Source organism: Mesocricetus auratus, unplaced genomic scaffold (genome assembly GCF_017639785.1).
Source record: "Mesocricetus auratus isolate SY011 unplaced genomic scaffold, BCM_Maur_2.0 Super-Scaffold_100006, whole genome shotgun sequence".
Lineage (NCBI taxonomy): Eukaryota > Metazoa > Chordata > Mammalia > Rodentia > Cricetidae > Mesocricetus > Mesocricetus auratus.
In genome coordinates, this window is record NW_024429190.1 from 56,215,691 (window position 1) to 56,287,779 (window position 72,089).

At 37.3% G+C, this 72,089-nt stretch overlaps 1 pseudogene; it reads right to left on the reverse strand.

Moving 5' to 3' along the window:
• Positions 1 to 31,965: 31,965 nt before the first annotated feature.
• On the reverse strand, positions 31,966 to 39,847 carry LOC101828661 (annotated as a pseudogene).
• Positions 39,848 to 72,089: the final 32,242 nt, after the last annotated feature.

Consider the following 72,089-nt stretch of genomic DNA (forward strand, 5'->3'; position numbering starts at 1 on the left):
TTTGTTGCTGAGAAAAGTACCTTAAAATGTAGCTTATGAGGGAAAAAAATCCATTTGGAATCATGGTTTCAGAATTGCCAGACTGTAGTCACTGGACCTTCTTGCTTCTAGGATTGTGTGTTTCAAAGTAGAGTATCATGGCATAATTGATGCAGTGGAAGTTTATGGTGGGAAAGAAGCATAGAGAGAGGCCCCAAACTCTGGCGATCCCAGCAAGGTGAGCTTGTGTCTCTGGGGGGGACACTCCCAATCCTCAACTCGACCCCCATCCCCTCCATCTTCCAGGCCGCTCTTGGCACTCAGAAGACCTGCCCACATAGGAAAGACATCAGCCCTTCCAGGCCCCAAACCCTGGGGATCCCAGTCAGCCAGGTGAGCTTCGGTCTTGGGAGGGGCACTCCCCATCCTCTGCCTGACCCCCATCCCCTCGATCTTCTGGAGCCACTCCTGCCATCCAGAAGACCCGCCCACACAGGAAAGACATCAGCCCTTCCAGGCCCCAAACTCCTGCCATCCCAGTCAGCTTCAGGAAGGAAGGAGACCAGTTTAGACAGAAAGACCCCACCAGCACCCACTGGAAGAAGAAATGGGAAGAAGACAGAATAAGAGCTCACTCAGCAGTCAAAAGACCAACATGACTCCACCAGAATCTAGGGAAACAATGCCAGCAAGACCTGAAAAGCACTACATAGATGAAGCAGAGGAGACAGACCTTAAAAATCATTTTATGAAGATGATAGAGACCCTCAAAGAAGAAATGAAGAAATCCTTTAAAGAAATAGAGGAAAAAACAAACAAAAGAATCCATGAAATGGGGTAAAAAATTCAAGAAATAAATCTCTCAAAGCATCTAAAGAGTACCAAGAAAAAACAACCAAACAAATGAAGGAAACAACTCAAACAGTTGAAGGATTGAAAGCTGAAATAGAAACAATAAAGAAAACACAGAACGAGGGGATGCTGGAAATGGAAAAGCTGGGTAAACGATAAGGAACTACAGACCCAAGTATCACCAATAGAATACAAGAGATAGAAGAGAGAATCTCAGGTGTTGAAGACTCATTAGAGGATATACAGTCATCAACCAAAGAAAATCTCAAAACCAATAAATCCCTAACACAAAATATCCAGGAAATATGGGACACTGTGAAGAAGCCAAACCTGCGAATAGTAGGTATAGAAGAAGGCAAAGAAATACAGCTCAAAGGTACAGAAAACATATTCAACAAAATCATAGAAGAAAACTTCCCTAACCTAAAGAAGGATATAACTATGAAAATACAAGAATCTTACAGAACACCAAATAGGCTGGACCAAAAAAAGAAGTAACCTCGCCATATAATAATCAAAACATCAAACCTACAGAATAAAAAGAAAGTATTAAGAGCAGCTAAAGAGAAAGGCCAAGTAACATATAAAGGCAGACCTATCCAAATTACACCTGACTTCTCAATGGAAACGATGAAAGCCAGAAGATCCTGGACAGATGTCCTACAAACGCTAAGGGAACAAGGATGCCAGCCCAGACTACTATATCCAGCAAAGCTTTCAATTACCATAGATAGAGAAAACAAAATATTCCATGACAAAGCCAGATTTAAACAATATGTGTCCATGAATCCAGCTCTACAGAAAGTGTTAGAAGGAAAACTTAGATCCAAGGAAGATAACTACACTCACAAAGACACAAGCAATATACAATCCCACTTTACATAACACCAAAAGTAAAAGGGAGGAAAAACTACACAAAATAACTTCACTACCAATAAATCAAGCACAAACAAGAATCATGAATCAATGGTCATTGATATCCCTCAATGTCAACGGCCTCAACTTGCCTATAAAAAGACACAGACTAGCAGAATGGATACGAAGACAGAACCCATCCTTCTGCTGCATACAACAAACATATCTCAACATCAAAGAAAGACGGTATCTCAGGGTAAAGGTTTGGGAAAAGATTTTCCAATCAAACGGACCCAAGAAACAAGCAGGTGTAGCAATCCTAATATCTAACAAACTAGACTTCAAATTAAAATCAATCAAAAGAGATGAAGAAGGACATTTCATAGTCATCAAAGGAAAAATCCATCAAGATGAAATCTCAATTTTAAACATCTATGCCCCAAATACAAAGGCACCTACATTCGTGAAAGAAACATTACGAAATAAGCTCAAATTGCACATAAAATTGCACACACTAATAGTAGGAGACTTCAACACTCTGCTATCATGGCTAGACAGGACCTCCAGACAGAAACTTAACAAAGAAACAAAAGAAATAATAGAAGTTATGACCCAACTAGTTTTAACAGACATCTATAGAATATTTCACCCAAACACAAAGGGATATACCTTCTTCTCGGCGCCACATGGAACCTTTTCTAAAATTGATCACATAATAGGAAACATAGCAAATCTCCACAGATACAAAAAAATTGGAATAACACCCTGTATCTTATCAGACCACCATGCATTAAAATTAGAATTCAACAATAACAAAAATTGCAGAAACCCTACAAACTCATGGAAATTGAACAATGCACAATTTCACCATCCCTGGGTAAAAGAAGAAATAAAAAAAGAAATTAAAGACTTCCTGGAATTCAATGAGAATGAAGACACAACATATGCAAACCTATGGGACACTTTGAAAGCGGTGCTGAGAGGAAAGTTCATAGCAATAAGTGCCCACATGAAGAAACTGGAGAACAGTCATACTAGAGAATTAATAGCACAGCTGAACGTTCTAGAACAAAAAGAAGCAAACTTATCCAGGAGGAGCAGACGCCAGGAAATAATCAAATTGAGGGCTGAAATCAATCAAGTAGAAACCAGGAGAACATTGAGAAGAATCAGTGAAACAAAGAGGTGGTTATTTGAGAAAATCAACAAAATAGACAAACCTGTGTCCAAACTAACCAAAAGACAGAGAGAGATCATGCTAGTTAATAAAATCAGAAATGAAAAAGGGGACATAACAACAGACTCTGAGGAAATCCAGAGGATCATCAGGGCATACTTTGAAAATCTGTACTCCACAAAATTTGAAAATTTAAAGGAAATGGACAATTTCCTGGATAGATATCACTTGCCAAAACTAAATCAAGAGCAGATAAACAATCTAAACAGACCTATAACCCTTAATGAAATAGAAGCAGTCATCAAAAGTCTCCCAAACAAAAAAAGCCCAGGCCCAGATGGCTTCAGTGCAGAATTCTACCAGAAATTCAAAGAAGAGTTAATTCCAATACTCCTCAAAGTTTTCCACACAATAGAAGCAGGAGGCTCACTGCCAAACTCTTTTTATGAGGCTACAATTACCTTGATACCCAAGCCACACAAAGACACAACTAAGAAAGAAAACTATAGACCAATTTCCCTCATGAACATCGATGCAAAAATACTCAATAAAATACTCACAAACCGGATTCAAGAATACATCAGAAAAATCATCCACCATGATCAAGTAGGCTTCATCCAGGCATGCAGGGATGGTTCAACATTAGAAAATCTATCATTGTAATCCACCATATAAATAAACTGCGAAAGAAAACCACCACATGATCATCTCACTAGATGCTGTAAAAGCCTTTGACAAAATCCAGCACCCTTCATGATAAAGGTACTAGAGAGAACAGGGATAACAGAAACATAACTGAATATAATAAATGCAATATACAGTTAACCAACAGCTAACATCAAACTAAATCGAGAGAAACTCAATGCAATTCCTCTAAAATCAGGAACAAGACAAGGCTGTCCACTCTCTCCATATCTCTTCAATATTGTACTTGAAGTTCTAGCTACAGTAATAAGATAACATAAGGAGATAAAGGGGATACAAATAGGAAAAGAAGTCAAACTTTCACTATTTGCAGATGATATAATAGTTTACATAAGTGACCCGACAAACTCTGCAAGGTTACTCCTAGAGCTGATAAACACCTTCAGCAAAGTGACAGGATACAAGGTAAACTCAAAAAAATCAGTGGCCCTGTTATATACAGACGATGAAGTGACTGAGAAAGAAATCAGAGAAACCTCATCCTTTACAATAGCCATAAACAACATCAAATATCTGGGGATAATGTTAACCAAGGAAGTGAAAGACCTGTATATCAAGAACTTTGAGTCTTTAAAGAAAGAAATCAAAGAGGATACCAGAAAATGGAAAGATCTCCCATGCTCTTGGATTGATAGGATCAACATAATAAAAATGTCAATCTTGCCAAAGGCAGTCTACAGATTCAATGCAATCCCTATCAAAATTCTGGCACAATTCTTCACAGACCTGGAAAGAACATTAATCAACTTTATATGGAAAAACAAAAGGCCCAGGATAGCCAAAACAACCCTATACAATAAAGGAACTTCAGGAGGCATCACCATACCTGCCTCAATCTCTATTATAGAGATATAGTCCGGAAAACAGCTTGGTATTGGCACAAAAATAGGCAGGTAGACCAATGGAACCGAATCGAAAGCCCTAATTTTAACCCACACACCTATGCACACTTGATTTTTGACAAAGAAGCTAAAATTATACAATGGAAAAAAGAAAGAATCTTCAACAAATGGTGCTGGTATGACTGGGTAATGGTATGCAGAAGACTGCAGATAGATCCATGTTTATCGCCTTGTACAAAACTTAAGTCCAAATGGATCAAAGATCTCAACATAAATCCAGCCACACTGAAACTTTTAGAAGAGAAAGTGGGAGATACTCTTCAACGAGTTGGTACAGGAGACCACTTTCTGAACATAACACCAGGGCACAGACACTGAGATCGACAATTAACAAATGGGACCTCATGAAACTGAAAAGCTTTTGTAAGGCAAAGGACACAGTCAACAAGACAGAAAGGCAGTCCACAGAATGGGAAAAGATATTCACTGACCCCACATCTGACAGGGGCTAATCTCCAAAATTTACAAAGAACTCAAGAAGCAAGTCTCCAAAACACCAAAGGATCCAATTAAAAGATGGGGTACAGAACTAAATAGAGAATTCTCAATAGAGGAGGCTAAAATGGCCAAGAGACACTTAAGAAAGTGCTCAACATCCTTAGCCATCAGGGAAATGCAAATCAAAACAACTTTGAGATACCATCTTACTCCTGTCAGAATGGCTAAAATCAAAACACCAAAGACAATTTATGCTGGAGAGGATGAAGAAAGAGAGGAACACTCCTACACTGCTGGTGGGAGTGCCAATTCATACAGTCACTTTGGAAAGCAGTATGGAGGGTCCTCAGGAAAATGGGAATCAATCTACCACAAGACCCAGCAATTCCACTCTTAGTTATATATCCAAATGAGGCAAATTCATGCAACAAGGGCATTTGCTCCACCATGTTCATAGCAGCATTATTTGTAATAGCCAGAACCTGGAAGCAACCTAGATTCCCCTCAACTGAACAGTGGATAGAGAAATTGTGGTACATTTACACAATGCAGTATTACTCAGCAGAAAAAAACAATGGAATCTTGAAATTCGCAGGTAAATGGATAGCACTGAAAGAAACTATCCTGAGTGAGGTAACCCAGTGACCAAAAGACAAACATGGCATGTACTCACTAATATATGGATTTTAGATATGGATCAGGAGAGTGCCAGTCTGCACTTCCACTGACAGAGAGTCTGGGAAACAGGAAAGAACCTAAAAGATATGCATGGTACCCAAGAGAAGACAAATGAAGCAAGATCCTCTGAATAGATGGGGAACATGGCGAGAGGTGGGGGGGAGGGGGACCCAGGAAATAGAGAGGGAAGAAGTGGAAGAGAGTGTAGGTTGTGGAGAAACAGGAAGGTCGACTGGGGGGGTAGGATAGGGGGAAGAGGGAATCATATGTTAAAGACAGATCAGCCACCATTGTGACCTCTAGTGATCTAAACGGATGACACCAATTGGCAAGCTAAACAATAGTGTAGAGACCACCTCGAATGCCCATTCCTGATAGTGAACTTGATGTCTATAACCATCCTGGAGCCTTCATCCAGTGACTGATGTAAGCAGAGGCAAACACCCACAGTTAAATACTGAACAGAACCCAAGGAACCCAGAGACAGAGAGAGAGGATCGAAGAGCAAATTGGCAAAGAATAGGCCCTCAAAACCAACAGAGACAGCTGATCTGAACAGGGGAGAGCTCTTGGACCCCAGACCGACAGCTGGGAGTCCAGCATGGGACTGATCCAGAGCCCCTGAATGTGAGAGTCAATGAGGAGGCCTGGGCTACCTATGGGGTCCTGAGAAGTGGATCAGTGTTTATCCCTCGAATACTAACAGACATTGTGTGTCCATAACACAAAGAGGGTTGCTCTTTCTGCCTAGACTCTTAGGGAAGTGCCTGGACCCTACCCTGAGTGAAATGACAGACTCTAGATATCCCCTATGTGGAAGGAATTGACAATAGGGTGGGAGGATGGGGGGGATGGTGGGGGGGTGCGGGAGGAGGGGAGGGAGAGGGAACTGGGATTGACATGTAAAACAAGCTATTTAAAATTAAAATTAAAAGAAAGAAAGAAAGAAAGAAAGAAAGAAAGAAAGAAAGAAAGAAAGAAAGAAAGAAAGAAAGAAAGAAAGAAAAGAAGCATAGAGAAAGAGAGAGGAAGGACCTCTCAATCAGGTAAACCCTTCAAATGCGCAGCCCCAGTGACATACTTCCTCCAACTAGACACCAGCTCAAAATTCCCAAAGCCTCCTGTATCAAGTCATTGTAAACTCAACTTTAGATTAATCTACGAGTGATACTAGAACCCTAATGATCAAATCACTTCCTCAGAGTCCGTCACTTTAACAAATGAGCTTCTAAATACTACTAACATTTTTTAGGCTGTAGAGATTGTTACATAAACTAAGACTAACTGATAGCATCTTACAATATAGGTTTATATGGCAATTATTGGAATTGGAAGCCAGTTCACCAATTAGGAACTGAGCTAAGAATTTGCAAATTGAATAAGACGCAGTTGTATATCATTATATACAATTAGTTTTGGTCATCATTTTTGGTAATTGTTTAGCTATGACTTGATCTTTTTATTTCCTCCACAACCAAATTACCTTAGAAACATGCATATACATCTTAATACTGTTTTTAAAATGTTAGAATATAGAGTAAATAAAAGATATATATTCATCCTTGTTCATGAACCAGCATTGTTATATTATTTCTATTTAGCAAAAAATATGATCTGATTCGGGTCCTTTTATTTTGTGTAATTTTAAACTATGTGACATATTCTGGGGTTATATTGACAAGGTTATCAAATCCTAGAAGTGTAACAACAATTTTCTTTTTATTGCTCTTCATTGCATTGCAAATTCTTGATCCTATAGCCTTGCCCATAAATCTAGTATCATGACCTGGGAAGGGTAGTGGTTACCTTAGACATGTCAGAAGTCACCTGATCCTTTATTATTTACTGCAGCCCTATTATAAACTCTACTGACAGGAATATTTTTAAGGATTAATCTACTCCTAAACATGTTTCTGCTATGGTGTGGAGTTCTTTTTTAGGGATACACAGAAACAGTTATCTGCTTCTAGATTCCATTACATTTCACACCATCACCTAACATGAAGGAGAAATTGAACCAAGTGGGTAGGCTATATTTTCTTCAGATTATGGCTGTTTTCTTTGTCTTGTATGTTTTCTAGACAAGTAACTAGATGATCCTATTCATCTTTTGGGATTCTGCTTTGGCATGAAATATATAGATGTATTATTTTGGGAAATCACCTTTGCCATTTCTCCTTGGTGGAATTTATTCCCCATGTGATTTAACACTTTTGAGGGAATGTTGTCTTTGACTACTTGTCATGTTCTGTTCAGGAAATTGTACAGCTCCTGAGTGTGTTCTGCACATGTCCCTTAAAATGCAGGGAAGCAGGAGCTCATATGTCACTGCATATTGTAGAGCTCAGGGGACAAAATATACCCCAATAGGCCCTGTGCACTTTTAGTCCCCCAAATAATTCTGCATGACAGTCAAAGTGGAGGAAAGACTCTTCCCTTTCTCCAAAAATTCTGAGGATTTATGCAACAAATAATACCACAATTCCTGTCTTCGAGGTCATTTAGACTCCGTGAAACACTTCCAATTCACATACGCATGCATAATATATAATGGCCTTTTCTACAGGCTGCAATAAATAGACACATTTGGTTAAAGTAAGGATTGGTACTCCAAAAGACACTAGCTTGAGGTAATATTTCCCATTTTAATTGGGATTCCTATTTCTCACAGCTTATGTTTCTTAGACTCATTGTAGTTATGCTTTTGAATCTCCCACTTCAGAGACCATAGTTTACTTATTAGATCAGAACTATTTAAAATTCACCTTAATCATCTTTCAAGGCTAGTAGGAAGCATGCGTAAGGGAGAAAATAGTTTTGCTTAAGCATATCAAAGAATTGGTTCATATTAGGGTACTAAAATAAAATGCTTTAATGCTGAATGCCTTTTACTATAAAAAAAGACCCACACGTGGTAGCTCTGAAAATTTCAATCCAACAGCTACTAAGCAAGTGGTTCTTAAGTCTCAATGAACTTAAGGAGTCATTTTGGGCACCGTTTCTTGGCAATGCTATGGTATTATTCCTGAGAACAGCACTTTCTGAAGAATTTGTCACTGATTAGATATTTGTATGTTTTTGGAAATGACAAACTTCTCAGTGGTGGTAATAGAAAACTTGCTGTGCTTCATATATAAGCTTCTTCTTTTTCAGGTACTTATGTACTCATTTTATGTGTATATGAGGTGCCTGATTCTATGCATCCATGTGTATCTTGCATGTGCAGGAATCTATGGAAGTTAGAAGAAGATTTTAGATCCCCTGGAATTGGAGTTGCAGTTATTTGTGAGCCATCGTGAGGATGTTGGGAAACCAACTTGGGTACTCTGTGAGAGCAGCAAGTGTTCTTAACTGCTGATCCATCTCTTCAGACCCTGATAGACCACTTCTTGTTTTAAGTTTTTGAAATTGTATTTAATTATAACATTCTCTCTTCCATTTCCTCCCTAAAAGTTTTCCTACATACCTCTCTCCAATCTCCTTCAAATTTATGGTCACATTTTTCATCTATTGTTATTAATAGCACATATAAGTATATATATATAAATACATAATGTATATATTTGTCATACACATGTATTTTTAAATATTTCACTTTTTACTGATACAGTGGAAACTTAGTGGTGTTAAATGTTTTATGTTACAGTCACTCAAACTTTCAGTATTCTTTTTTTATTTTTTTCCTTAAACAAACCTCAGAAGCAAAAAGTATTTCAGACATCTCCTATTCAGACAGAATGGGACATAAAGATAGGTTATAATTCTGAGGTTGAAATGGATGATTGGGTGCTATTATTTTATGCTTAAATTTTTACTTGACTATATTTCAAAGTGTAGTTGCAGTCCTTATCACACTCACTTTCTTATGCATCTCTCTTTCTGACATGTGTTTTCTTTTAAAAGCAGAATGAAGAGTCATGAGCATAAGTTTGAGCTTAAAAGAATATTAAGAATGTATACTTTTTTATTTCAAATCTCAATTTATTATTTCTTATTGTAAATCTTAGATTACTTTCAAAAGCTCCCTTACTCATATGCTATACAATGCTTCATTTAACAGGTTAACTTTTGGAACAATGTGTAGGAGTATTTTACTTAGAGCTATTATGCAAAATACCAGGAGCTTCACAGGCTTGAATCACAAAGAGTAGTAGGTGTGGTGAGGAAGAACTTTGATTTGTTGTGAACGTTTCTTTTTTCCCTCCTTGCACAGCTATATTTAACCTTGGGACCGTTTGCTATGTCCCAGATATATTTACACAACTTGGAAGCTCAGTGAATGTTTCTTTTTATAGTGGTATAAAAAGCGTTTGATTGAAATATTAACAGTGACAGAAGTGCAGCTCGAGTGCTGTTTGCAGTGCTAGAGTGACATTATAGTCCTAGACAGCGTGTAGGCAGTAGGTCACAAACAGATCACATGCTAGAGATAAGATGAGTTTAGAAAATTATTCTTGGTTGAAAATAATTTCAAAATTTGACTGTCAATTTTTTGAAACTCTAAAGTAGGGATAGTAGCTTATGCCAATAATCTCAGTACTCATAAGGCAGACACTGGAGAATTTCTGAGTGTAAGGCCAGTTTGGCTTGAACCCAAAGCACAGAAAGGAGGATAGAAAGAATGTAGGATTAGGAGACTGGAGAGGAGTACTTTCAAATGCTGTCTTCTAGATAAGACACAGCCCATTGCACTCAGGAACACACAGCAGCTACTCAAGATCTACACAAGATTCAAACACAATCAGACCAGTCAACATCCCAGCAATGGTGGAATTGGAGTTCTCAAGGGTCTCTATTCCTAGCTGAGTTTGGCGATTGAAAGCTTCTGGGTAAGTCAAACCATTTTTCTTTGTGAATGTGGCTGCTGGCAGGTAGTCTGTGATCCAGCATATAACTTTTAAATTTATCAAAATTTATTGATACCATATGAGCACAAAGACATACTAAAATCACACCAGAACAGCCAGAACCAAGAGCTTATCAAGTACACCAGACTGATGGAAGAGTATGACATCTTCACTTGGACACCATAAACAGGACACGTAGTACTATGATTGCAACAGCCCCCAGCAATCTGTCATCTAACTATCGAGGGTACACACAGAGAGAACTCCAGATGATTCCAGGGGCCTTAGCTTGGCTCTGTCATCCATCCAGTCCTGAGTTTTCCCTATACAACACTCAGGGTCCTGTATTTTGCTTCTGCAGCTCAACTAAGCCACAAGGCTGAGGTAAACTCTGACACTGTGGCTTAACCTTCAGCACAGACCTCTAGCAGAGTTTGCTTTTTATTTTCAGGGCAATTCTTTCTGCTTCCCTATCAACCACCTACTTTTAGTTAGGACTCCTTGAAATTTTTTGAGCATTGCTGTGGCCTCTTTAACTCTTTGCCCTAATCTTAAACCTTAAATACAGGTAGGTAGATTTATTGTGTGATGTGCAGTATGTGACCTGAGAGTTAATGTTGGTAATTAAGACAGGAATAGAAAAACATCCTTGTGTTTGTCTTGACCGGATGTCAAGGGAAATCAAAACTAGTTGGGAAATTGCTGTCAGTCAGTGAATCTTCTGTGACTTGCTAATTCATTGTTAGTCAATAAATTCTGACATTGTAGAAAGACTCAAATATGTTGATCTACTTTTCCGACAGCACACTTATGATGCTAATATTTTACAATTCCTATTTTAATCCACCATGCAGTTTTTCTCCCTTGGTTCCTAAGAATTTGCCATGGGATAGATATGCCACATAATGGTAGCAAAACAGCACACAATGTAGGAAATTGACTCACTATTCCTTTAATAGCAGTCAATTTAATGTGTAAAGTTTCAGAAACTTCACTGCTGACAAATATTTATATTATGTGACACTATATTGTTGGGACAAGGCAGAAACTCAAATGTCATATTCTAAGTAAAATAAAGGTATGCCCTGACAAGCTCTGAGATAGCTACAACTTTGAGTTTACATTCATGATCACTCCTAAAGTTAGTGTTCTGAAGTCCCAAGCAATTGATGCTTTCTGAAAAATGTAATTAATAACAAGTATATGCAAATTAAATTAATGTGTTTATATGTGTACATATATATCTATATGAATATAGATATATATCTGTATGTATGTATAGAATCTTGTCTGAAAGCAGGGTGTGAGCTGGAGCTGGAGACTAGACACATTTTCACATCTGTGAAGGAATCAAGATTTATTATGTCTTGAATGTCAAGATTGATCTCTAAAATGTCAAATGTCTCAGGAAAGAGACTCTGCTTTGATAGGATCAAATTTATCATTTCTTCTCATGAAGCTGTCATTGAATTCCTGGGCTCTCCTAGTTTAAATTTAAAGGGGCATTAACCCTCAGTAGCCTTAATTTTTTTTTTTACTATGTTACAGCTACCATAGAATGGCAGAAATTCACAAGAAGCATCACAGGGTAGAATTCCTTAGAGAGTTCTCTTTTCTTTCCTCAGTGATTAGAAATTTAGCCATTGATAGATAAACACACACACACTTTTTGAAGCTTCATGAAATTTTGAAATTTATGGGCTTTGGGGGAATAACTTTGACAAATTAGGAAATATGTATTGAAATATGCATTCATTTTGCTCTACCTAAAAGGTAGAAGATGAGAATTTATACTCATGCAAAAATCATAAAAAACCTTAAAAGTCAAGTTAATATGAGGAGAAACAACCACAGGAGGAAGTTATAATCATGCAAAAGAGAAAACAAATAATTTCTGCAGTCACATGCTAGGCATGTGGAGGAACTGCATTTATAAGAATGAATCACAGGTAAAGTTAATCAGTCTTAATGAAGAGATTTGTTTGGAAAGCATGTGGATTTGTATATAATGTCAAAATGAAAAGTATATACATGTATGACCAGAGGCAGTAGATAACTTCAAGCAATCAGTGTTTTCCAGACAGGACCAGGAAGATGTACATATGAACTCAGAGAAATATAACAGCATCCACAACACCTATGTAGGCTCATGCATGAAGGAGGAGAGGTGGGTAAGCAGTCCCACCATAGCTGAGGAGTTACTGACATTTGATAGTTGCTGGGAGAAGGAGAGTCATTTTTTTCCAACAGAGTGGTACCTGGTATATTGACCACACTCCAGGGAAGGCACCATGCCCATGACTAAGTGGTCAACACAAACCTGGCTAGATGTTTTACTTTTACTTTTTGAGCTAGAGCAAGAGCAATGAGAGCATGAGCAAGAGAACAAAGCTGTGAAACTGGGTGGGAAGGAAGGCTTAGGGGGTCCTGAGGTGAAGGAGATGCATGTGACCAAAATACATAATATGGAATTCTCAAAGAAAAAAATATTATTTTTTAAAAGTTTATGTATGGATTGGAAAGGTTTGTTCAGCTGAAAGTCTTCACAGTGCTGTGACAAAGTGCTTGCATTATCTTCTCAAACACCTGGAACTGTTTCCCATTTTCCTCAGTCTTCTTGTGTGTTGAAGATTCCTGTCTGGCATATCTCTTGAGTTAAAGAGAACCATTAAAATATGTATTATGCTTGAAATAATTAGGCTTTCAAAACACAAGACGAAACATTTTAGTAAATTATTGACAGATGAAAAGAAAGGAAATTGCAAAAACGAATGTCATAATTTCTTTGTAAAGAATCATAATGAGATAAAGTAATGATCATAATAATTAACAACAAAACAATATTAGTACAGAGAAATTGTCAAAGAACAGAATCAGGGCAGAACAGAGAGATACAAACTCAATATGTGTGCATGATTATTTGAAGGGTTTTTTTTTGTGTAGCTCTCAGAAAAGATTATTGAGTAGTTAAGAAAATTCACCACACTATTTCAAATACTGAGATGAGATGCCAAAGGTGAACTCCAGATTGAACAAAGGATCATTTGAAAGGCTTTGGCATGAACTGAAGGCAAAGACATGATAATACAATAACAATCAAGAAACCAGTTAAATAAATTCATACGTATTGAAAAAGGGAGCATTGTAAAGTGGCAAGCATCTTGTTAAGCATGATTGAGTAAAGGTTTCCTTTCCCCCAGGACTACACAGCAAGGTATTTATAGATCCAAAGCAAGCTCAAACAAAGATGCAGAAAATTTTACAGAAATCATCAATATCAGGTACAAGAAGCTGAAATGGGTTTATGCAAAGGAAGCTAATAAAACGCAATGATGGAGGACAGAAGTGAGTTAGCACTCTTAGGACATGAATCAGGGCAAAATGATCCTGGATCGAGAACAATTCTGACCAGCGAGACAACTTTCAATGGAAAAAAATTAGGTGAACTATTTCCTTGTTTTAGATGGGACCAAGAATATTAGATTCAAGCAGTTTTCCAGTTGTGTTACTGAACTCAAAAAACTGAAATGCTTGTTTTCTATTGAAGTTCTTCTTTGGCTTCTATTCTGAACACTTGAACTTAGAATATTTGTATTCATAATGGAAACTTAGGATAAGGTTGCCATCATTTCTCAGCATTGTCTTCATCTGTGACTTGTTTCATGGTGATTCAAGGGTTCAATTAATCTAAGATTTTTCTCTGGGCATAAATATGGGTTCATCATTGTTGTTGTGTTTCATCATTATTTTGAGAGGAGTCAAATGTGAAGATACAGAAATGTACTCAACCTGTAAAAAGAATCCATATATTTATGTATAAAAGTTAAGAAGTTTGTTGATTAGTTGACTTCGGGAAGACAGATGGGATGTTTTCTAGTCTATCCCATGGTAATATTCAGACCCTAGATTATAAAAACAGAAGGAGATACTTAACAGTAGTCAAGGTAATCAGAATATAAAAAGTAAAATGGAAGACTACATTGATAGAACTAGAGTAACTGAAATGAAGTTGATTAACAATATTCAACTTCTGTGATACTAATAACTTTTACATATTGTAAAAGAATTACTGGGTGCCATAAACTTTGTTTGTAATGCCCGGATGCTCTAGCTGTTTACTCTAAAAAATATGTAAGACTTCCACATTGATACAAACAGAACCCTCATACTGGAAACATTCTCATCTACCAAAAAATTAATGGAAGAAAACAAATGTTGGTATAACTACGTAATAGAATATCACTTAGCCATATGAAAGAACAATTTACCAATGTATACAGCATAAGTAAATCTCTAAAATATAAGAAAAATGCCATATTTCATTTGTATGTATTATATTTTCTGTCAGTTTTAAATATTCCTATTTTCTATTGTTATTTTAAAATTATTATTTACATAGATGTTATTTGTTTTAACATTTTAAAGTTTATTTCTCATATATCTGCTTTGTTGCCAATTGCTTATGTGATTTTATTTTTTTCCAACATTTATAAACTTGTTTCTGTGGAGGTTAGTGATCAGTCGGGAAAATTTTATGGATGGTTGCAAAGAAATCATGTTTTATAGTCAACTGTTGGGTGAAATAGCCTGCAGTTGCAAATTAGAGAAAGAGCACTGTCATTATTAAAGTTTCTAAGTACTGACTCATTCTGACATGCAGAATAGAGGACCATTAAAGTCATCAGTTCTAATTGTGTGTTTATCTAATTCTCTTAACTTTCATCAGAAGCTGTTGCATCCAGTTTGAATTTCTGTTGCTAGATGGGATCATGCTTAGGACTGTTATGATTCTCTGTGATTTGTATGTGTGTCTTCAATCATATCCTGTTCCATACACTATGGTTGGATGTTAGTATCCCCACTGCAGCTTCCTGCCTTTACACTAGTTTTATGAGGCATATGTACACAAACATATGCAGCAATACGCACAGATATACACAAGCACACAAATACTTTTCACTTTAAATCAGCTTTTTCATTACATTTGTTTTTTTAAGCCTCATCCATCTGGATCTTGGCCTCTTATTTTTATTTATTATGACACTTTGTGCTTTTTATTATATATGCATAGGCATTTATATTTGCTATGCTTCTTGTGCAATTTTAATCTTAATGTCTATTTCTTAGTTTTCTATTTCTGCTTGTTCTATTATTTGTATGATAGTTTTTTTCTGGGGTTCTACTTTATCACTATTTGGTTATTTGTTGGTTAATGAGTTATTATTTAATGGTTTCTCAGGTATTTAACTTTTTCAGCCTGCATTTTAACGATACAATGCCTGTTTACACAGTGTGAGACCCTCTCTGGCTACTGTACTGAATCTTTGTTCTGTTTTTGTTCTGACTCATCATACAGTCTTGAAAAGCATTATTTTTCTATTTACCACAATGATCTGATGCACAATTGAGAAAAATTATACTTTCTACATATCCTTTTAGCTGCCATTGCGGCTCTCATCATTCAAATTTCTCTTTAGTGTTATATATCTTTTATGAATTCTTGTACTACAGTTATATTAGTGATGGGTTCTGTTGGCTCATTTGGGTGGCAAAAGTCATTATTTTATCCTTACCTTTAGAATATACCTAATCTGGAGATAAAATTGTCATTGATATTTTTTCCATTGAACAATCCACATAAATACATCAATATATTGTACTTTGGCAACAGCAGCAGCAGCACAAGACAAAGTGGGGTGGGTGACATCTTCTGTAGCTGATTTTAGATTTTTCTCTTTTCTCCTCAGGCTTTCTTTCAGACTCTTCAATCTCCAGGATTACAGTTTTCATTGGATTCGATATTGCAGAAGTTATTTCTTCAACTTTTTTTTTCTTTACTCATACTCTTGTTTTCTCAGACTCCATGCAGTCACATGTTACATTAATTCTGTGCCACAGGACACAGGTAAGCTGGAGAGGAGCTGAGTTCTTTGGTAATTTTCCTCTGTATCCCTTATTTTTTAGTAGTTTTATTGCTCTCTCCTTAGCTTCACGTATCGTTTCTTCTGATATGTCTGTTCTGAGGATTATCCTGCCACTATTTCATTCAGTATTATATTTTTAACTCTCAATTTTGATTTGAATCTGTTCAATAGCTTTTCGCTCTTGCTTCTTAGCCTGTTTGTGTTTTCTTTCACATTCTCATTTGAATAAGGTTTGTCATCCATGGTTCACCCACCTCAGTCTATTGTTTCTTGCTCTGATCCTGGTAATTAACTGGTTTCTTCTCACAGGTCGTGGTTTCCTGCTTCTTCCTGCAACTTGTAACTTTTACTGCATTATAGTACATTAATGTAAATTTTAGAGTACCTTGTGGCTTTTGGTTAGGTCTAATTTATACACTTATTTTAGTCCAGTATCTTTCAGAAGAAATGATAATTGCCAGAAAACGTGATTTGTCTCTGTTTTAGATGAAGAAAATGGGAACTATTCCAATCACCAAGCTTCAGAGGTTATGTGACTTGATTGCTATTTACATTTAACTACCTGGTCCAGAGAAATTAAACCTTCAGAGTCCACTGATACTATCTCTAAATAAGACCTATTTTCTAGTAGTCTATCTCTAAATAAGACCTCTTTTCTAGTAGTCTGCCTTAGAAATTATGATTGACTTTACATCCAAGAATCCTTTTCGCTATCCCCATTTTGTCTATATAGGGGAGGCCTCTGGGTTCCTTTCATGCCATTGTAAACCCATAGGCAGAAAAAAAAAAAACAGCTGGGGACTGGACTTCAGCAAACAGACGAGGTTCCTCATTGTTGATATTTTATCAGGGAATCAGACAGCTATTGCCTTTTTTCCCTGTTGTAGTAAACTACACACACACACACACACACACACACACACACACACACACACACACACATATATATATATATATATATATATATATATATATAATTTTTACCAATAATTTAGTTTTTCTTTTTTGATGTGGGAAAGCCTCTGTGGCAGCTCTTTTTTCCTTGGTAGGAGCAGGGATTCTTTCTAGGAGTTTCATAAGCATCTAGCATATATTATTTTTATTGCTATGACAAAAGGTAATGATTCCCAACAGAATAGGTTTAAAAAACCACATTACTTTGCTCATAATTTTATGTCAGAAATTTGGGAAAGTATGAGCATCCAGTTTCTGCCTGGAGTATCCTCTATGGCTCCAGTGAGATGTTGTGAAGGAGGAAATGGGCAAGATATCCTTGGTGGCTCAGTTATATGGTTCACACTTGATGTTGCTGGTCAGCCAGCTCCTCTAGTGTGGCACTCTTGGCAAGGTTAGTCATTTTACTTTACATCTGGTTTCCCTGATGGGGAAAATCCAAAGTAACATGAACATACACATGAATTTCTGTGATCTGGATTTGGGAGTCATGAAAGATCCCTTTTTGTATTGCTGAGGGAGATGCAAGTCAATCCAGCTCAAGAGAAGGGGATACAGATCCCATTAGTCACATTGCTATTAAATGGATTTTTTCTTGACATATATAAGGTGTTTTCTTTGCCTCACTAACACTCTAAATCAGAAAGTACTGTGATAATCACAACAGAACTAAGATAATAATGCCGGCTTTGCAAATGGGAGCAAGCTACAATGAAAACCATTGCAGCCAAAGGAGCACAGAGACTGTTCACAAGATGGTGACATTGTCACTTCATGTCTTGGCAGGAAAATTCTTTCCAAGGGAAGTTTATAGACAGTGACAGCGTGGTGGCTTCTGTGGTTATAGGCAGATTATCTCAGGCCAGAATTGACTAATTTTCAGGCAGAGATCACAGGCTCTAAAGAAAGTCTAACTCTGAAGTGCATTACAGAATTGGAAAGACAGAGTGCCTCAGAACCAAATACTACATTGTAAAGAGCCTCAAGTAACCCAAATCTACCAAGACTGTGGAAGAACGAAAATCAACTATCAGACTGAGAATTCTTTTCCTACCCCTTTCACCCCTGCAGAGATTCTGAGTATCATCACTATTTAGAAAGAGGGAGAGATAGGCTGAGGGACGGATGAGATAGACACAATTTAAAGCTCAGATTTGCAAACATTTTTGAAATTTTGTAAACGTATTCTTCTCTCATACATTACACCATGACTTCAATTTCCCCTACCTCCACTCCTCCATATGCCCTCACACATATACACTTCCCTCTCCCTCAGATCTACTTACTTCTCTTGTATCCCTTCAGAAATGAGCCGGACTCCCAGGGATATCAGCCAAACACTGCATAATAAGTTACCATACGACTAGGCACACACCCTCATATCGAAGCTGAATAAGGCAACCCAGTAGGGGGAAAATGGTTCCAAGAGCAGGCAAAGGAGTCAGAAACACCCCTGCTCCCACTTTTAAGAGTACCACAAGAAAACCAATCCACACAACTATAAGGTATAGGGAAATGACCTAGCTCATACCCACACAGGTTCTGTGTGTTTTTTTTTTTTCGTTTCAGTCTCTGTGAGCCTGCTTAGTTGATTCTGTGGGCATTATTCTCCTGGTGTCCTCTGCATGGCCCCTCCACCCCCTCCTACAATCCCCCCCACCTCTTCTTCAGGGTTCCTGAACTCTGACTAATGTTTGGCTGTGGGTCTCTGCATCTGTTCCCATCAGTAGCTGGAGGAAGCCTTTCTGATAATGATTGAACTAGGCACCTATGGATGAGTATAATAGAATATCAAGAATCATTTCATTTATTTTATTTTTTCCTTTTTTCCAGCTGTGTTTGATACTATCTTAAGTCTCTAGGCTATTCAGCCTCTGATTCCTGGCAATCAAGGCAGTGTCGGGAATAGGCTCCCTCTTGTTGGACAAGTCATTGGGCTCTCCCTCATGTTCTGGGCCACCATTATCTAGGCACATCTTCCAGGCAGGACAAATTGTAGGTTAAAGGTTTTGTAGTTAGGTTGATGTCCAGGTCCCACCATATGCATTATCAAGGACTGGGAAAGCTAGAGAATGGGAAAACCCCCACAAGGACAATGAGACTAAATTTGCAAGGAAACAATAATTGAAAATGGAAGGTTATGGACTAAAATGACTGTAAGATTTGCCCAGTTCCTCAGGAGGTATGTATGTCTCATAGCTGGTTAGATGCTAGAATAAGGGAGAAGCTCATGTGAACAGAAATGCGGTTCTCAGAGATCAATCCTTTCTGTAAATATTTGGGATAAGATTAAGAATATTCCCCTGTCACGAGATATGGACAGACCCTTAGCCTGTACCAGTAGCAGGATTTAATTATTTCTATGAACTAGTAACTGCTTAGTATCTTTCATTACCTTTTTTTCCCAACAGGAGACAACTGGTATGTCAGAAATAAGGAAGAGATAACATACCTTTTATTGAAGGATGATATCTGAACCAAAGGACAAGCATCATGTAGCTCCTATGCTTTTGGTATATAGAGCAGGATGTAGTGGGAGTGCATTAAGTGGTATTTTATTGTTTATCTGAAATCTAAACATAACTGAATTTCTTGATATTATATCCTGAACCTGGTATTTCACTGTAGATCCAGCAAGTATTTCCAAAAAGGAGCAAAAGCCAATACTACTTGTCTTCAATTTCTTTCCCTCTCTAATGATTTTAGTTCATATCTTTATCATGATACAAACAATTGTAAAAGCCATGACAGACCTGCTTGCTTTGGTTTCATCTCTGAAGTCAAGCCAAATACCAAGGGCAGAAATCTCTCCCTGGAACAGCCAGTGTACCATGTATCCCTCTGCTCAGAGAGCATCACAATTGTTCGTGGCTTCAGAGATCCCTTGCCAACTGGAGTTCAGAATTCAAAGCAACCTTTCATGCTTTATGCTCTTCCCCTTCAACACAGCTAAGTGAATGATCTAAGTCAACCAGAGATATTTTCTTCACTGATGCATGCTTAAAACTCCCGTGAAGCCAGCAAACTCTGAAGTTTGAAGTCCTTTATCACCAGTTACTTTCTTCATTATTGAAAGAAAACAACACCCTCTTTACTTCTTATTTTCCAAAATGGAGAATATTCTCATTTATCACAATGACAGTGAAATTTTTAAATACTTTAAAATATACCAGAGAAGTTGCGTGTGCTAGAATTCATGCCAAAACCTTGAAATCTTAAAACATAAGCATAAGCAATTATATACATGTAGCTAATTATCAAATATAGCTAAAACAATGCAGGAGCAACTTCAAGCTCTATATCCATATTAGAAATTAAAACTCTGAGATACAGAGAAATCATGTGGTTTGCTCAAGGTCACCCATAATTAGCCAGGCAGTGAGTCTATTCTGTTGAGCTGTCTCACATTGTTTGTATAAAAGATTCATTGTACTGATTTAGCAAATGGAAACAAAGAGGTAACATTCCTTATGAATTTGGTGATTTTTAAATCTACATACTCACCAGAGATAGCTATTATAATTAATGTGAAGTCTGTCTTTTCTACATCTTTATATGTTTATTTTGTGTATCTCAGTAGTATGTCCTTATTATAGCAATTAGTTCTTTTTTATGGATGTTTTGTATGAATATATGTACATGTGCATTTGCATATACATTTTTGGGAGCATACCTACCTACTCAATATGATAGATGCAGTTTAAGTGCATTTTAAATATTGAGTATAGCATTTTAAATATTGAGTATAGTATGTAATTTCTATATTTAATTCTAAAGTATTTAACCTTAGTCATGTGGCCAATAGCAGTGTGTGCTTTTATTTGTTTCAGTTAAACTTTTAAAGCTTGATGCATGAAAATTTTTCTGTCTTTCAAACTCCTAAGGATTAGTGAAATTGTATGGCCTCATTTGATGTCAGCCCCATCCACATGTCATCCATTAACTGTTCACTCTGATTCTTTTCCATTTCTTTTTCTGTTAGTTATTTTTCCCTAGCTAATTTAGAACTTTTATGATAATGGTTATGAACATTTGTTCAGTTTTCTGTTTTTAACTTTGTTTGGCACATCCCTTTTGATTACATATAATGCCTTTTGATTTTAAATTTTCTCCTTTATTTATTTAAAATTTTATGGATCCCACCCTTGCAATGGCCTTCTGAAAATAGAAATCAGATCCTATCACTTGCCATTTTGAAGCAACTGGTTATTTTCTCATTACCAGCATTTTTCTGTGCCTTATTGTCCCTATCTCTCTCTACTTGGGCATCTCACACTGTCTTCTCTTCTGTTTTTATTTCCAGGCATAAAGGAAAAACGTGCTGATCCTTCATGCCGGCTACTCCTTCTGCAGGAGATACCCTTCTTTACCCTTCTTTATCCCCTCCAATTTGCTGTTACTATTGATTGATTAGTTCTCCAAAATATGTTAAAACTTTAAACCCAAATAAGAGTGTGATCTTATTTTGTAAGATCTTGCAAAGGTCATTAGGATGGACTCTGATCCATTATACTCTTATCAAAGAATTGATAAAGACACAGGTTTATGCTTCTGAATTTGTGAAAGGCATGTAGGGAGTACCTGGCAAGATGTGCCCATATGCCAACAATTGCCAAGTACTGTTCCCAAACACAAACTGGAAGTAGGAAGTCTGCTTACCAGGAGTAGCTAGGTAGCTTTGCCCACACCTAGAGTTCAGATTCAGCCTCTGGAATCCAGATATTGCACATCTTTTGTTCTAGTGCTTTGTTCTGGAAGCCTGAAGCCTCTAGCACAGCCGGCTTCTGCTTGTCCTTAAGTCTTAGTGGAGAGGCCTCTCTCCTCCTCATCCTCACTGTTCAACATACTGTTTTCTCTTCAGAGAAGAGATAGCCTCCAGCCTTTCTGAATCAGAGAACTTTATTTCACAACATATATCAGTTATAATTAGCTCAGGAAGACAGAAATTGTCAAATATGTTTTAAGATGAAAAGAATTTAATAAAGAAAGATTCATGCACAAAGTTTGGGAGGGAAGAGATATAAAGATCAGAAAATGACTTTGTTTACCTGAGAAGTCAGAGACTTCAGGAAATCAATGCTAATTATTACAATTACCTTTAGTGAGAGGATTTATGATTTGCTAATAAAAATTTTAAAACCCCAAAAATGTTGCCAGACAAAATAAAAAACGTTTGCCTGTGAGGGGGTGGGAAGAATTCCTCTTCACTCTTTGGAGGTTTGAGTCTCCTTAATAAAGTGTTGATAAGTTCATAGAAGAAAAGGAATAAAAACTCATTAATATGCATAAACAAAGAGACTAAGTAGAACAAATGCCCATCATCCAGGGGGTGAAGAAACATGTAACACTTTTCAGGGGAGAGGGAAACAGGGTGAACAGGCCATTCAAATGGTGGGTAAAAAGTTTTCAGTTGGAGAAAAGTGTATCCTTGATAAACAACAGTTTGTAACAAGGTTTCTCTGGGCTCTGAGACAAGTAAGGGTGGAGGACATACTAGGCAGACTGTCTCCTAGATGAAAAATCTGTCTGAATCAGTGATGACTTTCCATCGCTACTCAGTTCCAGTGATTAATATTCTTGGCTATTTGATGACATTGCTAGAGAAGTGGTTTAAGACCATTGCATTTTGAGATGGAATTTCTTTGTTGAGTAAGATAATTTTATAGATAGTCTCCCCTTGTGCTTTAGAAGATAAAGAATATCACAGATGGGCAGAAACAAGGGGATGATGAGAAGGTCAAATGGACTTCAGTTCGGATCTGTTTTACCAACCTGGTGTTTTTGTAAAAGAGAAAAATTAAAGGAAAATAAAAAACTGAGTTGAATCAGCTATTAAGGCCAGAGAATATTTAGTTTCTGTTTATTTGTATGGGAGTTTCCATCACTGTTTACTTTTTAAGCAACGATGATAATTACAGTGTGTTTCAATGTAATGGGAAACTATGCCTAGTAGAAAGTTGCAGTTGGAATGTACAGTGTTTCTGCCCATTATGCTATATATTGCTGCACAACCTTCATTCCTTTTCTGATTCAGTCATATCCTATCAAATCTTTCAAAGATACATTTCATATTAATAGCTAAATTGTATGTCTGCATCTCATAATTACATTTTATGTGTAATGATCAGCAAAAGATAAGGAGACAGAAAAAGTGAAAAATATGTGTAAATATACGTATAGCAAAGCAAAGAAATATTTCCTGTGATCTCTCTTTTTGTGATTGAGCAGAAAGGCTTTGCTGCTCATTATGCCTTTCAATTATTATATTCTCATTCCATTGTCTCTTTACTTTCAGTTGTTTGCATTTCATTGTTTGGTAAGGTATGAAAATTATTAAGCACGAGCCATCTAGATTTTACTAGCCATGTGCACATATAATTGTCTTTCTTCTGTGACTTTTTGGACCACAAATGTAGAAAAGGCTAGAATCTTGTGAGAGATTAGCATGAAGAGGGAAAGGCTTTGATGTTCATGCTTAGGGATTCAAACTTTGTATTTCTGTATCAAAGAAGAGTCTTTGATGTTTTCAGAGTCAGGGATCTGGTGCATTTGCTAGCTTAGCTTGACTTTTACATTCTTGATTTATAAGACTGACTTGAGGGAAAAAACTCTAAAGCAAGAAGGTGAGCTGTGGGCATAACAATGTTGTACAGCAGGTGGCAAGGTCACAAATCAGTAAACAGAGAAATAGGACCAGTTCTGGCACATGAGGCTTGATTGAATTTGATGTCTACAGAGTAGGAAGAAACCTGTTTTGTAATGAATGTTAGCAGGATGTAGTGGATGGGATTCAGCCCTGATACAAAAACACAGTGGCACTTTGAGGATAATGGTGAGAAACAGAGACAATGCCCACTATCATTTGGCTTCCCAAGATTATCAGAATTTCTTAGGGCTAATGATTGGATTGGAGAGCTTATCTTCTGGATGGGAGAAGACACCATTCACTGGAGAGGGAAAAATATCTTTTAACACCCACCCATTCTTCCTATGGTACAGTTGATAAGATGGCAAAAGGATTTACAGAAAAGAGTCATGGAACAAATTGAAAATCTTTCATGTTATTTGTTTATAGTGAGTATGTTTTCTACATTTTAACATTCCTAGCATAAAAAGCCATTGTGGTGTATCAGGCTGATTGTAGATATTAAAAATTTATCTTGAAGATGTTAGAAGTGAAATTTTATCAGCTAAGGAGGCATGCTAGGTGTCTGTCATGGGCTCAGGGCAACTCTGCATGATACTTAGTTACCTGTTGCTATTAATATGTCATAGTAAAGGATCTGCTGAGTACTCCTTTTGTTCTTCATTCCTGAGAGTGGCCTGAGATACTGTGCAGGAGAAATATTCTGGTCAGCAAGACTGACTACAGAACTAGAACAAAGGGAAGAAAGATCTAGAAGTAAAGGCCGCAGTCACACACTTCTGATATGGCTTTCAACACTGTGTGTCCTTTGTCCCAGAGCTGCAGGGAGGGCTAGTCCATGATACAGCAAAGTGGAGGAGAAGATCCAACAGGAGAGGAGAGAGGGTGAAAAACAAACACTTGGATTTAGTGAGGGTGACTTTAGGAGTTGACTTTAGAATGATCAAGTGTGGTGGTTTGAAAGAAAATGTTCCCCAAAGAGAGCGACACTGTTAGGAGGTATGGCCTTGTTGGAGTATTGTGGTGATGTTGGAGGAAATATGTTACTGTGGAGGCAAGCTCTGAGGTCTCATACATGTTCAAGCCACGTCCGTGAGACAGACCACTTCATGTGCCTGTGAGTCAAGATGTAAGAAAACTTAGTTTCTTCTCTAGCATGATGTCTGCCTGCATGCTGTCTTGTCTCCCACCATGATGATAATGACTAAACCCCTGAACTATAAGCCAGCCTCAATTAAATGTTTTCCTTTATCAGTATCCTTGGTCATGGTTTCCTTGGTAAAACACCAAGACTCCTCAACTTTCTCCCTTCTCCCTTCTGTTTGACTAAAGTTTGTGGGAACACCAGACCTTGAGCAGAGACCCACTTCCCCTTCTGCCTGGGAGTAGGCAGCTGTAAGACAATGTTTACTAAAAACAATACAATGCCTGGGGGCATTAAGTTCCTGGAAAAGGCCTGCCCGCAGAAACCACCCTGAGCTCGACATTGTCCAAAGACTAACCGCCTCTTCTGCCACGCCCAGATCAGTTTTTGGGGTCAGAGCAGAACCAGCCAGGAGAGAGGAGAGAGCAGAAGCTTCTCTGGTGGGAGCCTTTCTTAGGAAGTTTTCTTGAACCTTTTTGGGGCCTGCTTAAAGTTTTCTTTACATCGTTGAACGAGTCTCTGTGTTGTCAATCCCCGACACCCTCCGCACGTTCTCGGACACAGGCCGCGCAGCAGACGCGACAAAAGTTCAGACAGACTTTTTCCTAATTGTGACTTGACCTATCTTAGAACACTTAGATTACTGACTACTTCAATGTATACATTCTTTACCTGCTTCTTTGAAACATATGGCAACTTTGTAGTTTACAGCCAATTATAGCACCTAGGAAATATTTTCTTTTTGAAATGTAAACATGGAAGGAGAAAGCCTCTTTCTTTTGTATGTGAGTGTATGGAAACCTAATTTTCAAGAATCTGTTAGCAAAGAGAGATTTAGTAATCACAAAGAAATGTGCAAATTCAGGAATAAGTCATTGATGTACATGCATTCTCTAGGACCTTCCCCAGCTCACCCTTGGGCTTCTGATTGTGTTGAATGAAACTTGTCTTCATCCCCACTGTAGTAGAATTGGATAATGACATCCTTGTCTACACAGCTTTGTCTATTGTGATATTTACTTTGCCTAAATGGTTATTGGAAAGGGAGTAGGGAGGTTTGCATCATAAAGAAGAAAGCTATGACCTTGAGGTCTCCATGTATTCCAAGAGTTTCATTTTTAGAGATGAAAATACAAAGTAGAAAAAAAAGTAAAGTAGAAGAGTGAAGTGAAGTAGGGTTCAGAGTAGACTTAAGAATGTTTTACCTGAAGGTGCCTTTATTGTAAGCTTGTTGCATTAGTCAAGGACCCTGGAAAAGAGAAAATCTCAAACAAGTTTGGTTAACAAGTATTTTATTCCTGTTCACTAATGCACATAAGATGCTCATCTTATCCTTTATAAAATGAAGACTATGGATATGAAGGGTTTGTCTCTAGCCTTGTCATGGGTAGAGACGGGGATTTGTCCATGAATCCTAAGTCCTTGGTCAGTGGTAGAAGAGTATTGGTTTGTTTTGCATAAACTTCTTTCTAGAATATGAAAGGCAGAGTAAACATTATAGAGGAACTAATCTTAACCATGTGTTTACTGAGGAAACAGGACACAGATAAAATTCAATACTGACAGGAGCCACAGGCCTGACTTGCTGATATACCTGCAGGGAAAGTCGGCCGGTACGCAGCAAGGTGCAAGAACTGTGGTGACCACTGACGCTCCACAGTGAACTTCGGAAGATCATGGCTGCTGTTTCCTTTTCACCCCGCATGCCCTGATTAAGTTTGTTTTATGGCAAAGCATAATGGAAACACATGCACAGCAAGAGGATTTATGGAAATAGTTTCAGCTTGGCTATGTTAGTGCAGTGCGAAGTCAGTCCATGAATGAAATGAGAAGGAACGATAAGCATTGTTATTCCAAAGCACTTGAGCCCCACTCTATGAGGATAGAAGCAGTAAGAGTGATAGTGACAGGGTGTTATATGGATGAGGTTATTGATTAGATGAGCAAGTCTGCCCTGGGTAGTATGATGTATCTGCAGTTCTCTGCACGATCTCAGTTAGACCACAGCATTCTATTTTAGTCACTCCTATTTCCTGTGTAGGAATTCCAGAGTATGAGGTCAGGAACTGTTTAAACATCTTCTGGTTGCTACTAAGTAACACTGTATCTGGCTGATAGAGCAGTCTCATTACAGACTAGTTTAAAGAATAGTTGAATGAGACAGTGATTTCTCTTGAATGGTGGATGCGAACATAAATCTCTAACAAAGGAAAGAACATATTATATGCATATACACATACTTTATAAAAAGTTTTTATTCGATATTCTTTTCACACAAAACACTCACATAAACAAAATTAAAACCAACAGCAGCAGCAGCAACTTGAAGCTTATACAGGCACTTTGAGTCCAGCAGTAAGAAGTTCGGACTTTATGGACTATCGGAGAACATTTGAAGGAAGATAAACAAAGTCCAGGAATTATTGTCCAGACAAAACTCTTTTAAAATATATTCATTTGTCATATTTTAATGTCTAAAGTCTACTACAAATGTTTAAATATTATTCACATATATTCTCTATTTGGGAATACTGTAAAAATGCAAAATCATGGGATTGGAGAGATGGCTCAGAGGTTAGAAACACTGGTTGCTCTTCCAGAGGTCCTGAGTTCAATTCCTAGCAACCACATAGTGACACACAACCATCTATAATGTGTTTTGGTTCCCTCTTAGGTCATGCAGGTATACATGCAGGCAGAACACTGTGTACACAATAAATAGATAAACATTGAAAAATACAGTAACATTGGCAGGGGCTTGGGGAGGAAGGGAGGGAGAGGGAGCTGGGATTGACATGTGAAGCAAGCTTGTTTCTAACTTAAATAAATAAAAAAGTAAAAAAAATAAAAGAAAAAATACAATTACATGTATGCATTCTAATACAATCACTGTTTCTGTCAACCAAGCCTTCTTTTGCCTCTCTTTCACTAAAAATGTGGTGTAATATGCTCCTATTCTGGGCATCATGATGCCCAGATTCCCTTCATCCTTCTCCAGCTTGAATCCTTTTGAGGGTTTTGCTTCACATACCCCCTTCTTGTTCTCTTCACCATCACTCTTCTTAAATGTTTCCTGGATCCAGCCCACGTCTTGTAATAGAATCAGCTATGCCTTGCTCTTATTGTAATTTTAAATTTCCTTTTAACAGACACATAAATATTAATGGAGTGTCAAGTGATGTTTTGATATGTGTATGTATTCTACAATGTTTGAATCAGGTTAAACATGTCTGTTTTCACAAACATTTGTCATTTGTTGTTAAGTAAAAAAGCTTTCAGAATCCATTTTTTTAGTCTTTTGTCATAGACAGTGTGTACAGTATGCTATTGTGTCTACAATGACTTTACTGTGCAGAATTGTACTTGAATGTCCTGCTCTTTTTTGCACATACTGATCAGCCTGCTCCTCACCCTTGGATATCTTAACTGACTATAACAGGAAAGCAGGTGAGGAAGACCTTGAACACACATACATACACACAGAAAAATGTTTGGATGGTTTTTGTCTCATTGCACTTTGTCTGGGCATGTTCTTTTTAAAAAATCATTAAAGGCCATTGACTTATATATTATATATGGTTTGTTATGTTTGGTTTATTATATTTTGGTATTGTGCTTTCACAGTATTTCTGTATGTGCTGTGTAGGTGAGAGTGTCTCTGCATCTGTATGCGTTTTTTGTGTGGGCTTTTTCTATGGGTCTTTTGTTTCTGTTTATTTTCATGTCCTATTTTGTGTGTTTGTTTTAGCTTCCTGTTTTCTAATGAGCAAGAAAATGAAAGAGTGCAGATTTGGTTTGATGTGGGGGTTGAAAGATCTGGGAGGGCTTGGGTGAGGGAAACCATGATCTGAATACATTATAAGAAAAAGAATCTATTTTCAATAATATTTAAAAAAATATTTTTACCTTCAAGCCCCTCCTCTGCTCTGCATCAAGTCTGTTTCTGTTTCTCCTTTTCAGCTTGTTTCTGAATTTGTTTATCTTTAGTCTAGTGTTGCTCAGCATCGTGCCAGGACAATACTTCTGCATGGTGAAAAAGTTGCCATCAAATTTATTTAACACGTTTTAATAGTGACCACTGAATACAAGATTTTTTCTAAGAGATTTTTAAAAGATTACTCACATAAAGATAAGATTATGACAGCTGCTGTTTTATACCCACTTTACAGATGAGAAGATGAAAACACAAGCAATGCAGTTCATTTCTCCAATTTATAAAATAGTTGACAAACCAAGGATCCAACATGAGAAGTCTGGCTTCAGAGACCAAACCCTTCACCTGTACTAATTCTTCTCCCAAGACAAAAAGAGCTGGAGGGTATAAGCAAGACAAAGCAAACAAAAAAAAACAGTGAAGGTTGAACTGATCATACTTAAAAGACACATTAGGATGAACAATGCCTAAGAATTACTGAGGAATAAAAAGAAGGAGTGAAGAATGATGGAGACATATAAATTCAGGGAAATAGAAGTAGAGAAGTGGTCAGACTGGAAAAGTGTATAGGAGTCAAACATTTCAATTAGAAAAAAAACCTATTCAACATATTCCTTCCATGCAGCATGAATTTATCTTCTTTTTTGTGTTCTTTTGATCACTCATTAGAAGCTAAGGCTTAAATGTTTCAAAAAGAGATGAAAGAGTTTGCATTGAAGATAGCATGGGAAAATTGAGAAGAGAATACAGGAAAAGTGTGTTAAGATGAGTGGCCTGCAACAGAGGACTGTGACACATTTAAGAAATAGTTGGCAGCATTAGTGGTTTGCTGGGAGACTTTAGAACTCAGAGTGCCAAAGAAATACATATATTTTTTTTAAAGTCCTGTGACTGCTTGTATACTAACATGACTAGAAACTGCTACACTTTGGAACTGTGTGAACTACAGTCTCTAAATTGTCAGCAGTAACTCTGGTGATTCCCTCGATGTGCTAATGTTATCCCAGGGGCTTCTTTCAGGTCATGGTGTTTTCAGAAACAGAAGGGAGGGGACCTGTAGAAAGTCTTAAGGCAAAGGAATTGGCAGAGGAAATCTGCTTGCTTGTCCCACTTACAAATGTCATTGGGAGACAAACATGCCTGTAGGTGAGTCATCTACAGTCCCCCCCCCCCCCCCCAGGTTCCATTTCTGATGGTGAACTTTATAACAAAGACTTGATGTTCCAACCAGTGCTGCTACCATTATTAAATGGGATGTTTCTTCTCGAAATGGCACAGGAGCAATGTCTAGAGGAGACTGTCTCCTCTCCCCATGTCAGAGAACTCTGGAACAACTCTAGAAGTGAATCTTCCTTTGCCAGATGATGAATCTCCACTCATTCATTCATCTCAGAAGAGGGATAGTGATTTTTCTTTACCACTATACTGAGGTGAAAGGTATAACAAACACAGTCATTTTATTTGCTGGCCCGCGTTTGTGGCTGGTTTTGCCTGTTAGTGCTTTTGCATCCATTTGAGAAAATGAGCAGAACAGACAAATGTTACCTTGCTCCACTGTCTTAGTTCTTACTTTGGAAACAAGGCATGTGCCCTTCGATGTCACTTGTTTTCCACATCTTTGTGCTTTTGTTGATTTTTCAGTGTTGAACTCTAGTCTTTGAAGCCAGATGCTGAAGTGTCTGACACTCTTAAGCATAATTTGGCTGTGTTATGCTTTGTAGAGAAAATGTGTTTTAGGGGAGCTTCACTCAGGCATGGGTTCCATTTACTATATAGAGCTGGGAGTTCAATTCTGATGAGTCAATAGTATGCACATGTAGAAAGAAACCTACTGATATGTATATGAGGCAGCGTCAGAATGCACTCCAGTAACACAGAAGAAGCTAAAGAAAATGTGGAACAGTAGTTATATTTGTGGATTAGTCAGAGGATAGCTCATTTGGATGAAAAAGTGTAATGAGTAGCCTTGTTTTGAAATTGAAAGGTGAGAAATGCAGACGTGTTTTCAAGGTCAAGAGATGTCCAGCCTTTCTTGAGCAGTTGTGGCATCATGTGATTATTGCGGTGTAAAATCTATTGGGAATTTCCCGATCAGGATGCTACAGGAGAATTTTCAGAACACCTCCCAAGTGTTGCATGAGAAAAGGTGAGTTAAGAGGACAGGTTTTCACTAATGAGAACTGGTTTATTTGTAAGGTCATTTCCAAATTACACCAAGGACATTTTACTTGAAGAAAGTTTGACAGAGGTTCACTGGAAGCTATTTATTTAGCAGGAGCAAATTCAATGTTTTCAAAAACTTTATATATGGTAACTATGGTGAATAAAGAAAGTTAAATTCTTTAGTCATGAAAGTCCATATTATAAATTTTTATTCAAGAAATCCACTTCCTCAAGATGAACATTTTTATTGATTGTGAACAATATTTTCTTATATGTATTGGGAACTTTTCCTTCCATTTACCTTATTATCAGGAATTATTCAAGATGTGACACTTATCTTTCTGAGTCTGGGTTGTCTCATTTTTGTGGGTCTGGATTATCTCATCTTTGTGGGTCTGGGTTGTTTCATCTTTGTAGGTCTGGGTTGTTTCATCTTTGTGGATCTGGGTTGTCTCACTCAAGTGTTTCTCCACTCAATAAGTGTTTCTCCAAAAAGAGAGTGAGCCTCTTGTATTCATCTTGCATCTCCATGAACTCGCCTGATGGTCACAGATTAGTAGGAGCTAAGTCCTCCCCTAAAACTGCACAGATATTCAGTGAAGATGAATGCAATGCTTCTCTCGCTGATTGGAAAATTGGAACCATCTTCTCTCCTGTCTCTAAAAGCTAGTTATAGAGGTTTCTTCATTTCTCTTCAGATAACCTTCATTTGTTCCTCAGCAGCATGCTCAATAGGCACTTTCATCTCTATGCCCCGGGCAGACTCTTCACTCATAAATCTGCATGTTGCTATGTGACTGCTTAGACATGGGTGTTCCAAGACCCTGCTGATCTCCTCCACCACCTCCGAGAGTAGGGCTGGTAGTCACATCTGACCAGTCAGAAGCAGAGTGGAGGGAAGGAGACTCTGGGAATGGTGTCAGGTAGGGATGCTCACCCTGGAGGTTACCATCATGCCTGGGGGTTCGCTCAGCAGCATTTGAGGAGGAGTAGCTGTGCTGGGAGTGAGGAGTAGGGTTCTTCCCCACTGAGGCTGGGAATGGATGATAGGTTGGAACAATGGACTGAGTTACCTGGCCCTCCTGCTGGGGCATCATTGTAGGTGGGAAAGCCACAATGGGGAAATGGGCCATGTCTGGGAGTAATGCTGCCTTTTGGGATGAGCTGCAAAGTCACAATGGAGGGCAAGGGCTCCTGCTGGGTGGAGATTTGCTTCCCCTTAGGTGGTCTGCTCTGAGGAGCTATGCCAGGGTATGCTCCCTCAGCAGGAGCCAGAACCATGCCATACATTTCATTGTACTAGGTCTCATTCATCTCTACAGTGTTCATCCAGTCTGCTGGGACAGTAACTGGATGCAATCTGCCCAAGCTTCCTGTGCTGTCACTGCCTAGGGGCACAATGTGGTGGTGGGATAACAGCTGACTGACTGAGGGAAGCATGGTGCTGGCTCCAGGAGCCAAAGGCTGCATTTCATGAAGGTTAGAGAAAGACAGTGCATCCTGGGCATGCACTGGAGAAGCTGGGGCAGCAGCAGCCAGCAGAGGGGTGGGTGAAGCCTGTACGATTCCAGGGGATGTAATCATGGGAGAGGATGTGGCATCAGAAACATAAGTGTGGGAAGACTCAGGATACTCAACAGGAGAGATGGAGGCTTTTTATAGTCAGACATTCTTGCAGCTTGAACATCATTTTAAGTCCTGAGGGCTTCTGTATCCAGGAGAAGATTCTGCTCTTGAGTCGAACTGGGAATTGTGCCTGGGACTCTGCCCAGGTCCACCTGTCTTATCTTCTCCACCTGGAAACGGTCGTCACTTCACTTGGCACTGTTTTATCTCCACCTGTCTGTGGTTGATCCCTATCAGTGTGTAATAGGCAAGACTTTGGTGCTTTTAATAATTCCTGCCCTGGAAAACCACTTTAGCCTTTGTTCCCACATGCCCAGTATCTCAAGGGAGCCTCACAGGGTTTACTCTGGTTATGGTTCTCAGCCTTGCCCTTTGAAGTATGCTTCTATGGAAAACGCACACACTACAGTCTTCATCTTTCATTCCTGAAAGGAAGGAGAAAGCGAAATATTCAGGGGTTAGGAGACCCCTTCTGAACCTGCACCTTAATTCTATTCCCCACATGTGGGTGTGGAGGCCCATATACACTCACTAGGGGGAAGGATATAAGTTGTTCTTCTGTTTTTTGACCTAGTCAGTATAAACATGTACTCTAGGAAACCTAAGTACTATGATACTCTCATTTCATTGTAAAGTGGGAAAATGTTGGAATGACCAAGAGATAGGCTAACTCACTCAAGAAGCAATTGACCACCTGCAGGCCCTCAACTGACTGCCACTGTGAAGCATGTTCATCCCCAAATCCTAGGACTCTTTGATCCAGCAGATGAAGGTATTCTTGGCTGCTGCACTGCTCCTCATGGATGCCCTTGCCACTTAGGACCAAGCTTACCAGGGAACCCAATGACTCTCATCTTCATTATGAGCAGTTTTCTTTGAGGTCAGAGACTTGTTTATCCATTTCCCACCACACTGTGTGATCTGAGTCAGTGGTGCACACAGTGAGTTCTCAGTAAAGATGTGGAATCTGTGTTCAGGTTGCGGAAGTGGAGAATGGGTAGTTCCCTGAGCACACATGAGGTGTTTTTTGCACATCTTTGCTTCATTTTCTTCTTTTTTCCCTCTTTATTATTTTAATTTTAAATAGCTTGCTTCACATGTCAATCCCAGTTCCCTCTCCCTTCCCTCCTTCTGAACCCCCCACCATCCCCCCCAGCCTCCCACCCTATCGCCACTTCCTTCCATATAAGAGATATCTAGCGTCTGTCATTTCACTCAGCGCAGGGTCCAGGCACTTCCCTAAGAGTCCAGGCTGAAAGAGCATTCCTCTTTGGCTGAGACTTGCCTTGCGCTGACCTTGTGTTCAGATTAAGATTGTGCCTCATCCAAACCTGCATCTTGTATTGTGGTCTCAGCAGCTTCCTGTACTCTCAAGAGTGGAAGCATTTGTCAGCTGTAAAACTAGGATGGTGGTTTTCTCCATCTACCCACTCAGTCAGCTAATAATTGGTCCTGTGGCCATCCCATCACTTTCCTCCAGGTACCATGATGCCCATGGCACAAGGAAAATGAGTTCTGCTGGAGCATTTCTGTACATTAATAGGTAGATCAACTGGAGGGATTGTGTGTTTGTGTGTTTTAGGGGATTTTGTTGTTGTCTTAACAATAGTCTTTATTTCTGCAGTAGTTGAAATAAGTGTCCCCTATTCATTTGTCAGTTTGTGACCCTTGTAATTCGGTGTCTGTTACCATGGTAGTATATAAACAAATGGGGATGTTTAGTCTCATCCAATTTCATTCAATCAACAAAAACAGTTTGTTCCATCCTGGTCTATGGCAGATTATGTTTGGTTATTTGGTTTTACTCTAATGAGGTAACATCATCCTACCAGCCCTTTTCATGCTGTAGAGACATTTTACTGCCCTAAATGTTGACTTTCTCCCGATGGACAGTTCCAGATTAAGAAAGCCTGTGTGTGTGTGTGTGTGTGTGTGTGTGTGTGTGTGTGTGTGTGTGTATGTGACTCTCTGCCACAACCTCTCTTCCCCAAGCTCTAGTGCCACTGCCTGGGAACAACAGCCTCTAATACAGGAACTGGTCCTTCCCTAGATTCAATGGAGAACAAACTTGCTGGTTTTCCTTCCAGGATCTCTCAAAGTAGATCTTTAGGGTTTAGGAAGAGGGATGTAAAAGCTGCCATTACAGACAACAGGCTACTGAGACGAGGACAACAATGCCCATTATGCATCTAGTTCATCCCTTAGATGTTAGAACTCTTGACCTATGTAAAGGAGTGGTGGGTAACCCCTTTCTCATGGGGTCTGAATCAGAGGCTAGATTCTTATAGGACACGTCCTTTATTTAGTTCATGCATAGAACCCTGTTTTGGACTTATTTTTATCTACATGAATTCTTCCTTCTTTTGACTACTACATGCCTTTGAGATTTTTTAAATTTGTTCTTTTGTTTTTATTTTTGTTTTAAGCATTTTTGTGACTTATGTGATGGTGGGGTGATTGAAGGAAAGAGACTAAGTTAAGCTTTCTTCAGCACAGGCAGGTCTGTCATAGCACTTGATTGAACTTGGCTGCTCATAACCCTTGCAAAGAAAAGAACCAAAAGTATAAGGTCTGTTAGTGTGTGGTTTCAGAAGTTAGACTTGAACCAATGCCTTGAATGTATGAGGGCTGTTTGGAAGGACACATGTCTCTATGTTCTGAGGCCTCCACCCATAACAGTTTTGGTATTATGGCAACTTCCTTGTGTATATTTCCCTGAAAAGTGACCTTATATCTGTTTGTATACAAAACACAGTAACCAGAAAATGACTGCATGCTCCTGACTATAAACATAGGAAGGAAAGTGCATACTGTTTTTACTTAAAAATTTTTCATTCTACAGGTAATTTAAGATGAAATTTATATGAAAGTATTTTTATCACAAAATAAAAAAATGGTTCCATATCAAGGCTCAGTGAAATCATACAAAAAATAATGATTGTTTCTGGCTTCATCCGTTTACCTGTGGATTTCATAATATTATTTTCTTAAAATCTGATGACACACATTGCATAAATATATCGTTTTTGCTGACAGTTCATTGGTTAATGGACATCTTGGCTGCTTCCATATAACAAAGATAAGCAGGTATCTCTACATTTGAATATAGAGTCTTTTGAGATAGAGCCAAGAATGGTACAGCTGGATCATGTGGCAGATATAGTTCCAGCTTTTAAAAATCACATGATAAAGAGTTAATGTGATGCTCAATTCTCCAGTAATGACAAAAAAAGACTGAATGATTTTGATTATTGTCATTCAAAATGCAACTCATATTTTCTTCTACATTCTGAGCAGGACTTGTAGATAAAGAGTTTTGTAGTGCTAAATCAGGGACAGTATAACACTGATGCAGTTTCTGCTACCATTTACATTTAAATATACTTAAATATTTTGAGATATTAGATGTTTCAACAAATGTAATAGTCTAAAAGAAAATTCTAAACTAAACCATAATAGATAACAACTAAAATACTATTTTCACAATAAAACAGTAAATGACCATTTCATCAGAACTTGGTTGGCACAGAATTTATCTTCAGGTGTAAAGAGAACAACGCTTTCGAAACTTCAGCAGCTGTATGATGCCTCTAACTTGAGTTCACTACCGTATCTGCTGTGAGGTGCTCAGGCTAGTCACAACATGGAGACTGAAATGTGGCTTTCTTTCCTAGGATAAATAACCACACTGATGGCAGTTAGCAGCTTCAGTTAGCAGCTTACAGATCTTAAAGAAAGTCGTTAACTTGGAAACAGAAACACTCAAAATTAACATTAACTGCTCCTCAGCCTTTCTAACCCTCTGTGGCTCTTCAGACTTGTGCATTCATCTGGAAGCCTAATGAAACCCCACATGCAAAGTACATTCAGAGAGTGTGCACTTTGTCACCTATTCTCATTCTTTTCCTCACGATGCACACATACTTCTATTAACAGGAAGACTTCATAGATTCTTTTTGTCAAGAGCTTATTGGAAACAGAAGTGTCCTCTGTCAGCTAAGTGTGAGGAACTGAGAGTCAAGTTCTGGCATAGGGAAGCTGTCAACACAATCTAATGATTGGGCTGATGTCCAATTTTCTAATATTGACCTGGTTCTTAAGAATCCCAATAAAGTAAAGTAACAATGTCAGCCACAGCAAAACGCATGAGTTAAGACATCTCCATAGTTTGTGGAGAGAATGTCAGTTTCCTATGGCAACATGTAATATCTGTTTTTATTACCTGTGACGTGTTAGCACAGAGTTCCTTGTGATGAGTAGCAGACCAGACCTGAGGCATTGCCTGCCTATGGAAATCAGGTATCCAGATGGCACACTCAGAGCTAATGTTCTTCAATTTAGTGAGAAGTCCAAATGTTTATGGAGCCTGTGAAAACCATACTTCAAATGATAATTTTCACAAAACTGTTTTGATTCATGTTGAATTTTTTTCTCAGAAGTTTGGCGATGGGAAAGGAAAGCAAATGGTTGCTTTTTAGTGAACTCTTTCCCTTAGGCAACAGGAACTTTATAAGAAATATGAAAGCTTTGAATTATCTAACCAAGTCTCCTTAAATTTATGTTGCCTATGCTTAAAAATGAACTCCTCTAATGTTTTCTTTCTTTATGTGTAGATATGAGCTGAATTCATTGAGTTTGTTTGGACTCAAATGGAAATGTATAAATAATACACATTGGTAGGGTAATACAATATTTTAATACACGTATACTCAAAGCAATGGTCCAATCATGTTAAATATGTCTATCTTCTCAGACATTTACCATTTCCTATGGAGGAAGCTTCCAAAGTGCCTTTCTTTTTCTAGATGTTTGCTGTGTATAATATATTTTATGCCCTCAAATATCCTGCTTCTAGCCTTTAGCTTAGTGCCCATTGATCAACTTTTCAAAAGTCACTCTGTGTCCTGCCCTTCCTATTCTTTATTAACCAAAATTTTGTTTCATCTTCAAAGGGATGATTGGCTTTCAGTCAATATTTTGTTTTAACATTCCACATGGTCAGGGGATCATGTGATCAAAACCTCTCAGCACATACCACACAAATTGTCCCTAAATTTCCTCAGGTTTCTCAGGAGTGTTTCCTTCTGACTTCTCTCTTGAGAAGACATTTTATTTATGGTATGTTTTCTCCTCACCACACTGGACTAGACCAGTGAATGATCCATTTTTCCTATATTTTCAAAAGTCTTTTCCAAAGAACCATTGACATATGTAATACGCCATTCTGGAATTTTAGGACAATGGTAGGAACTCGGTGTTTTATCTGCAAACACACTTCCCCTAGAAACTCTCTCTTGCTTTGCTATTAGGTCTTGTCATTGACTAATGTTGCTGGGCTCTAGCCTTTTTGCTTGACTCATGATTTATGATTTCATAAAATATATGAAATTTTATTTTTCAATTTGCAAAATTGCTCAATACTGTGTCTCTTTCTCTTTTCATTTTCACTTTACTGAGCTTACCTCCTCATCTTTTTTTTTTTTCTGGAACTATATTCCTGGGCTCAACTGACAAAAGTAAGTGATTGACTTAACATATTCCTAACTTCTTGTTTCTAAAATACTCTATTGAAAGATAAAATAAAATACAATTAAGAGAGAAGTGGCAAAAAGCAAACTAGAGATAAGAAACAGAAAATATGGGTAAGGAGATAGAAAGGCACACAGAGTGAAGATGGATATAAGAGTTGTACCAAGTAGTATGTGGGCTGTGACTCCTTTAATTTAACTTGTTTCCTAAGATAGGGAGAGATGGCCTGGTAAGGCACATCACGACTTGGTTCACATAGGAGTAGGATCATTAAGTGTTGACTTAATATCAGCTGGACACTCACAATTTATTTTCTGATTGTTATGTCAGTGTTATTTTGACATTAACAAGGAGAGATTCTTTTGGTAATGATACACAGAAACTAAGCGATACATAATAGATATTATCTTACTTTGTTTCTTAAACCCATGATGATGTGAATGCTAAGAAATTTTCTTGGGGCACATCTTAGGGGAACCCATATATACTCTTCATGTACAACACTTCTGTTGTGTGACTTTTCTCCTTGGAATTGAAACATTCTCCTAGAGGGAGGACAGTAGCTCATAAGACTCAGGAGGCTAATGAAACTCCAAGGGTCACGAAGTTCTGAAAGCTGCAAGATTTCTAAAGCCCCTTTGTAAGGTTCTGTAGATATAAACCAATTGCTTGGAGAATGGAGACCTTGCAGTAGAACTGCCAGCAAGTTGTACAGGGAGCTCTTAGGCATGCAACTTTTATGAAGTGTTGTGTATGCGGAGTGGTTTTCTCATGATGAAGCTGCCTTTTAGTCACCAAATAATCCTGAAATGATTCCTTCAGCCTTCTCTATATAGCATCAATAAAATAATTGGTTTTTCAAGACAGACAAATGTAAAAAAAATTCTCAGTCTGTTTTCATGGTCCTATTTAGGACAGATAGAAGCTTGTTCATTTGTCCCCATAAAAGTCACATAGTAGCTTTAACCTTTTACAGGCACAGTATAACCCAGCCTCAGAGAAAATGTTCATAGTACTGGCCTACAAATCCTAAGAATGCACAGCGTGATTAGAATTCATTAGATTCCAATTTATTTCTTAGCCTTTAAAGTTTTTGTTTTTTATTTGAAGGATGTCAATCTTTTTACCTGTTCTAATTTGCTCCCTGTGTTACAAACACACACAGAGAGGAATAAAATATCCCTTCTATGTAACACAACACAACGGGAAACCATAGATCCTACCTATCAATGCTTCAAAAATCTTTTCTCTGTGATTTGTTCTTTCCCCCCTTTGCTCAGATGGGGTCTAGTCAGCCGCAGTCCTCAGGGTCCTGTCTGGTGGGAAGACAGCCAGAGGCCATGTAGACCTTATTACATAAGGAAATATGTGGTGAAGAAATAGGAGAGAGAGAGAAACGGAATGGTTCATGCGCTATTAAAAGACACAAAAAGAAAGAAATGAAGAGGGTCAGGAGGGGTAGACGTTGGAGGCCTGCTGGCCACCTGGCGTCATGGTTCGGGTAGACCTACTAGAGTTGGTGAAGGAGCTGGTTCTGTGGAACCGTTACTTGGAAAATCTCCAAAACTCGTGGCAGCCACGGGATATCTCAGAGGAGTTCCGGTGAGGATCCAGGGATAATGGTGTACCAGAAGCCACAGGCCTTGAACCAGACCAGTTACTCATTATAATAGACATTTGTCAGTAAAACTGATGGGACAAAGAGGTGCACTATACGGCACACTGAAGCCGCCAATGCCACCAGGACCAATGAAGAGGTTTTGGAGAGATAGGGAAAAAGCAAAGACATTTTTCTTTGTTGTTGTTTTCGCTATTTTTTTTGTTTTTGTTTTTGTTTGTTTGCTTGCTTACTTTGATTTGCTTCCTTTTGTGGGGGGTCACAGCAGGGATGAAGGGATTATACGGGGGAACAGAATTGGAGTGCCTGATGTGAAACTCTCAAAGAACCAATAAAGACTTTTTGTATAGTATATTCTATTGCTTTTCATGGGTTCCTGACTTCTATTTTTCAGTATGTGAAATTCATCAAGCTTGAATTAAATATTTAAAGTAATTGAAAATGTAAACAATGTATCTATAAGCTTTTGTGCTTTATACTTTAGAACAGGCATATGTAAGAGACAAGGCGTGAGAGTCAATTGGGATTCTGTTTTACCCAATGGCATAGCACTTTCTCAGTGAAATAGCCATGGAATAAACAAAAACTTCCAAATTTCATGCACTGTACTTCATATCCACTTATATAGATAATTTGCAACGAAGTTGCCTTGGAACGTTATTTATGAGTTTGTTTAATTTTACTTAGCCATTAAGGAACCTGACTTAAGTATATATTATTAAAAATATAGAACCAAACTAAAGATCAATGAAAATCATAAAACACTCTGTAAGTTTCTTAATGGGCTGGAGATATTTTATAGCCACTATCAGATAAGCTATTTTTCTTAAAGTAATAAATCATCTTTTAATATTCCATTTCAATAGAAAAGATAATCTGTGTCAGTCATAAAGCACTGTAATTAATTTTTTCTAGATTATTATGCCTATTTGCATATATTGGAGAAATGTGCTTTTTTAATCTTAATAGGGATGAGATACATTGGAAAGATGCTTATTTTTAATCATATAGGAAAAGAGTTCTAAACAATTATCTAGTTTTGTAGCTGAGGTAGACAATGTTTCATTCAAATATTCTCTAAAACAAAAAACCTACGAAGTAGATCATTTAGGAATTTGCTTTATAATCTTTTCAAAACAGAAAAATGAAAGTTTCACTAGACAGCTTTTTAATAGGTTCTACCACACACAAATGACTTTTTTTGTACTTCTATATGAACTTTGAAGAAGCTGCCATGGCATTGAATAACGCACCAATGTGGCAGTTAAAAATAACATTAGGAAATTTAAATGAGTTTCTAAGAAGAATATTAAAAGATTACATTTTCACTGCAGTTCTCAAGAGGGACACAATAAAAACAATGTAGCTAAAAATCGAACTTGACTCAATCGTGTATGATTAATTGTATTGAAAAAGAGTGGGTAGTTGTCTGATTTCTAAAGATGACTTAATACATTTTTGGGTTTTGGTTTAGGAAAGCTTTACACACACACACACACACACACACACACACACACACACACACACACACACTTGACCACATTGTTTCTGCTCTTTGTGTTGCAGTGTCTCTATTCTTCGGTCTGTCTAGCTCTTTTGTCTCTTTACCTGCTGTTGTCCTGAGATGTACAAAGGGTAAAGTCCTTCCTAGATCTTAAACTCTGATTCTGTGATTCTATTTCTATTTTGCATGCAGCTACTGTATTTATGCTGAGCCAACAAAGGCAAAGATATGGCTAGTTTTGCTTCTATTTCTATTTAGTTTCCTGCCTTTATGCATTTCAAAACTATATAGCACAAATAAAAAGTGTTTGATGAACATCCTTAGCCATCCGGGAAATGCAAATAAAAACAACTCTGAGATACCATCTCACTCCTGTCAGAATGGCTAAAATCAAATACACCAATGACAATTTATGCTGGAGAGGATGTGGTGAAAGGGGGACACTCCTCCATTGCTAGTGGGAGTGCCAACTGGTTCAGCCACTTTGGAAATCAGTATGGAGATTCCTCAGAAAAATGGGAATAAACCTACCACAAGACCCAGCAACTCCACTCTTAGGCATATATCCAAAAGATGCCCATTCATACAACAAAGATGTCTGTTCCACTATGTTCATAGCAGCTTTATTTGTAATAGCCAGAACTTGGAAGCAACCTAGATGTCCCTCACCCGAAGAGTGGATAGAGAAAATGTGGTACATCTACACAATGGAGTACTATTCAGCAGAAAAAATAATGGAATCATGAGATTCCCAGGCAAATGGATGACACTAGAAGAAACCATCCTGAGTGAGGTAACCCAGTCACAAAAAGAGAAACATGGCATGTACTCTCTCATATATGGATTTTAGACATAGATCTGGGGAGTGCCAGCCTACAATCCTATGGCCAGAGAGTCTGGGAAACAGAAACTTCATTTAGTAGCTGATCGAAGAAGAGGCAGACTCCCTCGGTTAAGTACTGAGCTGAACTCAAGAAAGCCAGTAACAGAGAGGGAGGACTGATGATCAAAGGGATTAAGACTGGGCTGGTTTAACCCCCAGAAACAGCTGACCAGACAAAGGTTAACTCTTGAATCCCAGGCATCAGCCTGGGAATCCAGCATGGGACTGATCAAGACCCCCTGAATCTGGGTGTCAGTGAGGAGACCTAGGGAATCTATTGAGCCTTGGGAAGCAGATCAGTACCCATCCCAAGTATACACACGGACTTTGGACTCCCATAAAACAATGTGAGGTGCACTCTCACCCTGAACTCTTGGGGAAGGGTCTAGGCCCTGCCCTATATGAAATGACAGACTATGGATACCCCCATGGAGGGCCTCACCCTCCCTGGGGGAATGAGGGGATAACGGGGGGGGGGGGTTAGGGGAGGGCACGGGAGGAGGGGAGAGAATGGGAGAGGGACCTGGAACTGACTTGTGAAGCAACCTCGTTTCTTATCTAAATTTAAACTGGAAAATAAATTATAAAAAAAGTGTTTGATGAGAAAAATAATACAAAATAACATTTATTCAATCATCAATTCACTCATTCATTCATCTAAAATGTTTGCTCACTGTTGGGGAAGTCCTTTGTCAATAAAGCACTGTTGGCCAATAGGAATCTAGATAGGAGGGACTAGGAGTCCAGGAGGACTCTGGGAAGGAGAAACACAGAGAGTCGAGATGTAACGCCATGGGGTAGGAAACCCGGAAACTTCTCCGGTAAGAGACATACTTATATTAATAATTATGGGGTAATTCCTTAAGTCAGAGCTAGCCAGTAAGAAACAAGCAAGGCCAACAGCTTCATAATTAATATAGCCTCCTGTGTGTTTATTTGGGACTGATGCGGCTCTAGAACCAGGCTGGCGGGAAGGCTTCTCACAAGGAAAAAGCTTCTCTTAACAGCTCAGTGCTTACCAAGAATTATCTTGATACACAAGACATAAAGATTTGACTTCATTTCAACTCTCTTCCTATTAGTTCACTTCAGTTGTATAATCTTCAATAGCTCTCAGTGGGGTAGGAAAGTAAAGAGATATGAATGTACATGTATGATAGAGTACTGTCCTGTACATACACTTAAGTCATAGAAATAGGACAGGTCAGTTTTACCGTAACATGGCTGCTAGGAAAGTAATGCATGGACTCAGTACTGAAAAGGGAAGAGATTTTTGACAAGTGCTGGCAAGGTTATTCTAAGGGAGGGGAGAAGTGAGAGAAGTAGACATATGTGTCCATTACCAGAGCACAAACTGATACAAAGCCTTCCACTTAGAAAGGGGTGGACCTCATCATCTGAAACACTGGCCTGTTATGCGTGGTGAGTACAGCAGGGAATGGCTTACAGGCTCTCATCAGAATGTTCAAGAATATGATGTGTTTAACATTATAATGCAATTAACATAGGTTTATGTCAACTTTGCACTAACCTTTAGTTTTCTTTAAAAATACACTTTATGACATAAGCATTTTTTGGTTGATAGTTTATACTTATTCAACCACACTGATAGTTTATAATCAAACTATTAAACTATTTTGGTAGTATCACAAACAACTGTTATTATCCTAATGATTGTTGCCTCTATTCAGAGAACCCTTCTATTGGTTTTTACTTTCTCCTTTTCTTATTTATTTCATATAATCATTCCCATGACTTTTTTATAACAGGAAATTTTACAGATACAAGTATTAACAGAATCTTGATTTTATTCCTCTAATACAAGTGTATTCCAACTGCCTAATGATTCGTTTGTAATGATATTTGAGGGTCCATTCATGAACAATATTTTACATGAGATGGAAGGATTTAAGTACCACTTTTTGTCCATATCCACAGTCTCAATCATATGTTAGCATGAGGTAGTTTTTGGCTCTTGGGTAGTAATCAGCTTGTTTAAATTACGATATCATGGGAAAAGCTACCATGGGAATGCTTAATAAAAATTGTTCTTGCTAACATATTTTCATGGCAAACGAGATAATTTTAGAGTGCAAAACCTTCTCCTCTTATATTCTTTGTGTTTTCACTTACTTATCCTTGTCTTTTATATAAATCCTTTGAAGCTATATTTTGTCATTGTGGAAACTTTCACACATGAACTATAACATAGAAAAGACAATTATGACTTGGGAAGAATATTATTGAATAATTCTTCATTCAACCTAGATGTTGTTGTTAGTATTCAGGCATCTGTACTGGTCTATCGTTGTGTTTCTGACAGGCACCCTCAGCTGCAGCCACTAAGAGCACCACCTGTGCTTATTCACAGGGGACTTTTAAAAGGGCCCTATCAGGGTTGGAGAGATGGCTCAGTCATTAAAGGCTAGGCTCACAACCAAAAATATAGAAGGGCTCTACCCACCTCCCATCCTCATCTCTATCTCTTCTCTCTCTCTTTCTCTCCCTCTGTCTGTTCCCCTCCCTTCCTCCCTCCCTTCCTCCCTCCCTGCCTCCCTCCCTCCCTCTCTCACTCACTCTCATTCTCTCTCCCCCTTTTCTCTCTTCTGCTGCTTCTGTACATGGAGATCAACGTCTTCCCTCCCCTTTCCCCTTTTTATGATCATGTTCCCTAATTGAAAAAAAAACTCTGTTTGAACCCTGTTCAATGGCATCTTTCTCTCTTGTGCTGTTTTTCATAAATTATTACAATTATCAGGAAGAAACGATGAAGATCAATTACTTATAAAATTAATCATTTGTGAAAAATTTTAAGAAGAATTTGATTATAGAATATAAAGGATGGTTGATTTCCTTATTATACATACTTGCCAGCAAGAGCTGTCATTTGTTTTATTGATCTTTGTTATTCTGATTGGTGTAAGATGAAATATTAAAATAGTTTTGATTTTCATTTCCCTGGTGAAATGCAATGCTGAATATTTCTTTAAGTACTTCTAGCCACTTGTATTTCTTCTTCTGAGAATATACTGTGATTTGTACCCTACTTTTATTTGGATTATTTGTTTTCTTGATGTCCAGTTTGTTTAGTACTTTATATAACTTGGCTATTAGCCCTCTAACTGCACATGTAGTTGATAAAATTATTTTTTTATTCTGTAACCTGCCACATTGTCTGAATAATGGTATCCTTGGGTATTCAAAAGCTTTTCAGTTTCACAATTTCCATTGATTAATGATTTATCCTAGTATTTGTGCTATTGGTGTTCTGTTTAGAAAGTCTTGGGCCAATGAGTTCAATAATATTGGACACTCTCTTTATCAGATTCAGCATATCTGGCTTTATATTCAGGTCTTTAATCCATGTAGAGTTGAGTTTTGTACAAGGAGCTAAGTATAGACCTAATTGCATTCTTCTACATGCAGCCGTCTAATTTGAGCAGTGCCATTCATTGAGGATGCTGTCTTATTTCCAGTGTGCATTTCTGGCTTCTTTATTTAAAAACAACGACAACAACACAACAATAAAACGAAAACCCGGTATCCACAGGTATCTGGACTTGTGTCTGGGTTTTCAATTTGATTCCATTCCTCAATGTATCTGTTTTTATACCAATACCATGCTGATTTTGTTGCTATAATTCTGTAGTACAATTTGAGATCAGTTATATTGATACCTCCAGCATGTCTTTTATTATTCAACATAGCTTTAGGTATCCTGCTTTCATTGTTGTTGTTGGTTTTTTTTTGTTTCCATATGAAGCTGAAAATTGTCCTTTAATGTTATGTGAAGAATTATATTGGGTTTTGATGAGACTACATTAAATCTGTTTTCTGTAGGATGGCCATTTTTACTACATTAATTCTAATCCCTTGGGAATGGGCCATCTTTTAATCTTAATGTATCCCCAATTTCTTTCTTCAATGTCTTAAAGTTTTAATCATGCAAGCCTTTTACTGGCTTAGTGTTATTGCAAGATAGTTTATATTTTAAGACTTTTTGTTGAAAGTTATTGTTTCCCTGATTTCTTTATCATTTTATTTGTCATTTGCATATGGGGAGGCTATTGATTTTTGTGTGTTAATTTTATATCCTGTTACCTTATTGAAAATGTTTATTAGATATAGGATATTTTGGCAGAATATTTAGAGACTGTTACATATGTGATTATATCATCTGCAAATATACTTTGATTTCTTCCATTCTTATTTGTATTCCCTTGATCTCCTTAAATTGCCATATTGCTCTAGCTAAGACTTACAGTTCTATATTGAGTAGTTATGGAGAGAGTAGGCAAGATTGTCCTATTACTGATTTTTGTTGAAATGTTTTGAGCTTATCTCCATTTAGGGTGATATTGCCTCCATTATATTGAGGTATGTACTTGTATAGCTAGCTCTCCAGGATTTTTATCATGAAGGGATTTTTGTCAAAGGCCTTTTGTGGATCAAATGAGATGATCATGCGTTTTTTTCTCTTCACCTTTTTATATGATAGATTATATATGTCAATTTATATATGTTGAATTATCTATGCATCTGTGGGATGAGGTCTACTTGGTTTTGGTGAATGATTTTTTGATGTGTTTTTGAATTAAATTTGCAGGTATTTTACTGAGAACTTATCTATGTTCAAAGTAAAATTGGTTTATTATTCTCTTTCTTTGTTGGGTCTTTATGTGGTTTCAGTACCAGGGTAATGGTGGCTTCATAAAAAGAACTGGCCAGCATTCCTTCTGTTTCTGTTTTGTGTAATAATTTGTGGAGGATTGTAATTACTTTTTGGAAAGGCTGGTAGAATTCTTTGCTACAACCATCTGTCCCCAGGCTTCTTTTGGTTGGGTGACTTTTAATTATTACTTCTATTTCACTAGGGGTTATAGGTCTGCTTAAATTGCTTAGCTAATCTTGAATCAACTTTGAAAGCTGGTATATATCAAGAAAAACTTATTGGGCTTATGGCTTAGACAATCCAGCCCATCATAACAGAGAAGGCAAGTGTTACCAGGAGAATGTTATGCCTATGGAACAAGAATAGGGGGAAAACACTCTCACCCAAGTAGCCTTTTCTTTTTCCCTTTTCCTTTACTCTGGGATCAGTGCACATGCAGTAATACCCCACCTTTATTCAATATTACTAAGCCTCTCTGAAAGCACTCTCACAGACACACAGAAACAGTTGTCTCACTAATGCCCTAGGTCTGTCTTAATCAGATCAAGTTGGTAACCCCAACTAATTATCAGAGTGTACCTTATAAGATATTTATGGAATTCATTCAGTAATAGAGTGAACAATTTTGGTTTTATGAATTCATCTCTTGTGTTCACGTCTCACTTCTGCCTCGTAATTTTCATTTTCTTCTTTATTTTGTTTATGTTTAAATCATTGCAAAATTTTATTACCTTAGTTTTTTTATTTTGCAACTGTTCTTTTCTTTAACACTGCTATTCCACAATTTTAAAAGTGCTAATTAAGTCATCTAAGCAAAGTGTATTTATGCTGTACTTTCTATTATCTCAGTAAGAAAGAAATTTTAAAGACTATGATTTTCTAGTTACATACATTTACTAGCCTACTCTCCACACCACCAGAGAAGCTAGGAAACAAGAAGGACTCTAAGAGAGACATACATGGTCCTCCAGAGAAGGGGAAAGAGACAAGATCTCCTGAACTAATTGGGAGCATGGGGGAGAGGAGATGGAGTTAGGAGAAAGACGAGGGGAGAAGAGGAGAGAAGAGAAGGGCATAAGGGAGCAGGAAGATTGAGTCAGGCAGAGATTAGAGGAAAGTAAGAAAAGAGATCCCATAATAGAGGGAGCCATTATAGGTTTGATGAGAAATCTGGCACTAGGGAAATGTTCAGAGACCTACAAGAATGACCCCAACTAACAATCTAAGAAATAGTGAAGAGGATACATTAAATTCCCTACACTGATTATGAGACTGATGACTATCATATATGCCATTCTAGAACCTTCATCCAGTAGCTGATGGAAGCAGAAGCAGACACCCACAGCTAAACACTGGACTGAAATCCTGGAATCCAGTTGCAGAGAGGGAGGAGTGATGAGCAAAGGGGTCATATCAGACTGGAGAAACCCACAGAAACACCTGACCTTTACAAGAGGGAACTCATGGACCACAGACTGATAGCTGGGAAACCAGCATAAGACTGATCCAGACCCTTTGAATGTGGGTGTCTGTTAGGAGGCCTGGGCAATATATGGGGCTTCTGGTAGTGGATCAGTATATATCCCTAGTGTACAAATGGACTATGGGAGCCCACTCCACAAAGATGAATACTCTCTCAGCTAGACACACAAGGGTGGGCTAGGCCCTGCATCAAATGATATAACAGACTTTGTTCCATGGAAGGCCTTACCCTCCCTGGGGAGAAGAAAGGGGAAGGGACAGGGGGTCAGTGGGGGGCAGGGGAGGAAGAGAGGGAGAGGGAACTGGAATTGACATGTGAAACAAGCTTGTTTCTAATTTAATTAAAAAAGACAAAAAATTAAAAAATCAAAAAATAATGTGATTTTAATTAATTAATTTATTTATTTTGTCAGGCAGTGGTGGCACCTGCCTTTAATCCCAGCACTCAGAAGGCAGAGGCAGGTGAATCTCTGTGAGTTCAATACCAGCCTGGTCTACAAGAGCTAGTTCAGGACAGCCTCCAGGGCCACAGAGAAACACTGTCTGGATAAACAAAAAATATTTTTTAATTAAATTCATCTTTTTAAAAGAATGAGACATTACCATTTGTGATAAAATGTGTGGCTCAGGAACGTTCCAATGAGTGAAATATGATGAAACACACAAGTACAAATGTAGCTCGGTTTCATTCATATGGGAAGAGTAAACAAAAATGATAACTGACAAACAAATAACAAAATAAATCCATAAACAACTAAACTGGACAACTTAATAAAGTAAACCCATATAAAATTACCTCATAAAAACAGAAAATAGGAGGATTTTTGTAAGTGTCTAGATGAGAGAAAAACAAAACCTTGCAGTGTTGTAGGGAAACAGAGTATGAAAATCCAAAGAACCACATAGAGTCTATCATGACTGCTATTTTAATCATCATGGAAAATTTGCTAAGAGATTATATTTTGTTTTATGTACATATATGACAGCTACATACAGTCCCAAATGTGGTGAATATTCTAATTATTTAATTTTATCAAAACAACTCCTGTGTTGTGCTGAGGAACATTTATAAGAGCTAATTAGTTATAATTATTTAGGACAATAAGTCCTTTGCTGTCCACACTACATATACTTCTTTCTTTTCTCAAAATCCTACTGTATACCTGTCCATTGTCTTTCAAAAACATGGCCCCCTTTTTATTGTTATTATATGCATATATAATACATATATAATGCATACATATATTCCTATGTATAATATTCTCAGTCTGTATAATGCTACTTAATATGTATATTTTCTGGACCAAATGGCACCGGGCAATAAGTTGGAATGTTGTTCCCGGGAAGACTACTTTTCCCCCCACACACAACATGTCAACTCAATGTTCCTTAGCTGCCAGTATTTCTTTGTGTAATGTTGCAACCTCATGGACTTGCCTCATATACTATGGCATGTCTATTGGTACCTCCCTTGCTCAGCTCATGTTTATCTTTAAAGTCATTAGAGATAGCACATCCCCTCAGAGGCTACCTAGATGTGGTGTCAGCCACGATTTATGAATAGCTTTGTTTGTTACTGGAGTTACTTGAGTTATTTAACTGCAGAGTGGATGTCATATAACAGCTGGATGTGCTCATATAAAAGGCTGATCCTACCAGCCATGAACGTGCCCAGGGTGATTACCTTGTTCTGGTCAGTCTTCTAAATTTGTCCCCAGAGTTGACACTTTAAAATGGAAACAGCATGTACGAACTACACCTACTTCTGCATGGAGACGAGGGCCAGCCCCCACCCATCACATTTCCTACATTATACTAGGAAGAGTACACTTTGAAATATGTAAAAGTTTACACAGATATTTTCCAAAATATATTTTGATTTTTATATTTTTGTATATAATAACCATATAAAATCCTGCTACCTGTAGTCCTTTTTAAATCCCTTCACATTAGCTCTTTATCATCTGGAGAAAATTATAGCATATCAGTATGCCTCACTGGTAGTGAATAGAAAATGTTTTTTACTTTCACATATTTGTAACTTTCAACCTGCTTATACAAAACTGAATTGCTTACCACTTTCCAGGTTTCCAGAAATGTTGATATGAATTGCTATTTTGTGCAAAAGTAGACTAGTATGTCATTTCAAAATCATATGCTGTGATATCATAATTATAAGCCATTGAATCCATGTCTTTATTGGAAATGTAAAAGTTCAGCACTGAGTAATAAATGTGAGCTTGGAAGTAAGTCATTCATCTCAGAATCATTACTTCTTAACCCTCAAAGAAAAAAGCTATTATAAACTGCTTAAATATTTATTTGACATTATTATCTGAGATACATAGCTGCATGGTGCTAACTATGTGTTTGCAAAGTCTCATAAAAGAAAAGCATAACAGGGAACACTTTTTTATCAGATCTAGAAACTAAAATCAGCAATAGAAATGTGAAGGCATCTTTGCTTGATAGTTTAGAGGTTTCAGTGAGATTTAGTAATTTACAAAATTTGATTAAGATGCTTAAAATGTCATTTATGCCTACCACTATACAATTTCATGCATTGTTATAAATCCTTCCAAAGTAGTCCCGGGAGTGTGGTAAGTGGTTCAAACAATGATGATAATTTTTCTTAGTTATTTTAAAATTTAACTCAAAATCATCATTATTAAATATATTGGAAAATACATTTTGTTTCTATCATAGAAACTTTGATTTGGTTTTACACAGAAAGAAATCAAATTGAAACCTTGGGTCATTGACAATCTTTTGCCAGCATCAATTTTGTTATGTGTTTTTGTGGCACAGATTAGCCCCAAATTAGAGATTTATAAAGCAGACAACATTTATTGGATTATTAGTTTGTGGATTGGAATCCGATTCCACATAGCTGATGTCTAGGGATGTGACTCTGAATCTTTCAGAAGTCTGTGATCTAAGCACTGGTCACAGTAACAAGGTTTGCAGGGAGAACCCAATTTTAAGCTGACCTCTGTGGCTGTTGGCAGTATTCAATTCCACGTGGGCTTGTGGGTTAAAGATCAATTTCTTGCTGGTATTCAATGTAATGCTGAGGACTTTTTCTATTCTGTTGGTCTTGTACACAGAACTTTGTTCATTCTAGGTAAGCATCCTACCATTGGACATTGCAACTTTCTTTTTACTCTTAGTTTCTGAGTCGGTGTCGTATTAGGTTGTCAAGAACAACTTTAAGCTTGCTTTGTAACACAAATCAGCCTTGAACTTCCTGCCTCAGCTCCCTAATGCTACTAATGGTAGCTATAATTGCAGGCCTATACTATCAGACCCAACTTGTATCACCTCTTTTTAATTATTTATTTATTTTCTAATTGTATTAGATATTTTTGTTGCTATGACCAAATATCTGAAAGAAACCACTTAAGGTTTAAATTGGGATATGTTTCATGGGAGAGGGGCCTTCATAGTGAGGGAGGCAGGCAAGTGAGAGAGGCTACAGGTGAGCGCTGTGTGAACTCTCTCAGGTGTAGGTGGACCAGGAAGCAGAGAGGAAAAATGTTCAGGCTCAACTGCCTATTTCTTTTACTTCTTCATTTACTCTGGACTGCTGTTCATGAGACAGTCCTGCCCACATTCAGAGTATTTCATTTTCAGCTGACATCCCAGGAAATGTGCTCAAAGGCATACGCAGAGCTGTGTCTAACTGATTCTAATTCCAGAAAAAGTTGGCAATGAAGACTAGCCATCACATGGATGGAAACTTCTGTGAATGCCCCCTAAAGCAAAATTTGGACGCTTTTGTTATTTTGTAACTTTTATAGAAGTGAGATTTGATGACTTTTTTGTTGTGATATTTTAGGGCAATATTTACTTATTTTTATTTTATGTTAATGAGCGACCGCATGTGTCTGTGTACCACATACATGCAGTGACTGCAGAGGCCAGAAGAGGTCACTGGATCCCCTGGAACTGGAGTTACAGACTTGTTTGATGGACAGATGAGTTCTGAGAATCAAACTTGGGTCGTCTGTAAGAGCAGAGAGTACTCTTAACACCTGAGCCATCTTTTCATTGCAGAAAAGTAACTAAATCTAACCTGAATTAGTCAGAGGGGATTATGAAAGAACATTAATATCATTGGTGATAATTATTAGAAGCATGTTTAAATCTGTCTCCTGTACTTGTTGAAGACATTCCTTTGAATTTCGATGATACAGAGAAAGAAAAATTTACACTGGACACGCCTATGGTGAGGACAATAAATGATGTAGAAGTAGATGTAATAAAAGGTAATCCTTTGTTTCTTATCTCAGAACATATATTTGTTAAATTTGCTTAGCAATACTTATCTATTCCTCTAAATCTCTTCTATTTTTGATTTTTAAGTTAATTTTGGGAATATATGGATACTCAGGGGAAGGTTTAATTTTAATGTCTGTACCCTGTTCTTTAAGCATGTTGCTTGATTTTCTTAGATTAAATTGGACATCATTTTTTTGTATGTAAGAACCTTGAATCATGATCTAGTAATCAAACTGTGTTGGGGTTTCTCAGTGACAACCCAAGCACCCTTTAGCTTTCTGAGATGCAGAAGTTTGTTTTAAATAGTCTTTGTTTCAGGGCCTATAAACATTTTTAGACACACTATGGATACATTTTTTTATATAGAACAGGAAAAATTGTATTTGCCTATATTGGATCAAATTAATCTCAGAATTCCAGATGGACATTTATGATTTACATGTACAGACTAGACACAAGCTAGAAACACAACATAGACACAGCTAGAGACCAAGTGATTTTATTTAAAAGGCCATGTATAATTTCCCATTAGTTTATTTGATTTCACTTTAGCAGCCAGTATTATTTCTTCCTACAGAGTGCTAATAATTCCTTTCGTTCTGCCTTTTACAGAAGCTATGCGTTCTTACTGCTATGGCAAGAAATCCTATGAGTAAGAGAGTTGACTATAAAATAAGCTTCATTAGATTTACTATCTGTCTCAAGGTACAGTAATTTGAACACAAAGCTCCCAGATACTGCATCCTGTGAACCCATTCCACTAAATGCTCATCAGTGCACCTTAATATGCCTGAAGTATTTGTAATAGCCTAGATTTGTGTTTCTGAGAATGAACACTTAGAGAAGGCCAATGACTTGTTTCATTATTCATCACTTTTTTCTTCTTATTAACACAATTAACAGCTGTTCCAACCCAAGTGATAAGTGTAGTTTCTAGCTATTCCACTAGACAATGAAATATGATTATTTTCCTCTGACATAGACTCAAAGAGTTTTGTATGCTTATTACAATTTGGTGATAATTTAAGAATTATGTGTAAGTAACCACTTGCTTTCTTGTAAATCAAAGCAGATTGTGTGTAAAAGATTTTTGAGATATAAATTGCACTTTGCATCTTAGTATGAAGTAGTTTTCATATATGCAACCCATTCTTCTTTTTATCTTTTTCTCAGATAATAAAATTATTTTGCTAGTATTTTTAAAGAGAGGTTAATGATCAGTTTCGTTGTTGTTGTTGTTGCATTGTCCTTCCTTCTTCCTTCCTCCCTCCCTCCTTCCCTCCCTTCCTTCCTTCCTTCCTACAGGATATTACAATATCCTGTTACATTCTTTGCCAATTTGCTCTTCGCTCCTCTCTCTCTGTCGCTGGGTTCCTTGGGTTCTGTTCAGTATTTAACTGTGGGTGCTATCCATTTCCCTGCAAATTTCAAGATTCCATTGTTTTTTTCTGCTGAGTAATACTCCATTGTGTAAATGTACCACATTTTCTCTATCCACTGTTCAGCTGAGGGGCATCTAGGTTGCTTCCAGGTTCTGGCTATTACAAATAATGGCAAAACCAGCAGAGACAGCTGATCTGAACAGGGGAGAGTTCTTGGACCCCAGACCGACAGCTGGGAGGCCAGCATGGGACTGATACAGACCCGCTGAATGTGAGAGTCAATGAGGAGGCTACCTATGGGGTCCTGAGCAGTGGATCAGTGTTTATCCCTCGAATACTAACAGACATCGTGTGTCCATGACACAAAGAGGGTTGCTCTCTGTGCCTGGACTCTTAGGGAAGTTCCTGGGCCCTATGCTGAATGAAATGATAGACTCTAGACATCCCCTATGTGGAAGGAATTGGCAATAGGGTGGGAGGATGGTGGGGATCAGGGGAGGTACTGGAGGAGGGGAGGGAGAGGGAACTGGGATTGACATGTAAAACAAGCTATATGAAATTAAAATTAAAATAATAAAAAAACAATATCTTGTTACAACAGCCCTGGTTTGCCTTGAGCTCACGGAGAGCTATTTGCCTCTCAGGTCCTGACATTAAGGGTTTGTACTACCACCTTTGACCCATGATCAGATTGTCTTGATGATATCCAAACGGTTTCAAAATTAGCAATTCAGAAGTTAAAAAGAATGAATTTGTGATATTTGCCCATGTGTTTTCTGTAGCTTATTAACTTCTCCCCAAATTAAAGAAATCAATTTTGCAGAATATGTAATTTACAGTAGGTTTGTACTTTATTTTCCTTTCAAATCCTGATATTTAAACTTATTATCTGATGAGCAAAAGAACGAAAAACAATAGACTTGCAAAACTTATTAGAGTAAGAAATCTTTTACTATTATTATTATAACTGTTATTATTTGTAGGGTAAATACAGCAAATTGGCAGGGCTAAAACCCTGAGCATTTGGGGCTGGGTTCCAGAATAGTGCAGGGACACCATGACCACAAAAACTCTTATAAAGGAGAAACATTTCATTGGGATGGTTTGTATTTTCAGAGGTTTAGTCCATTATAATCATGGTAGGCATGGTAACATGCAGTTAGACATGGTGTTGGGTCTGAGAGTACTTTCATCTTGACTCAGATGCTTCAGGAAGTGGTCTGTCCCACTGGGTGTAGCTTGAACACAGGAGACCTCAAAATCGCCTCTGCAGTGACAAACTTCTTCCAAGAAGACCACACCTACTCTAAATAAGCCACACCTCCCACTAGTGTCACTCCCTTTGGGTGTCATTTTCTTTCAAACTACCACGATCAGTATGATTTGGTGGAACAGGACAAGAATTTTAGGTTATTTTCTCCTGAAATCTCTCCAACAAGCCAAAAATCACCATAACTTTTGCTTTCCTATTGTTTTAGGAGGCATTGCTTTCTTCATTGTGCTATAACTCCAGATTTTATTTTTTGACTTCTACTTTCACATTTAGTGTAAGACCACACCAGAGTACCAGAAAAAGAAAATTGGGGGAAAATCATTAATAGCAATAAGATTCTTTTAGACTTTGTTAATACATTAACAAATTAAATTCTTTTAAATTTAGAGGTTTTGATATCTAATTAATGTTTCTATCTTCTAATACCTTTCAACTAAATGTCCCAGACTTACCAGTCCAGCTCATTCTGGATTAGGACCAGATACTTGCAAATGCGATAAAGTCAGTGATGTTTACTCTACCAGTCTGCCACTAACCTCTTTTTATCATCCTTGCAATGCTATCTGATTTGGATTAAATCCCTCTATAAATAAAGCTTGTGGATGTTTCAGGCAGCATATCACAACAATTACACATCTAAGTGTTTGTCAGTATGCACAAAACAAGCTGCAGAACATGCTATTTGGCAAAATAAAATAAGTCAGGCAGCTGTGTTCAGGTTTCTGTGGTCTACAATTGACTTTTAAATAGGTATAAATGACAGATAACGTGTTTACAAGGATCAGCAGTCTTTACAACAACAACAAAACAAACAAGCAAAAGCAGTCTAAATAAAAAGGTAATGTTTATTGATGAGGACAGACATGCTCACACACAGACAGATGACAGACAGACACACTCATACACAGACACAGACACAGACACAGACACAGACACACACACACACACACACACAAAACCCCTAAAGTTTTAAAAAGCTAAAAAAGAATAAATAAACAAAACAGGAAAAATCCCTGAGAATTGAAACAAAAATTCAAATTATCAGTATAATTGGTTCATGAGATAAGGCATTTATGCCACAAATAAACTTTGTAAGAAATTATATTTTTATTTTCAAGTGATTAGCTGATTTATGGAATACATTTCACTTGAATGTCTTGATTGTTTGGCAGTTTGACACTATTTATTTGTTATTTTCCTGAGTAGTGCATATGTGGAAATTACAGGATAGAGGAGGCATCTTTGTATTGAATCTACCAGGACTATAACAAACTATCCAGTTTTATAACCCTTAATTCAAATCTCAACACAGTACCTATTATACAGTTTCTGTTGCTTTGACATAATTTATTACCCATGTATTCTTTCTTTTCAGAAAAAAAACCAAATGTAATCATGTGATTATTACAGAAACTAAAGCATGAACGCCTAATTTAAAAAAAAAGACATGCTACTCTTCAAAAATATTACTACCTTTTGAACTATTTGCCTTGTCATAAAGTACTGTAAAAATATAGTATATCTGGACAAGATTGATAATAGAAAAAGAAAGCCACATCAATGGTAATCTGTGAAAATCTAAAATTTTCATAGAGGGAGTGGGTATAATGTCATGGCTTTGTATCCTGGCATTTAGCTTTAAGAGGTATAAGTAGACAACTAAACTAGGTATAACTGTGTTGTTTTCCAGCCCCCCACACTCATTTCCTTCTGGACAGAATTAGCATGACCTTTCTGCAGCCATCTTGAGTTTTAAGCAACATTATTTCTCTTGCTCTTTTTCACTTTTAGTACAATACTTTTGTTAGTTAATTCCTCAACAAACTGCATTTCTTATAACTCTGGTCCAGTCTCATTTTTTGGGGGGGGAGGTCTTAAGAAACATTGGTCCATTTCTCACAAGTAGGACAGAATTGTACATGAAGACGTTCACCATAGTACAAAAAGCAACTTTAATAAACCAGATGAGAAGGCAGACATTTTGGTGATGTGATACTATATCAGGTTATTAAGTGGGAGAGAGTGATATCAATGCAAGGAGCCTTGACTCATGGCTGAAAACTCTTCAGCCTGCCCAAATGTTGTAACCCTAGAGCTCCAGAAATCAGAACTCATGTCATCCTTCCTGGGATAATTCTACAAAAAGAGATCTTTTAAAATTTGCCTCCAGGAAAAGCAACAAGGGTGTGTGGGAGTAGGAGAGTTGAATGGTAGAAAAAAACCCAAATCACCAAGCAACTTTCTGTGTGGGAGACAGAAGAAAGAAGTGACTGAGGGAAGGAAACAAGAGGAAGCCGTGCAATGGGAAGTGGTGTTCAATAGGATTCAATGCAACAATTATTTACCCCTTCTGTGCTGTGTGAGTTAATTCTTACATTGCCACCCTAACTTGCAAAGTTCTGGAATTTGGATATGGAGCCTTTGGAACATAAGTATGTTTGGATGAGATAAGACCATGAAGTTGAATCATTTAAAATAAGTTTAATGATTGTATAATAAAATGAGATACTAAGAAAACAGTGTTTTTGTTGTTTAAGTTTCTTTGTTGCTATGAAGAAATACCCCCAACAAAAGCAGCTCAAGGAAAGAGGGGCTTATTTTAGCTCACAGTACGAAGTTAGAGTCTACTGGATTGGGACAGTCAAGATGCTAGGAGCTTGAAGGAGCTTAGCCCCTTATGTCAGCATTCAGAGGAGAATACTGAAGGCATGCATGCCAATCCTCAGCATGCTTAGGGGCCCATCTCCTAGCTGATTCTAGATCAACTCTACCCACCAGTGTTGTGACAGAGAGGGAAAGGGGCCACTTACAACCTAGAAGGAATATTTAACCTGAAGTTCAAGGTTTCAGGTGTGAGATAATAAATTTATGTTTTTAAAACTACCAGTCTATGGTATGTCATTGTAGCAGTTCCAAATTATCAAGGCAGTTAATAGAAGACAGGAAAGATGGCTCCTCAGGTAAAAGGGACTGCTGTACACGCCTGCAACATGAGTTTTACTTCAGAACTCCCATGACAGAATGACAGAATTGACTCCACAAAGTTTTCATTTGACCTCTACCAGACAAACACACACATACACCCAAGCACATATGCATACACACACACACACACACACACACACACACACATAGTAATTTTTATGGTAGAAATAATAGTAGCATTTTAAAGGGAAGTTAATGGCATCATAAATACTAAGTTTTCTAGTGGAAAATAGTGCTTAAACATTGTGGGACATAAATTAAAAGAACTCACTAATGATGGTTAAAATTAAAAGAACTTACTAATGATGGTTACAATGGCTAATAGAAAGCTTTGATATTCTAATATATGAGACTTCACAATCAGTCTTTGTGATTTCAGTGGAGATAGTTTTGCTTAGGAGTTTTTTGAGGAAGTTCATTTTGAGCTTTCTAGAGGGAAGGAAGTTCTGATAAAGCAATTTATAGAATAACTTTCCTTCTTTTAATGATACTATGTCATCGAGTATGAAAATGTGCCTGCTTCTGATCTGAGCACTAAATATATGCAGTGAGCACACAGAACCCATAACGCTCTCCCTTACTGAGTTTACATCTGGATGGAATAGGTAAGTCAATGAACTGAGAATGGTTGTCTACATAGTATAACATTGCATGTCAGCAAGTGAAACAGATAAAGACAAAGAATGACTCAGGGAAACTGAGGATAGCCTGCAAGTCTAAATGTGGTGACCAGAAAATTCATCAAAGCAAGGGTTCCATGTCACAAAGAGGTGAAGGAACTTGAGGGAAAGTGACACAGACATTGGAGAAGAGAGTTCCAGATGAAGGAACAGCAGAGGAAAGGCTCAGGGATGACAGTATCTTTTCATATAGTCACTCATTACTTAACACAGACCTTCTGTGAGAATGCTACCAGCTGTTTGTTGTGTAAACCATAGTACTTACACCAACCTAGGAGACACAGTCTACTTTACTAACTCACAGTTAAACACAGAGTCACACTAACTGTGACTGTATTATATGTATACATATACATTCTATATACACACATATAGGTACACAATAGACATCAATATACACATACAGCCTTCTGTTTTATGGCTGAAACAATATCACATTAAATAAGGCATGTAGATGAAGACATAATACAGAGACATAGTAAACAAAGATGAATGAGACTATTGCCAGCAGGAGACATTGCTTCATTAAAGTAAACTAAGATATATATCTAAGATATATATATACATATATAGATATATGTGTGTGTGTTTGTGTAGTGTATGTATGTTTTTGTAACTTGATATATATATACATACATATATAATGATATATATGTATATATGTACACCAGCATATTTATTCACTACATGTATTAATAGATTATATATTTACTAGAGTACATGGCTTATTGTTTATACTCTAGTAAATATATGAATAGATAACAGCCATTGATGAACATTATTAAGGGTGTTCTGTCTGGCCATGGTTGTTTATGCCATACTATTGCCCATCTGTAAGCCCAGTGGACATGTTACTCCAGCAACAACACTAACATGAATAATGTGTTGTTCTATATCATTAGACAGGTCTTCTTTTCCATTATAGTCTTAATAGACCATCAGAGTATAAGCTGCACAGTTGGCACAAGCATGTTTGGAGTGTTTGGTTGTAAATGAACACAGATCAAGAGTTCAGTATGGCTGGAGCTGAGCAAGGAGGAGAAAGTGAGAGAAAGATAAGTAGGTTTGCATGTGGTGAGATACAAAGTGTCTATAAAATGGGCAATGCTAATGCTTCTGCATTGCAATTTCAAAGTAATGTTAATGAACCAAACCAAGTTGTAATTACAGGATTCAGCTAATTTCTGTACACTTTTGCAAGTAAAATGAGAATTTTTACATTTGCATGTTGACAGTTTTTTAACAGATGGTTTTTGTGTTAACCTGAAACCCAGGATCCAGATGCTTAATTTTAAATAGACAGGAAGGTGTTATCTGAGCAAAACCTTTGAGCTCCAGTCTTTTTGATGAGGCAAGGTAAGCCAGAGTTTACATCTGGGGCCAAACCCATTCTCCTGGAGGGTGAGGGCAGCATTCTCAATCTGTACAGGTTTCTGGATGTGGCTGAGATGTGTTGAAGCAAGAATGTACTTCAGTAAGCAGAGTCAATACTCTGAATAAAATCAATGCTTTACAGTCACTATTAGATGAAGATTTATTTTCAACCTTGGTTATTGATTTAGAAACTTTAATATTTATTCAGGGTATTACACTGTCAAGTGGTTATTCCTGATTAGCATAGCTTTAAAAAATCAGTAAGCATTTTCAACGATTATTTGAATTATTTATTATTATAATAGTTTTAGAATTAAAATGTCAGTGAAAACAAGCTGGGATGCTATTTCAACAGTAAATTTGAAGAACGATGACAGTACAATGGAAACACTTTTGAGAGATATAAACATGATTTTCTTCACAGTTTTCTGTGGAATAGTTTTAAATTGTGATATAATCAGTGGGTCAGAAACAAAACAAAATGTCATGAATATGGGAAAGATGTGTAGGGAAGAAAGGTGGCTAGCGGAGGTGGGAGGAATAAAATAGAGAGCAGAAAGGTGGAAAAACAGGATAGATACATGTTTCAAATTGTCTATGCAATTTTATGAATAAATATGGATTGGCTAAAATAACTGGAAGGATATCTTATGAGAACTATCACCATGGATAATTTAAATTATTAGAGTATATGTTTGTCATGATGTTATATAAAGATAGGAGATCATGAAATAAGTTCTTTTTCTGTTGGTTTTGGGGCCACACATTTGAGATAAACAGTACCAGGTTGAGGAGGAAGACAGACTTCCCATTCTGAAATATGTCTCAAATTCAGTTTTTGTCTTTGACCACACCATTAGACTTATTAAATAATACTCAACTTCAACTTCCTGTTTTTGAATGAATCTTGTTCATTCAATCTGTCACTCACTTCTGCATAGCATTCTAATTACAAAATTTATCTTCAAAATTCTGCAAATGTACATGAGTAATTTTAGAAAAAATTCTAAACTTAGTTAATAAAATCTGGGCCCTTGTAATATGGTATAATCTCATTTTTCCTACTAGTTTCTTCCTAATTAGTTCTCAATCACAACCCCTGTCCTGATGTAGTCTGTCTGTGTCTGGCACCCTGTACCTTTAATCTTGCCACATGTCAGAACAGATAGTTTTTCTATATTCAAGACATGATATATAATTTATAGGGCTAAGTAAAATATTAGAAATATAAGGGCCATTGTTTGAAGATTATTTCAAGTCAGTAATGGGAATCAAACTCAGAGTAAGGGTATTCCTGAAGCAGTGCTCTGTCAACTATATATATATATATATATATATATATATATATATATATATAACTATGTATGTTGCAGAAATGTGACATCATCCTATTTTGTTGCTCTTTTGAACTAAAATTTAGTGTTCCAAGATACATACTGAATGCTTGTTTGTATAGACAAATTTTTATAAGTCCTCTAAGTTAACACAACTGATATTTCCCAATTATCAACAGTGCTGTAACCTATGATCTTATTTTTCTGTACTTGGTATCCATGGGAATGTTAAAATTTCAAAGTGACTGAAGTTCCTTCATCCTTCATCTCTTCTTTCTTTCTAACATAATGCATGATGCACCGTGATGAGACAAATTCTGTAGAGTAGAAGATGGGAATGGTCATCCACCTTTTCTCAGAGACCTCCAGAAAAGCTTGATTCTGTTTAAGCTTTTCATTGCTGTCATTATAAGGAGGCTATACTTTGAAAAAGTAGTGTGTATGCTTAATTTTTTCTTGTCATTCTCATAGATAAGAATAGTCCAAATGAAAGTATTTTATGTATGATGAGAGTTTAGATGTATGGTAACAACCTTGGTCAGGTGCTTGGTCTTTGTTTCACTTTACTGTACTGAAGAAAATATATCCAAAACTCTGCATTCTTGTGACTAAGGACTTTATGTAATCATTCCTATTTTCTTCAAAAAATAAACATCTGAATTATATAGGTGACAACATTGGATCTCTAAGGGATTCCAAATAGTGTTATATAGGGTTAGAGTATAATGAGAATGGGCAGACGATTACTGCCTTAAAAAGCATGGTGGAAACAGGAGTGAATTCCGCAGGAACAATCCATTATGTAGAGATGACTGGGGGAGCTGGAATAAACCATGTTCCTATTCACAAAGTGACCTTGAAAGTTCATTACTTGACCTCCTTATATACATCAATAAATCTTGCTATATTTGGAGAGAGCTCTGGGAAATGAGGCATTACCAGAATGCCGGCAATGTTTACAAGATGTGCAACAGTAAAACGGATGCTTTCATTGTGCAACGTCTGTGTTGTGCCTTGGTGTAATTAGGTTCAGTGTGATTTCATTTTCAATTAGTGCTATCAACTTAATTCACTTTTCTTCCAGTTACTAACAAGGCAAGTTTGAAAATATTTCAGACTTATTAACAGTGTTCTCTTGTTCATTTTTAGTCTTTAAGGTATCATTTTATTTCTCCTAGTTACCCAATGAGAACAAAATTCTTCCTTTCCTGGAGGAAAGCATCCGATTTCTAGAAGGCCATCTTTTACTAAGGGCTTAACATTCATTAGGGAAAGAGAAAAAGACAAGTGAAGGCATGTGGATTAAAGTGTTTGGTCTGGACTCTGAAGTTCCCAGGAACAGTACGGTGACGCGTTTCAGGAACACAAAAGTTTAGGTTACTTAGGACAACTAGAAAAGGATAGGGATGACTTTGATTAGAGGGAAAATATCTAGGTGAGTGTTAAGCCGTATTCTTTACTTTTTCATGGCTATGGCAAAATATTTGACAGAGGCAAGACAAGATTTATTTCAGCTTATTATTTGATAGAATAGTCTGTCCTTGTTGGGGAGGCATGCTAGAACTCAAGGCAATGGGAATATATGGCAGGGACTTCTCTCCATGAACCAGGATGCAAAGTGTTCAGTCTGGAAGCAGGAATGAGCTATTATGTCAAAGTCTTTTTTTAGTGACTGACTTCTTCCAGTTAGCACCTGACTCAAAAAACATGATGAAATCCACAAAAATAGCTGACCGGATAAGGGGGAGCTCTTGAATCCCAGACTGATGGCTGAGAGGCCAACAGGGGACTGATCCAGACTCCATGAATGTAGTGTCAGTGAGGAGGCCACAGAAATCACTGGGGCATTGGGTAGTAGATCAATGTTTACCATGGTGTATGAATGATCTTTGGGAGCCCATTCCAAATAGAGAGATGCTCTCTCAGCCTGGACACATGGGGAAGGGCTTAGGTCCTGCCCTGGATGAAATGACAGACTTTGGAGATACCCCCAAGGAGGGCCTCACCCTCCCTGGGGAATGACGAAGGAATAGAGTGGGGGACTGGGAGGGCTGGTGGAGGGACAAGGGAGGAGGGGTGGGAGAAGGAGCGGGGATTGACATGTGAAGCGTTCATGTTTCTAATTTAAATAAAAATATATATTGAGGGAAAAATTATAACAATAAGCTCTCCAGAGAAGATGCTTAGAATGATTTATTTTACCTTTATTTGTGTGCATGTGTGTTTGTGAGGGTGATATGTACACTTATGTACACGCTGGTAGATGTATCAGATGGGTAGTAGGAGGAGTGAAAGGCAATTGTGAACTGCTTGATATGGATGCTGAAACTAACTTCAGTCCTATGCAAGAGCATGATGTACCCCTAAACACTTAGGGGTCTGTGCCTGGAAACACAATTTTTAAAAACACATTCTGTTAGTAATATATGAGAAACAGTTCCGTAAATCATAATTTGAAAGGAAATAATTTAACAATAACTCTATCATGTATTGCCTCACTTTGGCTTGTAGGGAATGGATGACAGAGTACTTTTGAAGGGTGGGGTGGCAACAGGGAGAAAAAAAATTTAAATCTGGTCTCCATATTTCAATTAACCGAATGACATAGCTAGACAAAATAATAAGCAAATGGTCTTTGCTAGCAGAAATGCCATCAAGAATGTCCTTAATGAATGTATCTAATTGTCTATGATTGCTTAGGGCAAACATGTCTGGAAGCTGTGGATTAACGGGGGCAGGGATTTCCAGTTAGTGTATCAAGCAGGGACACTTACAACCCAAATATTTCCCCTCTGTGGAAGTTAAGTGACGACATTTCTAAGGTAGAAACTTCCCTCTTAACCTGGGCTACTACAAGCTTGGTGTTAGAGTGAGGAGCTCTGCTAGAGGCCTAAGAATTTTGCTGTTTTATTTGCATCCAGCAATCATTTGCATTCTTGGAAATGTATGTTGTGACAGATAAGTTCTCAAATTCTTGGGAGTCTATCCTATATTATGAGCCCTTGCATTTTAGATAAATAAAAGTCCTCTAACAATGTAAACCTTTCAGTTAATTACAATGCTAGAGTTGGAGGAAACTCTGATAGCATAGAGCAATCTGTCATTAGTTCTTTCCAAGAGCACCCTTTAGTACTTCTCTCTTCATCTGTGTGCAGCAGCATATAAAGCGGTGAAGTCAGTAGAGACTGTCCTTTAAAATGTGCCAGCCACTGAGGAAAACCACTGTGTGTGGCAGTAGGAGAGTGGTATGGCAGGGATGGAGGGAGGAGTGCTAGGATTTAAGAGAAAGAAGAGTGTTGTAGCTGACCAGTGCAGACCGTATCCAGTTCTCTGGTATCTTTAGAGAACTTGATTGTTGGGGCTGATACACTCCCCATCTACCACTGCAGCTACCACAGATGGACACCTGCAGAAAACAAAATTGAGCTCTCAGAGAGCCAAAGCTGAAAGGAAAAAATCCATTATCTTAAAAGTCCAGTATGAAAGCAATGTATCCACACTTACTCAGAAAGCGAAGTTTGAGTCTGGGTAGAATTCTTGTTCAAAAGCTAGGAAAGAAAAAATAAAGAAGAGAAAAATCTATATTCAATAGAAAAGTATTTCATGACTTAAATAAACTACGTGTAATTCAGAAATTAAAAAATTCTTCAAAACATTATTCACTGGATTAATAGTTAACTCTTTGTTCTAAGTAAAATGCAACAGGATATGACCTGTGGAGACTAGAAAATGAGTATTAAGCATATAATAGATATGTGTAATGTCTACGTAGAACGCAAATGAAATCTATAGAACTGACAGAATCTTAGAGATAAGATTTCTACAGACTCAGAATTTAAATAACTTATTTCATAAAGACACTAAAATTGCAATTAAATAACTGGAACAAAGTGCAAGGTTGAAAAAACCCTCATGCATATCAGTGAAAGGGATGGAGAAGACAGTAATTTGAAAGACTAAGACATGTACCTTATATACACATGCAACATGGATATTATGGGATGAAAAAGATCCTTCCAGGAAGGGAAGAAAAACAATCTGTCCTTATAGCAAAAGAAATTCCCTATCTCCAGTAAAAGAATCAATAGAATAGGATTACACAATCCCAGAATTATAGCCATTCAATATCTATGTCTCACAGGTATAATATAGATGAAATACCTCTACTTTCCAATTAGCACTGATCAATCTTGTCTGAAACAATGGCACATTCTTTTGTTCTAGAATGGCAAGTATTAACCTTGTAGCTGAATTTTAATAGCAAAATTAAGGATACCATGTAGAAAATGAAATAACATTGTTACTTTGGCTGTGTTAATAGATGCATACAGTGACTTTGATCAATTGTATTTAATCAGTGGACAAAAGACATTAAATAGTAAGACTACTCTTTCTGTTATTTGCAGCACTTGGGGGTGCTAACAGTTCTTTGATGTAGAAACATGGGTTATCTTTTCTCTGGCAGAGGAAGGATCGTGGTGTGTTGTCTAATCCTTTCCTCTGTGTCTGTACAATTACTCACCTCCGAAAGGTCTTTTCATTCACTATCTATTGAAGTAATAGGGCATCAATGGTGGATTGAAAGTCACCTAGAATACTTAGCGTGTATTCTAATGAACCAATATTTGGGGACTGATCATTAAATTCAGGTTATTTCATAAATTCAAGGAATTGCTACGCACTGACACACATGTTGGCCCTCAAAGGCAGTAGGCAGGTAGAATTATCTTCTTTTTATAATAAGCATAAGAAACAACTGCATTTGCATTTCTCATTAGCATTAAATCTCTCTCAATTGCATTCGTGTGAAAGTTGTTAAAGAGAGGTGCTGTGGGATTTGTATTAATTTGGATTAATAGTGAATGGCTGATAGGGGGACATCACTTTAGTGATGCAGATTTGGGGTCTTAGTTGATAGTATTATAAATTGCGTTTCTTCAGGCAACATGGAGATAATTAGATGCTCTTTAAATTTACTTTAGCCCAGTACATGATCCAAATGATTCCTTTAGTATGAGATAGTTCATTCTGAGAAATATATGAGACAAGATGCTCTCTCTCTCTCTCTTTCTCTGTCTGTCTTTTATCTTTATATGATGGTAATTGAGCCAAAGGCCTCATACATTTAACATACACAGACATTTAAATTTAGCAATTATAGTATTGTTTGATGACAATTGATTTAAGGAAGTGAATAGCCTAGGATAATACTTCTTGTCTGGATTACTACTGTCAGCCAGCACGTGTATTTCCAGGGCATACCTGAGCATTGGCGAATATAGATTACCACAACCTGTTTTTGCATTCACTCTTTCCATATTCCTTTTTAAAAACTCCCCCATGTGATATTTCAGTCTTTTCTCAGTGGTATTAATATTGCTCACTAACAGTTGAATTGTGATTAATGTAGTTTCTCTCCCTCTCTCCTCTAACCCCTTTCTGTGGTGTGTGTGTGTGTGTGTGTATGCGTGTGCGCACACGCGTGTGCATGTAGCATGCATGTGTACTGTCGATGATCAAAGCTGGCCTCAAAAGTTAATATTACAGCTTATTGTTGAGCTACTCTCTTAGTTAAATGTGTATAAAATTCAGTTACATGTTATTTGCTTTTGGATTATCTTCACACACATTATGAAGGAAAAATTAGATAAAAGAAAAAGATAGAGGAAATATTTAAAGAGTACTGTGGTGTGACAACTGAGGACTGTTAGAAAAATAAGGACCAAACAACCAATATGTGTTTACAGAGAAACAAGGTTAAGGTTAGTTATGAGAAATACTATTTAAAGTGAAAGACAATTGTGAATAAGAAAAAAACCTATAGGTAACTTGGGATGGTGAGAGAAAGAAAACAGCAGGTTGCATAGTCAGAATTGAAGGTTCTTAAAAGAAGCATCAAGAGAATTTAAATCATCAATGTGTGTAATTTTTTTGTTCTAGGCATAAAAATGAGATTCAGTCAGTAATACAAGGCACAAGGGGAGCCAGGCAATTGTAGTCAAATAAATTTTATTAAGTTACAATTAAATCTCCTATATAAATCTTGGTTCTTGGTCACATACTTGGTGAAATAATTCCTTGTGCAGTGGTAAAAATAAGACAGAATTATTGTAAAGCATAAACAAAAACAAAAGCAAAAAAACAAGCATCTAATAAACAAAAAACCTTAACAGACATTGGAGTTAACAATGGCTGCAGGGATGCATTTAGCTATCCTTGTTCAGTTAATTCGGCTTCTGACGTTTCCTCAACTTGCTTAAGGAAAAGACATACAGCTTCAGTCAATAGCCCTACTCTTCAAGTAACAGCCACAGAAATATGGAGTTCAGAAGATATAGCCTTCTGGGACTTTGGTAACCTCAGCCATGTCATCTAAAGGTCAGGTGATGCTATCCGGATCTAGCACTTGAGTCTTAGGCTGAAATCTCCTATAATGCAACATGTCATGCTATTTCACCCTCTGTATCATACGATAACTCTCAGTTTTCATATTAGATACAGAAGCACATAAAAGTTATCAGTTAAACAATATTTTCCATCATGTGCAAAATTGCCAGTGCAGGAGCCTTCTGGGGTACCGAGTCATGCAGGGCTATCACTAAATTCAAGCACTTAATTAATCATTTCTGGAGATATAAAGAAACTTAGATGGGAATCGATACAAAAGACATATAAAATAACTAAAAAGCCAGACAAATGTGGTAAAAATAATGTCTTAGATTTTATTAGTTTTCAGAAATCATAAAGGAAGCCATTATTGAGAAGCAGATTAAAAGCCAGGAAGCCAGATAGACCAGACCTTGGAGCTCTATTTTCTTGTTGGTTAGGGCACCTGTTTTGAAATTGTTAGCTTCCCTCTGGATTTTCTTTTCTATGTTTTCACTTAATGATCTAGTCTACTTCAATGTAAGTAAGCAAGAATGAAGTTTCTACTGTTTTATTTCAAATTTCCTTTTACTCTTACAATGAGTAGAAGTAGATGGACATCACAAAGAAAACAGAGCTACTTACTGATTCCTTATTAAATAGTTTACATTGGGCAATCATCCTTCCCAGTACAACTAACTTTAGTATAATTACTAGTTTAAACGTAACAGTACAAAGGCCCAGAGAAAACAAGAGACTGCACAAGGTCATTGCTTTGCAAGTTAGAGACATGTAACTAGAACCAGTCAAGCTTAACTTTTTAATCTGCTTCTTGCTCTAGGAACTGTATTCTATGTTCATGGGGTCAGAAGCTGCAGTATTGTCATTTTTTTACACAAATATGCTTTCCAAATAAGTTATAGGAATACCAGGCAAAGTTTCACATAGCACAGACACAAGGATTGTCTTATTTTGCCATGATGGAAACGGAGCCAATGCCAACGGATGTGTAGCTCACAATGCTGTCATTCCTGAAGCCTGTTGGTGCTAGGCCAACTATGTGTCAGGGTAGCCCAACTTTCAAATCTGGGAATTTAAGTGCTACATTCTGAAAACATGCATGTGCTTGATACAAGGGAAACACAGAGGCATCTTGCTCTTGAAACAGATGCAGTGCAAATTGCAAACACTTTGTACCAGAGATGAATTATGAATCAGTTTTCTACGTAAATAAATACTTTCATGTTAAGCATGGCAAAAATGGAGAAATACAATGTTCACTTAGCAAAGATGGTGAAGAAGCGTGAGACATAAAGCATCTGCTAATCTGTCAAATGAAATGAAAGATACATTATCTAAAAGATAATCAGCATTACAAGATGAGGTGGAAATCTTGAAAATAAGAAGAGCCTAGAAATGCAAGCATGTTCTGTGACTGCAGCTCATCATTAAAGACCTCTAGATACTTAGACACATTTCAAAGCGTATTTTTACTCTATGTTATCAAGTTTGATGTATCCTATCCATTGTGTGCAAGTAATAGACATTTCTTTATAAACACTATTTCAAAATAGAAAGCTATTTATCTCATCGAATTCTTATATTGTCATTAATTCTCCTGACAAAGATGACTTGATGAAACTTAGATTAAGTATCAACATGATTTTAGTTTGCTTCTTAAATAATATTTATAATAAATTTTAGTTTTTGGAATGAAAAAGGAATATAAAAATTAGGCAGTTTGATTATCAGCTGTGTTTGGAAGTTTCTTACTATATCTAACATAAGAATGTAAAATTATTTATTTGAATATGTTCTCAGTGGAAAGGTGAGGTTCTCAGATTTCTCTCTTTTGAAAATGAAACATTTAAAATTTGAAAATATATTAGATACCAACAATGAAAGCCAGAAAATATTAGTTTAAAATATAAATATGTGTGTGTTGTATAAAATACTTTAGGACTATTTAAAAGTTAATTAGTGTTCATGGATGCATAGGGTCTATTCATGACAATTCTTTTGGGGCAACAAGATGGCTGTTGTATTGATCCATTGTTTCAATATTCAAAATGGGTGGGAGATATCTCCCTTTCAACTTTTATTAGTCCACCTAGAAGCTGGGAACTTCATAGCATAAGCAAAGGAATGAATCTCCTAGGACCAAGAGCCCCCGTGTCATTTCTCTACGACTTTATTTTTCTAATTGAATTATAAAGCCTTAGCCCAGGAAATTATGAATCTCCTTGTGAAATCATGTCAGCACTACTCTTTTTATTAATGTCATGATTAATTTTAACAACTCATAAAATATTTTATTAGCGTTTGTGCTTATTGTCTCACTTTCCAGTTTATTTGGCTCTGTGTCCAAAGAACTTTCTATACTATCAAGCTACTCTAACAGAAAGTGCATTTTCTTTGAAAAGTTCATTCTTTTCCTATGTTCTTGCACCTAAGCATCTCTACATTCTTTAAAACTGTTGGGCCAAGTGTTTTTCATTGCAATCTACCTTTCCATAAAAATTTTAAAAGTCACAAAATGTATTTGGGGTGTGCATGTGTGTGTGTGTGTGTGTGTGTGTGTGTGTGAGTATGCATATGAGACAGACACAGAGAGAGACAGACAGACACAGAAAGAGTGACAGAGAGGGAGAGAGATTTTCTAAGTAATGAAGTGAATGTGGGATGGTTACATTATAAGCAATATCCTTCTAAATAATTTAATTTCCCATTATGTCACTCAAAAGCTCTTCCCTGGTAATGTCTGTGTCTTGTAATGTGTAATTTTCCAAATGGAAAGTGTGTGATATTAGGTTACTTTTACAAACAAGTATTTTTCATTTAGAAAGCATATGTGAAACTTTATAAGTAATCAGACACAAACTACTAAAAAGCTCTCAGATTTGGGCCTTCTGTGCTATCCCAATTAAGGTGGATTTTTCTTCACTCTGGGAATTGCACTGTATAACTGATTACCAAGCACATCATGCAAACGGCTCATAGAAACTGCAAACAGCCCATTATGGAGAATGCACCTTATTAACAAAGGTCATTTTAGAATCTCACCCTGGTAACTAATCGTGTCAAATGTACAGTACATCAATAGGTGCGTAAACTAGGAAGCAGCGATTTCCAATTAAGTGAATCAGTTTGACCTTCTGAACTATAAATAAACTGCAGCAACAGCTCCTGATTAGGCTTAAAGATTCTGACTTCCCTTGCAAACAAATGTCCCAGAATTAAAGCATACTTAGAAAGTTAATCCTGTAAAGAGTCAATGAACAGATTTAGTTTCAGCATTAATGCCTTGGACCCGAGTTTCCTGGAATTTTGCAGTGAAGGCAGAATGGGAATGCACTACTTTGAATAGATAAACAAGCTCTGAATTAGTTTTCATCCTCCCCAAGGATAACTAATTTAATAAGAGCAAACCCACTTTCAAAAAGAACTAAAATATTTGCTCCTCTGAATAATTACAGGTCTTGGTTGGTTTACCACCCCTTTATGAATACACACAATTAACTATACTCAGTGAAAGCTCATACCACTTGTTTAGAATGGATTTTGACTCCTGTTAGCTTTTGTTTGATGTCTATCCTAGAATTTTTACAAACCCCATTCACTCACTTTAGGTCTAAAATTAAAATCCATCTAGTTCTTTAATCCAACAACCTCAAACCCCATATGCATAACTGATATTACTAATGCACCTTCAAGGAAGCATACAGCTGAGTGGTTTTCTAGTCTTCATAATGGCATTCTATAGGTTCTCATGTACAGGGTTATGTACCTGAACAAAATAAAACATTTTGTAGCTCTAAAATATACTGGAGTCTAGAAGCTTATAGCAACAAAAGTCCAGGAATTGTTTTATCAGCCCAGGCAGAAGTGACTAATTTTCAGCA